Source organism: Rhododendron vialii, chromosome 4a (assembly GCF_030253575.1).
Source record: "Rhododendron vialii isolate Sample 1 chromosome 4a, ASM3025357v1".
Lineage (NCBI taxonomy): Eukaryota > Viridiplantae > Streptophyta > Magnoliopsida > Ericales > Ericaceae > Rhododendron > Rhododendron vialii.
The window spans coordinates 32,034,716-32,106,804 of NC_080560.1; the positions used below are offsets into that span (position 1 = coordinate 32,034,716).

The 72,089-nt window shown below is 36.0% G+C and overlaps 3 protein-coding genes across 6 annotated transcripts in view; all 3 read left to right on the plus strand.

The window, feature by feature from the left end:
- The first annotated feature begins 16,259 nt into the window (after positions 1-16,259).
- Positions 16,260-31,741, plus strand: LOC131323154 (F-box protein At2g39490-like). Of its 3 annotated transcripts, none has more exons than XM_058354817.1 (4): positions 16,260-17,328; positions 18,265-18,423; positions 19,007-19,393; positions 31,608-31,741. In XM_058354817.1, exons 1-3 carry the CDS (start codon positions 16,411-16,413, stop codon positions 19,385-19,387), a joined length of 1,458 nt encoding a protein of 485 aa, XP_058210800.1. In that variant the 5' UTR covers positions 16,260-16,410; the 3' UTR covers positions 19,388-19,393; positions 31,608-31,741. The 3 variants fall into 3 exon arrangements, with proteins under 3 accessions (XP_058210800.1, XP_058210801.1, XP_058210798.1); XM_058354818.1 differs by having other exon boundaries at positions 19,007-19,296; positions 31,508-31,741; XM_058354815.1 differs by lacking the exon at positions 31,608-31,741 and having other exon boundaries at positions 19,007-19,519.
- A 5,730-nt stretch (positions 31,742-37,471) lies between these two features.
- On the plus strand, positions 37,472-40,379 carry LOC131322826 (F-box protein At2g39490-like). Of its 2 annotated transcripts, XM_058354336.1 has the most exons (4): positions 37,493-37,512; positions 37,544-38,439; positions 38,702-38,860; positions 39,731-40,379. In XM_058354336.1, the coding sequence occupies exons 2-4, from the start codon at positions 37,603-37,605 to the stop codon at positions 40,109-40,111; spliced, it is 1,377 nt and encodes a 458-aa protein (XP_058210319.1). In that variant the 5' UTR covers positions 37,493-37,512; positions 37,544-37,602; the 3' UTR covers positions 40,112-40,379. The 2 variants fall into 2 exon arrangements, with proteins under 2 accessions (XP_058210318.1, XP_058210319.1); XM_058354335.1 differs by having other exon boundaries at positions 37,472-38,439.
- Positions 40,380-71,140: 30,761 nt separating this feature from the next.
- The window catches only part of LOC131322827 (F-box protein At2g39490-like), a 4,538-nt gene continuing 3,589 nt past the window's right edge, over positions 71,141-72,089 (plus strand). Inside the window, exon 1 of the mRNA XM_058354338.1 lies at positions 71,141-72,080. Within this exon, the coding sequence (XP_058210321.1) occupies positions 71,235-72,080 (846 nt within the window). The 5' untranslated portion in view covers positions 71,141-71,234. The remainder of the gene's footprint in view (positions 72,081-72,089) is intronic.

A 72,089-nucleotide genomic window follows, 5' to 3' on the forward strand; every position in this document is an offset into this window, starting at 1 on the left:
ATCCTCGAAACTCCAAGTTAAAGACTTAGCCAACTCATCCAAGTAATCCCAGCCTTCGTCAGGAGATTTATTCATAAAACCTTCGGAGCACATAGTGTCGAGCAATTGCTTGCTTTGTTGTGAGCAGCCCATATGGAAATAGTGGTGATACAAAGCAAAGTTGTGGTGGGGTACTGCTACAAGCAAATCCTTATAACGCTCCCAATATTGGTGGAAAGCTTCTCCGTCCCGTTGTTTAAAGGTTTGAATCTGATCCATCAAGAGTTTGGTTCGGCTGGCCGGAAAGAACTTCTTGTGAAAAATGTTTTGAACTTCCTCCCATGTAGTCAAGGATTGAGGCTTCAATGAATGAAACCAAGTTTTTGCCTTGTCCTTCAAAGTGAACGGGAAAAGCCTCAATCTTGCTTGGTTGAGATGCGTATCCACAGTAACAAAAGATTGAAGGGTTTCTTCAAATTCCCGGATATGTGGTACGGATCCTCGCGTTCCATACCATGGAAGAAGGGAATGCAACGGTGATAGTCTGATTTGAACACGAATGTGTTTGCAACAGTGGTAGGCAGCGGGAAAACTATGGGTGACCGTTGAGTGACCTTTTCCGGATTCAAATAGTCCTTAAGAGTCCTAACCGGAACAGCTTCCTCATCCGCCATTGATGTTCTTGGTGGGAAATAGGACCGGGAGTACCTACTCGATGGAGAATAAGCTCGAAGATTGCTTCGTACACGAGGCGGAGAGCTAGATCGATGCAGTCGGTTTGAGTGAGGACTACGATAAACCACAAGCATGAACCTTGCTTTTACCGATTAAGAACTTTGGAACCGCTCTGCAATAAGAAAAACAGACTAGAGGGGCTATGCCGCCACTTCTCTCTCAAGACAATTCTGAGGGGCTATGCCGCCGCCTCAATATTCATGTACAAGACAAGAAAACAAAAGGCAATAGATACCAACACTAGCTTCGTTGCACCTCAAGCTGATAGTATGATCGGTTAGAGTTATCCACTAGAATTAGTATGCAATGCACAACGGAAAATTAAATGGAATACTTACAATGGTTTGTCGAACCTCCTAATAAGCTATATAAGAAAAATCCCCGGCAACGGCGCCAAAATATGCTTCGTCCCAACCTAACCGTTGTAATAGGCCGATTTACCCCGAGCGTAGGGCTAGGTCGTAGTCAGCATAATATCCGGAAGTCCGGTATCGTTCCCACAGGAGAAAATTCTTTATAGCTTGCTAGGATTTTTAGAAGCGAGGGTTTGTGGCGTTCAGGCGGCCAACTTTTGGTTTTGCTTTGAAAGGTGGAGGAACACTCTTAAAAACGACTAGAGAATGAGTTTAAACTTAATTTAACAAGCGGCAAGGCGTTCGGGTAACGAATGCCCGTAACTTTAGCCATCAAACCATTCTCAACGAAAACACGGTTGAATCGCACGGCATATGCTATCAACCGGAGGATTTAGCTAGGAAACCATTAAAGACTAGAAGTGTAGTTTAGTAAACAAGTGAGCTCTTTCATTCTTTTGGCAAACACGAAGCGAGACATAGCTCATGGAACCACATGAGCAAGCATATGATCACCGGAGGTTAACATCGACAAGTTTTGTTACATAAAAGGCGAGCCACACACATTTACAAAGCATATCATCACCGGAGGTTAACATCGACAAGTTTTGTTACATAAAAGGCGAGCCACACACATTTACAAACTAAACTTCAAGTTTTTAGTTGAGAAAGGCAAGATAAACATAAGTCACGAGGCATTAGTCGCCCCGTCGCCAAGCCTAATCGACTACTCAAACATAATGAAGAAACTAGAAAGCCTGCTAATTATTGGGAACATGCTTAACCAAAGAAAACAAAAATAAACTTGATATTGTAAAAGATCCAACACCTGCGAACAACTTTAATACTTGGGAAATTAACGTAAAATGAATACCTTGAAGTGTTCTTGAGAAATTACAACTTGAAAAGCTTAAGAAGGCATTAATGGAGAAACCCCTAAAAGTAGTAATGAGCTGTCCCTTTTGAGAGAGAAGGAACCCCCTTATTTATACAAAATGGGCACTCTTTCACAAAAATATCTAAGAAACATACTAATAAAGGCAAGTATTCCATAAATGGAAAGCCCAAAAAGTACGAAATATCTGGCCGAAGGCTCTCCGTATCGATACAGAATAAGCTAAGTATCGATACCATGCTGTTAATTCAAAATGGACCATCTACCCTAGCTCACGCGTATCGATACGACCCTTATTCCGTATCGATACGGAAGTCTCTGACTTCCCACGAAGCCAATGCGTATCGATACGCATTAAGGTTGTATCGATACGCGTAGCTTATCTTCAGGCCTTCAGGCAACGTTCAAGACTTGGCACCCGATGGCTCGCCGGCTTGCCTGACGCCTCACGCCTTCGCTCTTGGGTCATGCTGGCAGAAGTTCTACCAGGCAAGGATACTTGAACTTCCTTGGAAATTAGCCTCTTGAACAAAATACGCCTTTTAAGGACGTTTTGCCTGCAACACTTAACAAACTACCTTACGAGCATTATTGAATAAAAACGACAAATTATAACTATAACATCTATAAACTAGGGGACTTAAGCACCATGAATAAGCAAATTTAGATGCTTATCAGTGCTTCAAGTAGAGTTACGGGTATAGCCGGCTCTTTGTTTCTCTCCCCGTTTATAGTGAATTCTCTTGCTCTTTTCCCTGTGGAGTACGTTCTTGCTTTGTGCTTGAATGGAACCACGTATATCATTGTGTTCTTGTTTATCGCTTGTTGATTTGTTATATTCTCAATTTCGTGTTCGACACAACAAATTGGTATCAGAGCTCCGGGTTTCAATCCGAGGCTTTTGTTTTCCGTTGCGTATTGTGCAATTGGTGATCGTTTCAATGGCAACTCGTTTCGAAATTGCGAAGTTCGATGGGCAGAGCATTAGCTTCAGTTTATGGCGTATTAAGATGAAGGCTTTGCTTGTTCAACAAAGATTACACAAGACTTTATTGGCGAAATCGAAGAAGCCTGCTGATATGCAGGATAGTGTGTTTGAGGATCTCGATGTGAAGGCGCTTAGTTCGGTTCAGTTATGTTTAGCCGATGATGTGCTTCGCGAGGTCAGGGAGGAGGATACTACTGCCGGTATTTGGTTGAAGTTGGAAAACATCTATATGATGAAGTCTCTTACCAACCGGTTGTATTTGAAGCATCGCCTTTATACGTTTCGTATGAGGGAAGGTACGCCCGTAAATGACCATCTAGATGAGTTAAATCGAATTATTATGGATTTAAAAAATATCGATGTTGTGATTGATGATGAAGATCAAGCCCTTATTGTGTTATGTTCTTTGCCTGCATCTTATGAGCATTTTGTTACTACCTTATTGTATGGGAGGGATACGATTTCCATGGAGGATGTTAAGTCTAGTTTGTATTCGAAAGAATTGAGGAAAAAAGTATCCGGTGAGAGTGGTGATTTTGATGCTCAGGGTTTGATGGTGCAAGGAAGAACTTCTAAGAGGGATTATGGCAGTAGAGGGGTTTCTGGCTCTCGTTCCACAAATCAGGAAGTAAAGTGTTTTTACTGTAGGATATACGGGCACATGGTGAGAAATTGTCCTAGGTTGAAAAATAAGGATAATTTTGAAGAGAAGGTTGTTGCTGGTATTGTTGAAGAAGATTCCGACGATTCACTTATGGTTCTTTCTGTGAGTGTCGGTGATGTCTGTTCGAATACCAAATGGATTCTAGTCTCCGGATGTTCTTACCACATGTGTCCGAATAAAGATTGGTTCGATACTTATGAATCGGTCAGCTGTGGTACAGTTCTTATGGGGAATAACATGCCCTGTAGAATTATTGGGATTGGAACAGTTAAAGTCAGAATGCATGATGGGTTTGTGAGGACGTTGTTTGGTGTTCGACATATACCAGATTTGAAGAGGAACCTTATCTCTTTGGGTACTCTTGACTCTTTGGGTTGGAAGCATACCGCTGAAGGTGGAGTCTTGAGGGTTTTGAAGGGTGCTCGTGTTTTGATGAAGGGTTGAAAATCGAATAACCTCTATGTGCTTAATGGTAGTACGATTGTGGGTGCTACATCTTTGGGTTCTTCATCGGTGAATTCGAGGTTGACTCAGTGTTGGGTTTTTAACTCTGTGATAGAGTCGGTAATTAACTCTGTGTGGAGTTTGAGCAGATCTTCGAATGCATTCGGGAGGGATGCGTTGAGTGGGAGGTGCCCGTTGGAAGATAGAGGCTCAATTTGGAGGCATGTGCGGCTGGGTTTCCTGAGTCGCATTTACAAGGTCAAGCAGGTGTGCTTGAGCCTTCCTCGTTTGTGCCATTGGTGATGGCCCCGTGGAGGGGCTTTTGGGGGAGATGAGCGATTAAAGGAGAGGACTGCCTATAGTGTTGAATTCGATGGAATTCAAGTCAAGGTGGAGATTTGTTAGAAATTGACTAGAATTCCTAAATTGACTAGGATTCCTATTCCTATTCGGTTTAGGTTTATTTAGTGTTTTCCTATAAATAGGGACCTTGGGGGTTCCTAGGGTTATGGTCTTTTGTTCAAGGGCTTAGATATTAGGGTTTTGTTTATGCTCTTAGGGTTCCACCAAGGGTTTTGTCTCCCTTTTGGGTTCCACCAGAGATTTGTCCCTAGATATATGTTTGGTGCTTCAAGTAGAGTTACGAGTATAGTCGGCTCTTTGTTTCTCTCCCCGTTTATAGTGAATCCTTTTGCTCTTTTCCCCTTGAAGTACGTTCTTGCTTTGTGCTTGAACGAAACCATGTATATCCTTGTGTTCTTGTTTATCGCTTGTTGATTTGTTATATTCTTAATTTCGTGTTCGGCACAACAAATTGGTATCAGAGCTCCGGGTTTCAATTGTTAGAACATGTGTGAACGTTGAGTCCCACATCGGATGAACAGAAAAAGAGTTGGACCTTAATATACAATTGGATGGCTCACCACTTATAAGGCTTAGCCTTTTAAGTGGATATGGGTCATTCAATGTATACTGGGCCCAAGTAATGTGGTGGACTCTTTGCCGTTACTCCCTCATAAAATTGGGCCTTGAGCACACAGTGGCGGGTCGATGCATCGGACAAACTCCCAACAAATGGTATCAAAGCCAGGTTGACGATCTATGGGAAAACTCTCAGCGCACCATTGAATGGGTTTGCACAGAAGACACTCGTGGAGCGGTATAAAGTCCAAAAAGGTGACTCTCAATGAAGCAAGGTGGCTCGATGTTGGAGTGCTGTATTGGATGGCTCATTGTCGATGGAATTGACTCGTCGGGGAGCATGGTGTTGGTGAATGAGCACATTGGCTCTCAATGGAGTTCTCGTCGGGGAGCATGGTGCCGGTGACTAGGCACGTTGGCTCTCAATTGAGAAAACTCTGAATCGATTGAGTGGGTGCAGAATAAGCCCAGTTCGGGAGTTAGGTTTGAGAGTTATAGATCAGAATCAAGGGGGAGCTTGGATGCAGAGAGAGGTTAAGGCCCAATGGTCGGTTCACACATGAGGGGGAGATTTGTTAGAACATGTGTGAACGTTGAGTCCCACATCGGATAAACAGAAAAAAAGTTGGACCTTAATATACAATTAGATGACTCACCACTTATAAGGCTTAGCCTTTTAAGTGGATATGGGTCATTCAATGTATATTGGGCCCAAGTAATGTGGTGGACTCTTTGCCGTTACTCCCTTATAAAATTGGGCCTTGAGCACGCAGTGGCGGGTCGATGCATCGAACAAACTCCCAACACCACTAAATCCACGTACAACAGGTCCCCACTTTCTTCATGGAAACTAGCGTTGTGCCTGTTCGATGCACGGGCAACAAAAGAATATCCATGATGTGTTTTTTTCGTTTTTGTACATTGTACGGACACAACGCTAGTTTCTAATCGCATATCTATACCAACTTACATTACTTCTTCTTTTTTTTAAAACAGCACTCACATTTCACACAATATTAATTGTTGTGGTCCAACCTTTGGGCTATAAGATTAATCATGCAAACGTTGCTCAAACCTAAAAAATAAAAGTGGAGATCTAGAGACAAAAAAGTGGAAACGTTGTTGAACCGAACTTCTTATTTTTATCAAAACCTAGAGACAAAAAAAGTGGAAAAACCATTAGGAGGGAGCATGTGGAAATATTAAAAAACCAAGAATGTGCATGAATGCATGAAATGTTTTAACCTTTGAGCGGTTGATGAGAATAAAACCCAAACGTTATAGCAAAGAAAGCAATTAACTAATTCGGTGCAGTAGGTGGACATAACCTCTTACTTTCAAAATCTAAAAAACAAAAAAGTTAAGATACCATAATACCATTAATTAGGAATGAGAATGTGGGGAAAAGTAAAGATACATACATATGGAAGCTAAGGTGGCGGACTTACATTTTCGGCAATATTTGCAAACATTCCTCTTTTGGCAGATTTGTGAGAGCTCAAGAGTAGAAGAATAGAAAAAGTGGATAGGAGTAGTGGGGTTTTGAAGGAGAAGTGGGGTTGGATGGTGAACGTGGGTATGGATGTGTGTGAGTCAAACGTGGTTTTTTTTTTTTTCCTTAAAGAAAATGGAAAATCAAGGAATTTTGTGACAAAGGTGAGCGGGGGTTTTTTTTTTATATATTATTATAAAGAAAATATAAAATCTTAAAAATTAGGATTTGGGATTTGAAAGATTGTGGGGCTTAAATACATTTCTATAGGATATTGATAGATTCTAATATTCTTCCTCCACTGAGCAATCCTAATAATTCTTCCCCCAATGATAGTTTCCATGATTCATATCTATGCCCTCTACTGCAAGTTCGGCTCAATTTGTTCATGGAATTTTAAGCAGCAAGTTCAGCTCGGTTTGTTACGATATCGAATTCGTTCATGAACCTTTGGGTACCAAGTACTGCTCTAATTGTTATGATGTTTTGTTCACAAACTCATGCATATCAATTGCTCAAAGGTTGATTTCCTTCTCCAAATTAAATAACCTACACGTTTATGAGAATGTGATCACGGTATTGCGAGTATTTTGTTTTGTTCTTCATCCTATAAATTTGATTAAGTTCTTCAAGCTTAAGTTTTTGCAATATCTATTTTTTTTTGTCCTCCCTTCAAATTTTTTTTCCTAACCTCTTTCGCTATTTTAAATTATGAGAATTTGTTCACAGTGTTGAGCATATTTTATTTGCAGTTCTTTCTCCATTTCACAATTGAGAATTAATGTATTAGAATTGTTGTGCCCGTTTGATGTACGGAATAATACTGAATTTTTTTTTTCTATCGATCCCCATCCATCGAACGGGCACAACGCTAGTAAGTTCATAAATAAATGTGTAAAAACTCAATTAGGTACCTAGCTAAGAGTAGTAGAGTATAAGCAAATTAATCAACTAACAAAAAATACAGCACTTAAAGCTCTAATTTCAGAATATGCCACATAAAAATAACAATAATTTAAGGAACACAATCACCAAAGATAAACAAAACCCAATTAGCTTCCAATCAAAAGATTCCTATAATTTTCATCTAATTTGAAGAATCTAATAACTCATCTATTAAGACTATTTTTTTGGGAATTAATTATATAACAGATCTTTTTTCGTATAGAGGTACTATCATGTACATTGATGCACGCGACCCCCCGATAACCACCCTATCTCAGTGAGTGGGTGTGAATATAATACTGCTTGCACAAAGATGACAGAACCGCGAAAACAACTAAAGCCCGCAATCAATCTCAAATAATAGCAAACTGGATGGCACTATTTGTTTATACAATAAAACAGAAGGGTGTGGGGACAAGTTGTTGGAACGGTTTAGATTCATTTGATCCAAAGGCTGTAGTGCATCCTCCCACTTTCCTGGTAAGTACCTATGGTTTTCACTTAAATCACACAACTGCCCTCCTCTTCCAACTGGGATGCGTAGTGCCGTAGGCACGGGCTAACACTAGTTTGTTTATACAACATTACTCATAGCGTATGGCACGAAGGAAGTTTCCTTCTTGTTTAACACGATTACATGTTACATATATTAAACCAAATGAACACTTAAAACTTAAAAGTCAAAGGGCAGAATCATCCCTAATCCCTTGCTTTGCACACGCATAATCTACAATTGACTTTGTTGATTGATGTATTTGGCAATACAAACTGACTTTTCCTTTCGCAAGTCGGGATCGAAGACAGCGAAGTACTCCCTCCGTCTTAAATTGCTCGTTCCTTCTTGGAGATCGTGCATTTCGCACACCAAAAATAACATAATAGCATGATTTTTCCCCCCAAAAAAAATTCTTACACCAATTTAAAGCTCATTGAGAAGAAAAAATTGGTGTATATTTTTTCAAAAAAAAAATCTCATAAGTACATTATTTTTGTGTGCAAAATGCACAAAAAAAGGTGAGCAATTTGAAACGGAGAGAATATTAGTCGGTAATGGATCTGAAGGGGCTTAAAGCCCGTAGGGGTGGCAATTTCACCCGAAACTCGACAGGTAAATTAAACGAAATTTTTCTGTCACTACAATGGAAATTTCACTAAACTTTCGCATTTTTTCTTAAGGGGCATTGGGAGGGACCTGTTCAGTCCTTCATGCATCCTTTTTCAATTTGGCACACTCAAGTTGTTTGGCTAAATTAGACAATTGGCTTTTTTTTTTTTGTCTTTATTCAAAATTTTTTTTTTTTTTTGCATTTGTTGGTTTTTTGTCATTTTTTTTTGTGAATTATTGCTTCATCATTATGAGAGAAATTTAAAAAGTAAAAAATTACGATTGAAACCCAAAATTTTGAAATAAAGACAAAACAAGCTAATAGGCCAACTTTTCTTGTCTTTATTCAAAAAAAATTTAGGTTTGGACCATTTTTTACTTTTTCGACCCCGCTTGCGTAAATAATCTTTGACACAAAAGGTTCTCAATAATAGCGATAGGGATTATCATATCAAATTTGAAGAATATTTAGTAGGACTCCTTAAATCAAATGTCAAATAATCTCACATTAGTACTTCACCTTTTTACTTATTTTATCTTTCGTGAACTATCTTTTGTAAGCATAATTATTTTGTATTGAAAAGTAATAATATTTTCGGAGTCATGCTTAAGCAAGTCTGTTCGAGACTTTGAGTCTTCTAGTACGTTCCAACAACGTAAAATCCGCGCGCACACACATAAAGACCGGAAAGGAAATAGTGAGTCGTGAATGAAGCCTTTGTCCAGATATTGACATTCCAAAACTTTTGTATTAATTGGTGGATAATTTCTAATTACAATTAATGACATGTTTTCATTTTTTTTTAATTCGGCATCTCCCGCGCATCAAACTGATCTTCCATGAGCACAATCGATCACGCCATCAATATATAAAGGAAAAGTCCTTATATAATGGACCCATAACTTTTTTTTCCTGGAAGGCCAGGGGACAAGTCGTTATTAGCGGGGATGGCTAGCAACTCGTTTTCAAATCCAATTAGTTTCCTCTAGCATAAGAGCATCTCCAACCAATCTCCCACACACTTTTCATTTTGAAAATTCGAAATAATGTATTAATTAATCGTATCCAAAAAGAAATTTAAATTAAACATGATCAGTATTGGTCTCACTGGAAAAATCTTACCATGATGTTTCCTATGGTGTAAATTTGATTAATATTAATTTATTCAATTTAATATGTCACTATTTTATGAAAATAAATAAATAAAAGTGCAACAATATGATTGGAATTGACAATTGAAGACAAAAGACAAAAGTTGATAAAAAAATAAATAATACCGTGAAATACTACTTTTGGAGAATTGAGTCTCCAAATATCTCATGGGTCCTAAATTTGCATACTCGGATTCAAGTCTTTATTTTGAAGAATCAAAATGGAGATGGATTGTAGCGTATTCAGTCTCTATTTTGGAGAAATTATTCCCCATTGTGGAGAAATGGAGATGGGTGGGAGATGCTCAATGGCTAAATTATTGCTAACACACTTAATAAAATGCTAAAAATCTACTCCAAAATTAAATAGTAAGTAAAAAGATGTTGCATATATTGTAGGAGCATCCAATCTTGGCTTCAAATATGAAGATGCCAAATTTTTTTATAGCTTATGTGACAATTTGACATATCAGGATTTAGCATTTCTACAATGTTCACTCCAACCATTATCCCTAATTCCTTCTTTAAGGAAATTTATTTAATTTTTGGGAGTTAAGTAACCAAAGAAATTTTTGGCATCACATGTCAAATTTGACATGAGAGAAGAGATGTCAAATGAGCATCTTCAATGGAAGATGTCAAACATGACGTGGACGGTGCAATGGTTACTTTTGGCATCAACTCACCTTCCAATCCATTTGCCTTTACTCATGTCAAAGCTGATGTGGCTTTGGCATGAACCTCCTGCATACCAATTTTGGCAGCTACCCTCTCCCATGCCAAATTTCAAAAAGTAACCGTTGAAGGTAAAAAACTATTGTTAAAAAGTTTAAAACCTCTTCGTACTACTTGTTTGAGTTTTTTTTTTCCCTTTTTAAATAAATAGAATTTGACATAGGGTTGGGAGAAGGTTTTAATGTCAAATTTGAGATGCTAAAATGCCACATAAGCCTTCAAAAAAAAAATTGACATCTCCAATTTGAAGTCAAGTGTTGGAGATGCTAGCATTTGATATTTTGGTTTGAATTGCTTCAAATGTCAATTCTTTAACTTTGCATGACATGTCAAATTTGACATCCAAAATTGGAGATGCTCTAATTAAGTAATCCCAAGAAGAGAGAGTCCAATTAATTATCCAATTAGCTTTTTCCAAACACCCCCCGGTTCTACAAAATAGTTTAAAATATGAACTACTTGCAAAAGATACCAAGCTAACTATTTGATATATAAGGAATAATATATAGTATAAAATATCCAATTGGTGGGATGTTTGGTTCTTTTTTTCTTTTTCTTTTTTTACGACAAATGACATACTTTCTCCAATTATTGAATTGTTTTCGCACTAAGAAAGTCATTAATTCAAATTCGAACCCCTTTTAACTATATTTTCGTTTTGTCAACTCATTTCACTCTGACTTGCAAAGCCACTTGGCTCGGAGATATTTATAAAATAAAAATAAAAAAAGTTTTTTTTTACTCGGTGTAGAAATTATAGGAGTTTCACTTAAGCTTATGGTCCCTAGATTATCTCCCTAATCAGATGTCGGTCTTGTTGAGAATCAAGACTTACTCTCCATATTTCTAGAAGGGATTGTGATTTTGGTACTCAAAAAATTGATGGAAGAGGCTCCAAAATTGAACTATGTTTATACACAAAACAACGTCGTTTTGGAGCTCTTCCATCAATTTTTAGAGTGCTAAAATCAATTTCCTCTAGAAGGTTCTATAGACATCAGATTATAGGAGCTCCACTTAAGCTTATTGTTCCTAGATTATCTCCCTAATCACATGTAGATCTTGTTGAGAATCAAGACTTACTCTCCATATTTCAAGAAGGTTCCAAAGAATTCAAGGATATTCTAGAACTATTCTAGATAGCTCTGGGTTTCTCCAGAATATTTTTGGAGGATTCCAGAAGATTCTACATAGTTCAAGAATATTTTAATCTACTATAAAAGGGTGTGGAAAGTTCTAGAATTTGGTAGAGGAGAAACCACCTAGAATACTAGAATATAGAGGGACTTGGATTCTCATGAGGTGGTAGGTGAGGCAGGGAGAACCCCAACGCGGGGGAGTACCATCAATTGTGTGTTGTGTTGTATATGTACAAGTGAGTACAATTAAGTGTATGTACAAGCATTAAAACAGAGCGGGTTTTGCCTATCCATACAAACCCAACATCCTTTTTAATTGTCGGATCAAAATTTCAATAGATTATAGTTGTCTGATCGAGAGAATACTTCATAATATAAACCTCCTAACCTTATGATTGATAAATTCTTTGAATTTATTGCTTTTAGGTTGTTCCTGAAAAAGGTTGATATCTTTTTTTTTCGAATCAACTCAAACAATTGATTTTCCCCTAAAGTTGATTTTCTTACATTTGACTCAATAATTGCTTTTAAGTTATTTCCTTTTAGATTGATTTCTCTACATTCAATAATGAAACAACCCTTTTTGGATTCATATACAAAAAGGTATGCCTGTTAATGGACCATATCTGATCCAGATCCGATCCGAAAAATTCGATCCAAATTCGATAACGTCGATCCGATAATCCGAATCCAGTAATCCAAATATGGATTGGATTGGATTCGGATCGGATTAAATCCGTTATCAATCCGAATCCGAAGTTTATTTTTTTAATTTTATAATTTTTTTTAAAAAAACAGTAAATTTTTTATTTTGAAAAAAAAATGTTTAAGAAGTTGTATTTTTATTTTTATTTTTTTTTTTTATTTTTTATTTTTTTTTTGAAAAAAATATTTGTTTTTTTGCTAAAATTTTTGAGGTACAAAAGTTTTCGGATCGGATCCGGATTTTTTGGATTCAGATTACCACTATTGGATTCGAGTCTTATTGGATTCGGATCGAATTCGAATCTGTCGGATCCGGCCTATTGACAGGCCTACTAAAAAGAAAAAACCACTTTTGTAAGTTGATAGGGTAACAATTTCCTTTTCTAATTAGCATAAAAGTTGTAGATAAAAAGATCTAAAGAACATGTTTGAAGACGAAGCGTATATGAAAAAGATACCACTATTTCCGTCCCCGAACCACCCACCCTCTTTAGGGTTGGCAACGGGGCAAGGTGGGACTAGATACCACTATTCCCGTCTCCGAACCACCCACCCTTAACCAATTCCCATGCCCGCCCCGATCTCCACCGGGAATTTTTTTTCAACCTCCATCCTACCCCAACCGAGGAATCTGAATTCTCATGAAGAATCGGGGATCCAAACCTTAAAACAGCTTCATTAATATGGAAAAAAAGAAACATATATAACCGTCATTAATAAGCATTAGTTTATTAAAGACTAAAGACAACACATAAGCGAAACAGACTTGCAATTACATATTTACATCAAGTATAGTACTCGAAGCCCTAAAAATAATTATGACAGATTTTGACAATGCGTAGGTCAAAATAAGTGCCCTTGAAATAAAACAAAAGTCTAAAAGTCTCAACCAAAAGAATTGAAATTACACATGAGCAAAACAAACTTGAAATTACATCAACTGAAGTCTCTTGAATGGAAAATGTGATGTGTGAAACTGAAAACCTAACCTAAAAGTCTAAAATCAATACACTGATATTTTTAAATTTAAAGGGGGTTTCAGATGGGACAGGGCAGGGATTAGGGATCGGGGTGGGGATTGGAGTGGGACGGGTTCGGAGCGGAGACAGACTTATATATCCACCACTACCTATTCAGGGTGGGGATCGGAGCGGGTAGAGTTGGATAGACCAAATGGCTAACAGAAAGTCTACACACACAGCAGAGCTGTGCACAGATTGTGCACAGATTTTGTTGTGGGGCCCACCACGGGTCCCACACAAATTATCCAAGCCGTTCATTAAATATAAAACATTTTTTCAAAGGTCCCCGTAAAAAATAAGCTCAATCCGATACCTAGAGGTGCTCGATCTAACCATATAACTTTTCATTATCCGAAAATCTGAATGAAAAGTTAAATGGTTGGATGAAGCACCTATTGGTATTGGATTGAGCTTATTTTTTTACGGGAACCTTTGAAAAAATATTTTACATTTAATGAACGGCTCAGATGATTTGTGTGGGACCCGTGGTGGGCCCCATAATGAAATCTGTGCACAATCTGTGCACAGATCTGTTGTGTACGTAGCAGGACTCAATGGCTAATCCCAAACTCCTCTCCCTGTTCCTGAATTCATTTCTGTTTCGTTTTATCTGTTAGTGTATCCATGTGAGATTTATTACGTTTCATGCATTTCTAAAGTATTAGAGCAAATGCGCTAGTGGTGGGTGATCATCACGGCTTGGAGGCAGCAAGTTCAGAGGTGCACGGCAGCGACATTGGGTGGTGGGGCCTGGTTGGGTTGCAAGGTGTTTGTGGCTAAAGTCTCTCGGGGTGTTTTGGGATCGGCGACATACAGCGGGATCAGCGACATACGACGTTTTGGGATCGACGACATACGACGATCCTCGCGACGGAGGCGGTGGCATTTCAGATTCAATCAGGTTAGGGTTCTGATTGGCAGGAGGTTGTGTTTTGGGTTTTGTTGGTCTTTGACCGATTGGGTCTAGGGTAGCGATGAAGATTAAGTAATTTTAATTTTCATTTTCATTTGTCATTATCCTTTTAATCTTTGTAATTTTTGAATTCGGAGATTAATAAAATATTTTTGCTGATAAAAAAAATGCTCTACTTTTCGACATTATTGTGTTTAAAACGCGTTGTTTTGTGCTTTTAGAATCAGCAATCTTTAATTTGTATACGTAATAATATATATTTTTTAAAAATAGTAAATAATTAAAAACAAAGTAAGGGTCGTATCTACTAACTCAACGGAGATGCAACTTCAATATCGTATGAATTACTAGATCATTATCAAATTTGTGAAATTATTCAATAATCCAAGAGCACTGTCACATAGTGCACCGACCACTCTACCACCACACTTTTTTGTGGAATTCATGATTAAACGTATAGACCCCACGTAAATATGTGGTTCTTGTGTGGGTTCAAAGCACCATGTGGTGGTCCTTTCGAACTATTGAGGGTGTATTTTACTAACTAAAATAAGTACTTATTTTTCAAATACTAAAAACTACTTATTTTTGAATTATAAGTGATATAATGTGAGAGAATGATATGTCTCGTAAAGCGAAAAATAAATACTTTAATAAGAACCTTAGCAGAATGAGGTTTGACCAAACTCATCAAGTTTTAGTCTTGAAAGGGTATGATTGGCTGTTCAAGATTCTTCCGGACTAAAACCTTTTTCTTTTTGAGGAGTGCTAGGGACAAAGAAAATAGATTAATAATTGACCCTTAAAGTGTACATGAACGGCTCAGATTCAGTGTGCAGTGCATCTGAACCGGTTCATGTACACTTTAAGGGTCAATTCTTTGTCCATTTTCTTTGTACTTAGCATTTTTCTTTCTTTTTTGGCGGAAAGTGTAAGGAAACCGACCATGGCCATCGATGGCCATGCGGGGACCTACTCAGGTCCCGCACGGATGATTCAAGCTATTCAATAATTTTAAAAAAAATTGAGTGGGCCCGTAAAAATTCAGCTTAATTCGACATGTGTAGGTACTCGATCTAATCTACCATTTTTTCATTCCGATTCCGGATTTGCAAAAAAAAAATGAAAGATTAAATCGAACACCTACACATATTGGATTAAGCTGAATTTTCTCGAAGCCCACTCAAATTTTTTTAAAAATTATTAGACGTCTCGAATCATCCATGTAGCCGTCGGTGGCCGGCAGAGTTCTTTTTTGGGTAATTAATATTTTACACCAAAGACCTTACAAGATGCACAGGGGCATATTCCAAGAAGAAAACAACTACCCAGTCGAGGAAAAAACCACAACCAGCTACAGCTATCAACTGAACACATAGGAGTATTAGATATCCGGTGAAAAGAGTACAAGGATACACTTCCCGATAGGGGAAATCCCGATCGGAATCTTGACGCCCCGCCGGGAACGCTCCAGCCTCCGGACGATCGATCCGAGTTGTCCAAAAATTCTATAAAAAAAAACCGAGTGGGCTTTCACGAGAATAAACGGCATCCGACATGCGTAAGTGGCCGATCCAAGCACTCCATTTTTGTGTTTGGATCGTCCAAAAATGAAGTGTTTGGATCAGCCAAAAATTGAGTGCTTGGATCGGCCACTTACACACGTCGGATGCCGTTTATTTTATGATTAGCCCACTCGATTTTTTGTTTTTTAAAATTTTTGGACGGCTTGGATCGGCCGTCCGATGGCCGGAGCATGCCCGGCGGGACGTCGGGATTCCGATCGGGAGCTGTAGACTTTCTGAAGGATATTAGGGCGGAGAGGGTCAGCTCTCATTTTTGCCCGGGTTTGAGCTTACCTTTGTCATCTCAAACTACAAAATACCCACTAGTCTAATGGTCAGTTTTATGCGGTTCCACATGCATCAGTTTTTTTTTTTTTTCAATCGGTAGGGTAGATCATTACATCACGTATGAAGTACAAAGTATAAATCACGATACTCTTTATTCATTGTATGAGAGTACATGCATCAGCTCATTTATACACAAGAAATATGTTTTTTCCCTGGCCATCGGAAACCATTGGAAAAATCAATCGGTGGTCTTGGTCCTCTTGGACCACAACGTGGTTCCCCAATATCCTATTCCGTATTTTATTTTTAATAGTTCATTTATTTGATAGCTATCTCCCACTGGTAACTGTGTATATATAGCTATGTACAGATGAAGAGATTACAAGCAACTACTACCACTTTTCATTTCTCAAATCTTTTTTCGTATCACTCTAAACTTTTGAACACCACAGAATCCATGGATGAGGAGAGGATTGAAACGACGATGAGCAACTTACCCCCTGAAATCCTTCGCCAAATCGTTTCGTTAATCCCATTGAAAGAGGCTGTAAGAACCAGCACTCTCTCCACCTCATGGAAAACCCTCTGGACTCCATTCCAAGTCGAATTCGACTCCGACCCGAATCAAATTACCACTGATACCGGCGATGAAGCTAGCAAGAATATAAATCAAATCGTGGGTTTGCTCTCGAAATCCTCCAGTTCTCCAGAGCTTTGGAGATTCTCTCTCCAAACGGAGAAGACACAGAAACCTCTGTTTTTCTCAGCTGCCAAGGGAGGAGGAGGAGGAGGAGGAGAGCTGCATCTTGATTTCCTTGCAAAAGAAAATGAAATTCAGAGTAATTTCAACTTGGTTTACGACCCGACTCCTCGAATCTCCAATTTGTCTTCGATAAAGACTCTGCATATGGTTTCTGTCAACAAAATTGCCGAGGGCTTGGTTTCGACTCTGTTTTCCAGCTGCCGGTTTCTCGAGAGCTTGAAGCTTGAGAAATGCAGTGCGATTCAGAGCATCGATATCAAAGCAAGTGACTCTCTCAAGAGTTTTGAAGTGGTGGGTTGTGAAGAGTTAGAAAGTATCGCGATTTCTGCACCGAATTTGAAGTCGTTGTGGTACAGAGGAGCACTTCCTCTGATTCAGATAAATGGATGTCTGAATTTGGTTGATGTGGTGCTTGATTTGAGAGAAGGTTTTGGCAGAAGTGAATTTGATTGTGAGGATGTTTTGAATCTTTTTTCCTCTCTCAAGGATGTTGAGAGTTTGAAGATTAGTGGGTGGCTTCTTGAGGTATTTTTACAAAGCTTTTTTGCTCCTTTTTTATTTTTATCATTGTCTATTTTTTTAAATCATTAGTTTTAAGAAAAAAAATTTATTCTCTATACGATTCTCAATAAGTTTCTCTATTTATCTATCTTCACTCATTACCTATCATTACATCAAAAAAAATCTCAAAATCAAACAAAATGTTTTAGTTACTCCAATATAAGTATATGCTATTCATGGCTACATTTATTTGGTGTTTTTCCCTTCCATCGTTTTTACAATCTTATAATTAAATCCTTTTGCTGTTTTTTGATTTATAAAAATGATCTTTCCTACCGTGACAGGAAACTATTTTTGTAGCAGCTTTCATATACAACTATAATTGAAAGCTGCCACAAAATTAATTTTCCATTTTATCTTTTATATAAAACCTGCTACAAAAGTAGTTTTAATTTATTTTCTTAGCGCATGCATTTGACAGACTTCGAATCCTGTGTATATGATCATTATTAGGGGAAAAAGCTTTTCTCCTTATGTGCAAAAGATCATTTTTTATGGGGACAAAAAGCATAAAAGCTTTTTTCCAGTGTTCATGTTTTTAGAACTAATATTTCAAAAAGTATTTGCAAATTTTATCTCGGAAATAACAATCGAGCAGAAGTGTTTTCAATCTTTTAAATATGACCAAATTGTAAAAGTTGCATTTAAGATTATTTTTTTAAGAACCTTTTTTCTTTATTTTATTATAATTTTTTTTGGAACTTGGAAATATTATAAAACTAGTCAAACGACGAGAGTTGCAACAATTCTGATTAAATGATCAAACACATTGATTGGCCTCCCGGCCCTTAAATGTGGTGGAGTGTTGAGTTCGTTCTAATCACATTTCTTGACCACTATATATATATGCTCATTTTATTACTTGTATCTAACTTGAACAACTTTTTCCACTTGAAAAAGTGGTTGTGTGCAGCAGGGGTGATTTTCGAAAGGCTTCAGTTCAGATTCAACAAGTTGAAGAAATTAAGCTGGTTTGATGCTTTGATGAACCAGACAAAGAGGGATTCATTGGCTTGCTTCTTGCACATATCACCTCACTTGGAAATATTGTTCGTCAAGGTGAGAGAATAATAGGAAAGTAATGAACGTGATACCTAACCAAAACCATTTATTAAACAATTTTTTTTCCTTAAAGGGGTCGGATTGTGATAATAGAAAAACATGTAAGCAAAAATACATTTAGTTAGTCGAGGTGCACGCAAGCTGGCTTAGACATCCAATTATCAAAAAAATTTAAAAAAAACTCATCTAACAAGCCATTAAAGAATTTATTCCTCTTTTCTCAGACCTTATTTGAAGGAAAATACTGGCCAAGGTTTTCCCAAAACTCCCAATCTATCAAATGTTTGAGAGATGAACTGTAGTGATGGGTTGAACTTGTTCTTACTGTATGACTCCCCCATTTGGTTGAGCTTGTCCTCTTTGTGTAATGCTCCCTGGTATATCGCTAGAGGGTTTCTCTTTGGTATCATTATTTTTAATGATGGGAGAACCTTTTTTGCTCATAAAAAAAATCTACGAGAGAAAATAAATTTTCTTTTCACTTCCTTTGCGCCACTTCATTTTCTTCCATTTTTTATTATCAGCATTTTTTTTCCCTTCCTAATCGAACGGACTCTTAATTCATTTGAATTATGTGCAGATTGATCAAAACTTGAGCTCCATCACCTGCCCATATTTCCACCAATTTTGGCACGAGCCTCACTTGTGGATGGACTACGAAACGGTGACGTCGAATGTTTGTCAACTTGAACGTCTGAAAGTCATTCAATTGGAAGGTTTTAGAAATGAAGAGGATGATCAGTTGATGATGCTAATGGATCTTTTACTTAGGAAGTCAATTGCTCTTAAATCCATGACTGTAATATCACCGGAAAAACAGTCACGGCGGGTCACAAAAATTCCCAAGAGTCAGTTAAACCAGACATCCTCGTGCAATCCTGAGCGGATAGTTATTTCTTCTCCAAACAAGGACTACTTTTTTGGATTAATCGAAGACGAGAATAATTTCAGTTGGTTGTAAATTTAGGTGTTCAAGTTTTTGGTTTTTGGTTTTTTCCTTTGGGAGGGAGTGGAGTGAAATGTCATAAAATGGAAGGAATTGTATATATGGCCCTACAAAAATAAGTGACAGAATAAAGCTCAATTCAGTACAGATTAAACTTGTTTGGCTTAATAAGTCAAATGACTTATTTTTTTGTACTTATTCAAAATTTTTTGATGCATTTGTAAGTTTATCGTTAATTTTTTTGAGAATTATTGATTCGTCATTTTTTTGAACGATAAAAAAGAAATTTTATTAACCTTTGAAATTGTTACAAAGATTAATAGGACAAGAAATGACAAATTGTCCAATCCGAGACCCAATCCCTTGATTGGCAAGATACTAACCAAGACAACATTCAATGGGGACAAAGCCCCAACACTTAAAAGCCTAAACTTTGTCATGATGAGAGGGAATCGAGGGATCCAAAAATTAAAAATTACAGCCAATTTTTTCGTCTTTATTAAAAATAGAATTTCGATCGTAAATTTTTACTTTTTAAATTTCTCTCGTCATGAGGAAACAATAATCCACAAAAATTAATAAATGTGAAACAAATTTAAATAAAAACAAAAAAAAGTCATTTAACATATTAATTAGGCCAAACGTACAGTACAGTCTCGGATTAGGTTCAATGTCAATAATCAACTTCTTGAAGTATAAGGCCATGGTACTATTCTGATCTTCTTGTTTTGTTTTTTTTTCTTCCTGTCTCCCCAAATTAACGACTTGTCGTTTGATCTGTGAGAGTTTGATATCTTATTTTACAAGAGTTGTTAAATTTGTCTTTAAACGAATTTTGTCTACAAATTGGGTTTTCACAATCGAGGTTGCTTCACAACGTTATCTGTGCTTCAGCGTTCAATTCCTACACGATATCTTTTGTAGGACAACTCGTGGCGGCTTGGCAGATCTGTAGTTTTTGGGAATTCATTGGTGCGTTTATACTTGGTTGGAGTACATCTGATTGTCTGGGCATGTGTTGTCTTTTGTCCTTTAACTTTGCATTTTTTCTCGTTTGAGACTCCTAATTAGATGTTAGGTATTTAAAAGTGTTGCTGTTGCGTCAGACCATGCCTGAATTAGGATGGAAGACATCGATTATCTCATGATTTACTCATTTTTTATTTGTTGGACAGTTAGTTTGGCTTTATTCAAATTTTTTGTAATGATCTCCGTTTTATAAATGCCGCAGAACATTTATCAATACAATCTTCTCACTTTTGAAAAAAAAAAGAAAGTGTAAGATTTGACAGTTGCATTTACAGTACATTAACATTGAAATTGAATAACTTGGCGTGGGAGGCAATGAAGATTAGAGATATCATAGTAAAATATTATAAAAACACTGTCGGTATAATATTATTTCGGACCGAGATCTTATAATTTAGTTATATATTGATCTTGCCCAAGTTGCAGTCTGTTCATTGATTGGACCTCAATAATAAATGAAAATAAATCACAGAGTGATGGTTCAACTTATGAATATCGTATGATCTAGGGTGAGTCTCCCACAATGTAAAATAAGACTCATCATGGTTTAACTTGACGATCCGAGCCATGGATTTTCTCACGACGTAAAATAAGACTCATCACGGTTTTACTTGACGATTTGAGCCATGAATTTTTTAAGCCTCAATTAGTTCATGTTAGGAAAAAAAAAGATCTATTGGACACTAGTATTCACTTGACAAAGCATAATTGTCATATGAGAAATGAACAATAGACACTACTCATTTCTTCTATGACCTGAAGCTTTAATCAAAGTCTTTATTGGTTGTCCGATCAACTTGCTTTTGTTGATTTAAGTACAAAAACATATCTAAACTTGGAAAATTAACGATTTAAATCATAAAGTGAGGCAGATTTCATTTTACATGAAGATTACATGAGAGGAATAGATGATATGATTGGAGAGGGTCTTAATTTGCAGCTGCATGGTTACTTTTCTCCGACGACTATATACAGAATATATATAATTATTAATTATATATCAACTAATGCAAGAAATTAATGCAAAAGTCTAGTGGTAGTTGTAAAGTCATCTTCAACTTCTGTTTATTTTATTTTAAATTTTTTGGAAAGATAATTGGCAAGTCAATTGACAGGTGTACTGAGGGCAACTCAAACTGCATGGAAATTAAAGTACTCACGTCCATAAATAAAAGATTATCCTTTTGCGACCCAACTAGGTAGCTAGCTAGCTCTTATGGCACCGAAAGTTTTGGTGAAGGTTCTCTGCCAATAACCTTGCCTTCAAATAAGGTTGAAATACCTCAAGCGTAGGGCTAAATCGTCGTCAAGATAATAATCGAAAAAACCGGAATCGTACCCATAAAGAGATTCCAATATAGCTAGTTTGGATTGTAGAGTAAAAAGTTTGTGGCGTTTAGTCGGCCAACTTTTGATTTTGCTATGAAAGGTGGAGAGTTCTCTCTTTAAACGACTAGAAAAAGGTTTTGATTAACAAAAAGGCAAGTCTAGGGATCATCTTTCCCGTGACTTAGGCCGATAACGATTCTTGAGGATAACTCAAATGAAAGTCACGACTGCGCGCTCTCACTCGGAAGAGTTAACTTTGAACCTTGTTTAAATCAAACGATATGGTTTTCCGGAATATTGATAAACTCATTTTGGACACATTTATCGAAACCTGTGGTGACAGAATTCTAAGAATGCCGTGCACCAAGACCGCTTGTTGACACAACATCGAAGAAGTTAACAACTCTAGTTTAGAGCGAAAAATCACAAGTTTAGTATATTCCAAAAGCCATTCTTTAAGCCCGAGATAACGAGAACAAATACAAACCTAAATCATGGAGAAAGAATCACCACAAGACTTAGCCAATAAACTACTCACTCATACTCAAAAGATAAAGCATAGTAGAGAAACGAGACATGAGATTTAACCGTAGAAAACGAAAATAAACTTGATATTATAAATATCTAATCTGTACGAACAACTTTAATAACGAGAAATTAACATAAGACATACTTTAAGGTGTCCTTGCAAGAATTACAACTAAAAAGCTTGCAGGAAGCTAGCTATGGAATTTCTTAGGAAAGAAGAAATACTTAAAGCAAAAAATAGATATGAACTAAAGTGAGAGGGAAGGGCTTTTATACATCTCAATTTCTCTCTCAACAAATATCTTAAAATATACTAAAAATAGTAAGTATTTCATAAATGGAAAGTCTAAAAAGTAACAAAAATCTGGTCGAAAGCCTGCTATATCGATACTCCATTAAGGGCTGTATCGATACGCTATTCTCTACCTAGATTCGTAACTAATTAGTAGTATCGATATAGCCTATAATGGCATATCAATACCACACTACCAAGTCCAGCTTTGCCTTCAAGTTCCCTGACTTGGCATCGAACGGCCCCAGACTTCACCCAATGCTTCGTTTCTTGATCATTGGGGATCGGTGGCACTCTGCCACTTGGGCTGGGATGCTCGGACACCCTCGGAGGTTATTCTTGGCATCAAAACACGCCTTATTAGGACGTTAAACCTGAAACATACTCAAATGAACCTTACGTGCAAAATAACTATAAAAGTTAGATAGACGCAAGTAAATATGCTATAAAAGAGGACTAAGTGCCCCAAACAGGGCTGGACCGAGTAAGGGGCACGTGGGGGCATGTGCCCCCACCCAATCCCATCCCTTTTTTCTTTTTCTTTTTTAAATTTATAGTTTATTTTTTATGCAAAAATGAGTGGAAAAACGAGAAACCCACACAGAAAACTCGACGGAGAGAACTTGCTCGATGCTTGATTTACTTTGTCATTGCCGGTCACTCGTCTCTGTGGTCGTCACCCGTCACCTCACTGTTTTCCTCACCAATCATCAATTAAATTTGGGGCTACATGACAAAAATAACATTTTATTGAAAAGACTTTTAATTTAGTTCTACATAATTTATGACTTTTTATTCTTTTCTTTTAAGGTTCGTAATATATATCTTGATTGTTTGGAAAAATTAGGCATTCATTTCTTTACTTGGTTTTTACCTAATGAATGAAATTTACAATTTAATTTTCCATAGTTTGAGCTCTTAATTTCGATTTTTGCTTAAAGTTATTAGTATAATGTGTCCCCACGTGAAACAAATCCTGGGTCCGTCACTGGCCCCAAATATCTACATTATTGGGTGCTTATCATTCCCCAGGACGTTCGGGAGAGCATTGGCCCTGTGTACATAATTGCACAAATTGCAGCCTGCATCAAAAGAAATACTTATTCCGGTATATATATTTTTTGTCTTCGGACTAATGATAATAGACATATTGCACCGGATGTACTACATGTGCGTAGTATACATAAAATTGCATAATGCTCTTCAAAATCCATTAAAATGGCATTGGTCGAGAGTATCTTCATTGGAAAACAAGAGCAACTACCAATTCAACCACTATTGTACAACCAGTAGATATAATTTTTCATATAATAATTCTTCTTCTGATGATGATGATATTATTATTTGGCTCGAACAATTCTTCTTCTTCTTCAATTCATATTATTTGGCTCAAATAATTATTGGGTTGGTGTTCCGAAAAAATGTCAAATCGTTGCAACAAGATTGTGGTCGCGTACGTACTCAAGCTCCAAGGGCACATAAGTTATCATGTATTCTATAATGAGTACATATTTTTTGCTTTCTCATGACATATTTTCGGAATCTTCAACCACCGCGCTTTCAACTCTGTCTCTACAAGTCGGACTTTCTTTTTGAAGATCAAATTGAAGTAACGTCATTGTAATTTATTTTTTTGTCTTGAATAGAAAATTCTAGTTGATTTCAGTTCATAGTTGAGCACTTGAGCTTGATTTCTTGGTAATTAAGCAAGGGTAATTTCAGGGTGTGCGCAAGATGCTGACAATGTGTGAGAGAGTCAACATGCAGATACATAGAAGAAATTGTAGATGTAGATCGATCGAGACTAGTTAAGTGGATTTCTAATGCGACATTTTTGGGCTTTGCAATTTGGATTCTTTCTCGGGCGTTAAAAAAAAAAAGGATTCTTTTCCCATTCTTTTGCGTCATGTCTAAGTCAGCTTTGCAACCAAACAACACCCAAAGCACGAGGTCCGTTGTCCGTACTACTTGTTCTAGCGTTAACCAAACAACACCCAAAGCACGAGGTCCGTTGTCCGTACTACTTGTTCTAGCGTTAACCTCACTGGGCAATCAGAAGTCAAAGTCTGAGACTCGTGTTTTGCGGATAAAAAAAAAAAAAAAGTCTGAGACTCAGGAAATGTTTACGATGACAAATTTTTTATACTACTACAAAGTAATTCAAGGCTATTAATTTTACCACTCTCTTTTTTATTAACGTTACTCCACTGCAAGTTTATTTTTGAGTTACTCAAGGCTATTGATTTTATCACTCTTTTTTTTGTTAACGCCACTCCCCTGCAAGTTTATTTTTGCACAAAAATACACTTGCAGGGGAGTGACGTTAATAAAAAAGATAGTGATAAAATCATTTCCCTTATTCAAACGGTTTTGATATATAAAAAGATGGCCCAAATGCCTATTGCCATTCCAGAAACCTTCTTAAAAAATAAGTTCTTATTTGTAATTTTCAAGTTTAAAAATAATAGGCTTACAAAAATAGTTATTAATTTTTTTTGCATTATTTAAAAGATCGCAATGAGATCTTTCAAACAAGATTCATATTACATATTTTTAGATTTCAGTATACCCATTATTTTTGCGAAAAGTCTAAGCACACATATAAATAGGGTACATATTCTACACAGTTTTTTGTGGGCCCACCTTGAGTCGCATACAAACAATCCGAGATGTTCATTAAATGTAAAATAATTTTTCAGGGGCCCTTGCTAAAAATCAGCTCAATCCAATATCTATAGATGCTTGATTCAATCATCTAATTATTCATTGTCCGAAAATCAAAATTAAAAATTGGATGATTGGATCGAGTATCTATAAGTATCGGATTAAGTTGATTTTTCAAGGGAGCCCTTGAAAAAATGTTTTACATTTAATGAACGGTTTGAATCGTTTGTGTGGGATTCAAGATGGGCCTTACAAAAAATCTGTGTAAAATATGTACATATTTATATGTGTGGGTAGTAGCTTTATTATTTTTGAGCTTGAAAATTGTAATAAGTACTTTTTTTTTGAAAGGCCAAATAAGTACTTATTTGAAAATAAGTACTTATTCAATGTTCAGCCTCAAAATTAAATATTTATTTTTTAAGAAGGCAATTTCAAGCTCAAAAATTATATATTTACGTAAATAATTTTCCTAGCAATATGGATCCTGTTTAATAGATCTCATTAAAATCTTTTAAACAATGCAAAAAAAAAATCAAAAAATTACTATTTCGTTTTATCATATTTGAGTTTAAAAATATAAAATAAGTATTTATTTTTTAAGATGAGAATGTGGAACACCAAATGTATGGTCCATAGGCCACGGCCTCTCTTTAATGGCAATTCCATGACAAGACACACGTTTAGAAAGAAAATCAAGATATCAAGGGTGTGTAAATATAGAAACGTTTTTCAAAAAAAAAGTACTTGAGCAACTCAAGACAGACTTCATATAGTGCTAGAGCACCTCCACTTATAGAAACTACTCTCTCACACAGAAATTTTAGCCACGTACTGAGCCACAGAGTTACCACACGTCTCACAAAACTCACATCGAGTTCATCAAATAAGAAAAAACGACGACACCCATAAGAGATGAGAAGAGCAGGCCCCAAAAAAAGCAACAATCCAAAAAAAAATCTACAAGAAATAATAGACTCACACACATAAATTCAGCTGTCCAAATTGTCGACCAAGACTGCAACCAAAACATGTTGTCCTTACGGAGAAATTTCAGCCGTCCAAACCGCCGACCAAGACCGCAACCAAAACATGTTGTCCAAACTTCCATTAAAATGTGCGGAAAAAATTCAAAATGCCCCCCAACCTTTAGTCTAAATTTCAATTAGACTCCCAAACTTTCAAAAAAATCAATTTTACTCCCAACATCATCTTCCGTTAATCAAAATGCCCCCTTTCGTCCAAATGACTAATGGATTTTGTTAAAGGCCCTGTTAAATAGTGTCTCAATCGAATTTCGATGATCCGAACCGCTCAATATGATCAGAACGTAATTTTAATAATATCTGCAAGAAATCAGCCAAAAAAAAAAAAGGACCGGGAAGGGTTTCATCCGAGCAATTTTTTTTATTGAAGTCATATTAAGCAGTTCAAATTATCGAAATTCGATCGGGATAGGGGAGGTGGGGCAAATCCGGATTTTGTTCAAGCTAGGGCGTCCGGATTTTGGTTTTGTCCTCACCTCCCCTTCCTGATCAAATTTCGATGATTGGAGCCGCTCAATGTGTTCAGAATGTGATTTTAAAGGTACCCTTGAGAAATTAGAAGGAAAAAAAAAGACCGGAAATGGCTTGATTTAAGCATTTTTTTATGGAACAGTTCAATAAAAATCTGTTTGAATGAAGCCCTTTCCGGTAATTTTTTTGCTAATTTCCCATAGGTACCCTTAAAATCACGTTCTAAACACATTGAGCGGCTCGGATTATCGAAATTCGATCGGGACGCTATTTAACAGAGCCTTTAACGAAATTCGTTAGGCATTTGGATGGAAGGGGTCGTTTTGATTAACAGAAGATAACGTTGGGAGTAAAATTGATTTTTTTTGAAAATTCGGAAGTCTAATTGAAATTTAGAGTAAAAGTTGGGGGATATTTTGAAATTTTCAAAAAATGTGCAAAAGTAATGGTCCTACTCCTACGCTCTTTTCTCACCTTCTTGTACTGTGTTGCATTTTCAACGTTCATCAGAACATGTTGTCCTTACGGATAAATTTTTGGTACCGGTTGGGTACCACTTGGATGTGACCACGTAGCCCTCGAGCAGTCCATTTGGATCGTCTAAAAATGTATTAAATAGTTCAAATTGAAATTCTCTCTCTCTTTTCATCCTACCACTCTCTCTGTCCTCTTTCTCTCTCTAAATCTGAATTGTTCAAAACTAAAATGAGTGATCCGGATGTACTGAACAAGCACACGTAGTACGCACCGGCTCCCCAAAAATTTCTCGGTTCTTACGTGCATCAGAGGTGCACACGGCAATACAGACAGTACTTGATCACATGAGATTGTCTTTAACTTTCGAGGAATCAATATCTAGTGCCCTTATGGCACCACGTGCCACGATTTACCACCTCCCATGTTGTTTGGTAAAACGTCTAACAATAAAAAGAGGAATTCGAGTAACGCTAGATATAAATAAAATTTACTCCGAAAGTATTCTGAAAAAATTAATGTCTGGTTGATAACCATTTTGATGATACACACATCAAAGTGAATTTCAATCACTAGTTGCTCTTTTCGAAGTACTTTCGGGATAAATTTTCTTTGTCTCTAGCATTAAACATTCCATCCATGTAGGAAATAACAATCGAGCAGTTTGAGAAGTTTTTTTTTTTTCACTTTATTGGACTTTTTTTTTAAAAAGGGTAGAAGAGTAATTCCACGAATGCTCAATTTAATGAAGGAATTAAGCTGGTTTCATGCTTTGATGGACCAGACAGAGGGATTCATTGGCTTGCTTCTTACACATATCACCTTACTTGGAAAAATTGTTCATCATGGTGAGTGAATAATAAGGAAGTAATAAAAGTGATACATAACTAAAACAATGTACTATTAAGCAATTTTTTCAAAGGGGTAGGGTTGTGATAATAGAAATACATGTAAGCGAAACTTTCATCTAACAAAAAAAAAATACATCTAATTAGTCGAGGTGCACGCAAGCTGGCCTAGGTATCCAATTATCAAAAATATTGAAAAAAAAACTCATCTAACAAGCCAATAAAGAATATATATTTTTCATGAATATTCTGAAAAACTCTCTTCGTCCCTTTTTAATATTCCAATATTTTATGTGTCCATTTTTAAAGTTAGTATGTAAAAGTTGGTACATTTTTCATTTTATCCTGAAAAGTAAATGCCATTGAAAAAGTTCGTAAGTAAAAGTGTAATGATTATGTTACCATAAAAAATAATTATGAAAAGTTATATAAAAAGTCGAATGTACAAAGGTAGACACTTGAGAAAGGACAGAGGGAGGGAGTAAACATTAACTAAACTTATATAAGTAATTTGTATCTTAAGAAAGTGGTTATCTATAGTTCAGTCAGAAATATTCCTCTTTTCTCATACATAATTTTGAAGGAAAATACAGGCCAAGGTTTTCCCTAAACTCTTAATCTATCAAATATATGAGAGAAAATAAATTTTCTTTTCCCTCCCATCGTGCCACTTCATTTTCTTCCATTTTTTATTATCGGCATTTTTTTCCCTTCCTAATAACAGAGTCTTAATTCATTTGAGGTACGTGCAGATTGATCAAAACTTGAGCTCCATCACCTGCCCATATTTCCACCAATTTTGGCACGAGCCTCACCTGTAGATGGACTACGAAACAGTGACATCATGACGTAGGACAAAAATGGAGAGTTTTTGTATTTTATTTTTATTGTTTTAGAATAAGATTTTGACTGGCTAGGAATATTTTTGTTTAAGTTAGAATTATTAACTTTTCGTATTCAGTTTGATTTTGATTTCTACCTTTGTTAGGATTCTTAGTCTACAAGAATTAGAATTTATTTTAATTAATTAGAAAATATCTTTTCTTTAATGCCGCTTGTTTTAGCATGATTTAAGATTTCTTTAACAGTAGGATTTCTAGGGTTTGTGTCTTATAAAAAGGGTTATAACCTATTCAATTATTCAACTTTTTAAAGCTTTTTATCAATAATAATCAGAGTTTTTCTCTATTCTTTCTTGTGCGCAAGATTTTGCTCGTGGATTTGAGTTCTATTATGTTCGGATTAGTACGCAACTAATCTATTCGTGAATTCCGCTGCGTCAAGTGGTATTAGAGCACGGTTTTGCCTGGCTCTATGGCATTCGTTTGTGGAAGATACTCAAACTCTATTGACGATGATCGTAGGGAAGGATTTAACAGTACCTGCACCAAGGGATTTGCCCATGGTCAATCTGTTAAACATAAAGTTGATAGGAACCGCGTTGAGGGATTTGCCCGCAACCAACCTATTAGCCAAAACATCTCCGGAAGATATTCTTATTATCAACTTGATAGTGAGAATGAATCTGAAGACGAGTTATTTGAGGATTATTATGGATATCAGTCGAAGAAGCGATATTCAAAGTCTGAAGGTAGAACCAATAATTCCTACTTTTCAACTTTTCAGGTAGAACCAATAATTCCTATTTTTCATGGGTATTGCCATCCTGAGAATTTTATTTATTGGTTTCGTAAAGTAGATAAATTCTTTGAGTTCTACACGGATATTCCTGAAGAGAAGGAGGTCAAATATGTAGCTCATAAATTATATGGTTATGTTTCTACATGGTGGGAACAATTGCAGTCCGATAGACTGCGGCAATATAAACAACCCATTAGGACATGGCCCAGGATGAGACGATCGATGAGTGATAGATTTTTTTAGACAAATTATGGACAGATGTTGTATCAAGAGTATCGGAGGAAGCTTGAGTCAAAACATTTCTTCCAAAATACTTTTGATTTGCAATATTTTTCAGAAAGAGTTACAAATTATTTGAGTTCATACCAAGAAAATTCTGAAAGTCAACAAACCAGTCCATATTGTTCAGGCTTAGATATTTTGGATCAACATGAAATTGAAAAACAAGGAGGTCGGGTTGAATGTGATGCTGAAGAAGAAGTTGATAACAAAGAAGAACTTTTGAGTGTCGCTATGCTCGAGAGACAATTAGATCTCAAACGACAATTCGATTTTGATGGGATTGCTTCAAAGGAGGTGATATTTGTTAAGCCCAAGATCGAAGAAACAGTGGAGGTCGATGTAGAATACAATCATTATGAGCACGTTGAAGCTGGCGGTAAAGAAAAAGTTGACCTTGATATTGGCAAAAAAGAGGAAGCTATAATTGAGGTTGATAATAAAAAAATAGCTATCGATGTTGGTGATCAAGTTGTTGAGAACCAAAATAATTGTCCATGGAATTTGGTTGATACTAATATTAGTATCGAGGAGGATAGTTTGGCTAGCGATACATGCGAAGGTAAGTTGGTGCTAAAAAAATTATTCTTTCCTTCAACAGGATTGGCCAACCATCAAATTGAAGCATACATCCAAATAACGGATTCATTGCAAGATTGCATGTTCGACGGAGCTCATGTTAATTTCATAGATTTTCTTGGAGTAGAATAGTTTGAATGGATTCCCAACATTCGTCAAATACATGTTGTCATGAAAAGAAAAGATCATTGCATGAACACTTTTCTCTGAATGATCTTTGGAAGACAAGCGAGAGGTTGAAGTATACCAAATATCTATTTCGTTGGAAAGGAATGTGGAAAGTTTCTAATGAGAACTCGAGGGCGAGTTCTTTTGAAAAGGAGACTGATGTAGAACAAAAATGGAGAGTTTTTGTATTTTGTTTTTATTGTTTTAGAATAAGATTTTGACTAGAAATATTTTCGTTTAGGTTAGAATTATTAACTTCCCGTATTCAGTTTGATTTTGATTTCTACCTTTATTAGGATTCTTGGTCTACAAGAATTAAGATTTTATTTTAATTAATTAGGAAATATCTTTTCTTCAATGCCGTTTGTTTTGGCGTGATTTAAGATTTCTTTTACAGTAGGATTTCTAGGGTTAGGGTCTTATAAAAAGGGTTGTAACCTATTCAACTTTTTAAAGCTTTTTATCAATAATATTCATACCTTGTCTCTTCTTCTTTGGATTCAAGAACTACTCGTGGCTACGAATACCTATCATTCGTTTCATTAGTACGCAACTAATCTCTTTGTTAATTCCGCTGGGTCACGTCGCATGCTTGTCAACTTGAACATCTGAAACTCATTCAATTGCAAGGTTTTACAAATGAAGAGGATGATCAGTTGATGATGCTAATGGATCTTTTACTTAAGGAAGTCAATTGCTCTTAAATCCATGACTGTAATATCACCGGAAGAACACAACGGGTCACCAAAATTTCCAAGAGTCAGTTGAACCAAACATCCGCGTGTAGTCCGAAGCGATTAGTTATTTCTTCTCGGTACGAGGACTACTTTTTTGGATTAATCGAAGACAAAAATAATTTCTGTTGGTTGTAAATTTAGGGGTTCAAGCTTTTGATTTTTAAGGAGGGATGCATAGACCCACAACAAGCAGTGTATATGGCGGTAAGGGATGCGGAGGGATTTGTTAACGCTGTTGAAAAGCAGCAAGAAAGAATGACTTAGGAAAGGGCTCGCTGGACTTGCAATGTGGTGTGGCTTGTAGATCAAAATTAAGGTATTTGAGCCAATGGTCTGCTTGGGGCGCTACAGGAGGGGAAGGAGAGAGATGGGGGCGGCAACTTCTTCAGAGAGAGAGAGAGAGAGAGAGAGAGAGTAATTTGATACGTTCCCTACTTTTCTTTTAATTGTGAGGTTCAAAGTGTAAGGTAATTGGAGTGAAAGGAAATTATGAATCTCAAGGGATTTCTTACATATAACACAGCTCAATAAGGAAAGAAAATCAAGAAATTAAGGGTGTGAAAATATAGAAACGTTTTTCAAAAACAGTAATCAAGCAAAATTATGTGTTTATGTAAATAATTTTCTTAGCAATATGGATCCTATTTGATAAATCTCACTGATATCTTTTAAACGTTGCAAAAAAATTAAAAAATTATTTTTCATTTTCATTATATTTGAGTTTGAAAATGTAAAATAAGTGCTTATTTTTTACGAAGGGAATGTGGAACACCAAATGTATGGTCCATATATAGGTCACAGACTCTCTTTATTGGCAAATTCCATGACAAGACACACAATTAATTGTATTCCTAATTATTGAGTTGTAATTTATTTTCATATATTTTGAGAATGTCCATTTAGGAAGTAAATCATTAATATTTTGTAAATTGTGAGGTTTTTTCTTTTCTTTTTTTGCCACAACGATAACAAGTGATATTATAGATCCAAAAAATAGTACACATCAACAGGAAACTCTATTCCTAAATAAGGGATCAAGAAACCAAATAGGAGGGGACTCAGTTCAAAAACTATATCCAACTCCAACTAAATTCATCTCTCCAAACAGACGGCGCACTGCAGAAAACAACCAAAAACACCCACATAGGGGTGATAGAAGCCCTAAAAACAGGGGAGAAATCCCACACAGGGGACACCAAAGAAAAGAACTAGAAAAAAGAAAAATCAGTAACGGAACCGGACGGAGTCCACCATACCGTAGCAGACTTAATCCACCCACCTAGGTCTCCCACTCCAGCGGGAGGAGGATGCCTCCTGCAATCACGATCTGCAAGGCACTACATTCAAAAGCCGTTGGACTGCACGGCGAAAGAGGCGGAGGAGGGGTGGTGGATGGTGGTTTGGAGAGGAGAAGGATGGGGTGAAGGGGGAAAGAGAGAAAACCTCCGAGATCTAGAATTGGGAGATTAAAAAATCCCATAATGGGGAGAAATCCCTCCCCTCCCGTCACCCATTGGGGCATAAATCCTTGGGGGAAGGGGAAGGAGAGAGATGGGGGCGGCAACTTCTTAAGGGTTAGAGAGAGAGAGAGAGAGAGAGAGAGAGAGAGTAATTTGATACGTTCCCTATTTTCTTTTAATTGTGAGGTTCAAAGTGTAATTTGATACGTTCCCTATTTTCTTTTAATTGTGAGGTTCAAAGTGTTAGGGAATTGAAGTGAAAGGAAATTATGAATCTCAAGGGATTTCTTACATATAATAGCTCAATAAGGAAAGAAAATCAAGAAATCAAGGGTGTGAAAGTATAGAAACGTTTTTCAAAAAAAGTACTCGAGCAACTCAAGACAAGCTTCAGATAGTGCTAGATCAACTCCACTTATAGAAACTACTCTCTCACACATAACTCTTAGCCACGTACTGAGCCACAAAGTTACCACACATCTCACAAAACTCACATCGAGTTCATCAGATAAGAAAAAACGACAACACCTACAAGGGGTGAGAAAAACACCCACAAGGAATGAGAACAACAGACCCTAAAAAAGCAACAATCCAAAAAAAATCTATAAGAAACAACTGACCCACACACCTAAATTCAGCTGTTCAAACCACTGACCAAGACCGCAACCATCACTGCCGCCGCAACCACTGGCACAAGGGCAGCGAGCTGCAAAGACCACGGATCTGATTCCCGACTACCACAACAGCCACACACCACCATCCAGCAACACCAAATGTTACGACCTCTGACCCAAGAATTACGACCTCGTTTGGACTCGATCTATGCAATGCCCGAAACGATAAGGACGGGGATGGCTTGATAACTTCGATTGAGCTGCATGTGGTGAAGAAGATCGAGAAGAAGTGCACGCAGGCAGACTGCTCGCCAATGATCGGCTCCGTCGACATCAAAGCGCACCGAGTTTAGAGAGGGAGAGGGATCCGAAGGAGAGAGAGAGAGAGAGAGAGAGAGAGAGAGAGAGAGAGAGAGAGAGGAGAGGAGGAGGAGGAGGAGGAGAGGAAGGAGGGGGGCACCGCCTCTCCCCCAAGAAAACCCTAATCGCCGAACTCAGATAGAGAGACTATATGGATCATACATACTCCAGTTTTAAGAGATTACATAGCTTCTATTTTTGTTGTTAAGCATGTGAGGGAAATGAGTAAACCCTGTTTTGAGTACATATGTGGGGATAGTGGTGGTGGAGCAGTTAATGTGACTCGAATGCCAATAGAATGTGGGATTAGAGTAGTTGTAGTTGCCAAAGCAAGGCTTTTTCAAGTGAAGGGTTTTACTCTAATGAGTTAGTTTAGTAATCCCGTGAAGAGAGTCTAATTAAATACTATCCAATTAGCTTTTTTTTCTATCCCCTACACCTTTTGTGTTTTTTCTTTTTTGTTCTCTTATTCTTGGATAAGATGGAAACTATTTGCTCTTATCTTCAACCTAATTTTATTCTACAGCATAGTTTAAAATATCAACTGCTTGCAAAAGCTACCAACCTAACCATATAGTATTTGATATAAAGGAATATGGTATTAAAAAGCCAATTGGTGGGGTAGACCGTGTTTGGCTCCTTTTGTGACGACAAATGACATACTTTCTCTTATTATTGAATTGTTTTCACCCTAAGATAGGCAATTAATTCAAATTCGTATTGAATTGTTTTCACCCTAAGAAAGTCAATTAATTCAAATTCGAACCCCTTTTAATTATGTTTTCGTATTGTCAACCCATTTCATATAGTACGAATTAGTCCTAACCCTATTACTCAATTACTTTGACTTGAAAAGCCACTTGGCTTGGGATGTATTTTAAGGGGAAAAAATCTATTTTTTTTGCTCGGCCAAGAATAAAATTTGCTCAGCCAAGAATAAAATCTTATAGGATCGAGTTTCACTTAAGCTTATGGTTTCTAGATTATCTCCCTAATCAGATGTCGATCTTATTGAGAATCAAGACCTTCTCTCCATATCTCTAGAAGGTTTCATAGAATTCAACATTATTCTAGAGTAATTTGGAATATCCTAGAATATGGTAGAGTATTCTAGAACTCTTTCGGATAGCTCTGAGTTTCTAATATACTATAAAAGGTACGGAAAGTTCTAGAATTTGGTTGAGGAGAAACCACTTAATCGAGAATCCAAACCTCAAAAAAAAAAAAAAAAAAAACTAAAATAGCTTCATTTATATGGAACAAGAAACAAAACATTCATTAATAAGCATTAGTTTATTGTAGACTAAAGCCAACACATAAGCCAAACAAACTTATAATTACATCAAGTACTTGAAGCCTTATATATAGTTTGGCACACAATACTCAATCAACAGAATTAAAATTAATGAGCAAAACAAACTTGAAATTACATCAACTCATGAAGTCTCTTAAATGAGAAATATGATATGGGAAAGTGAAACCCTAGCCTAAAAGTCGAAAACTAATATACTGATATACACGGATATACATATAAGCATACATACATCATATATACATATGAGGGGGTTTCTGATGTGACAGGGCGGGGATCGGGTGGGGCTTGGGGTGGGGATAGACACATATTTACCCTTTACCCATTCTTTGAATTTAAAAAAAAAAAAAAATTTCCATGAATCTTACCCAATCTCCAAAAAAAAAATCCTTGAATCCCCTACCCATTCACAATGGGGATCAGACTGGGTAGGGTCGGATAGACCGAAATGGTCCTCCCTACTCATCTCCATGTGTTCATCTTTTGTTTGATTTTATCTGTTAGTATTTCCATGTGTGATTAAGGGGGTGTTTTTGGGAGTGAAATTTTTTTTATTTGTAGTTGAAAAGTTGTAATGTGTTTCCGGTAGTGAATAAGAGTTAATAAGTTGTTGGGAAATGTTAAGTAGTTTCCGATAGTGAATAAATTGTTGATGGGTATTTGAGTGAAAAAGTTGTTGGTAAAAACTTTTTTGTTAGTAGAAATGAGATGGTAAAATGCTGAAACTTTTTTGTTAGTGGAAACGAGAAGATAAAATCCGTTAATTTTTTTAGTGGAAACGGGGCCTAATTTATGCTTTAGGCATTTCTAAGGTATTACGGAGTAGAACAAATGTGCTACAGTATTTTCAACATTTTTTTAGGTGCATTGACTTGATGTGTGCCATAATTACTTAATGTAGTTGATTAATGGAGTCTGTTTAAAGCTTATTTGAAAACAATTCTAGAATAAGTCAACTAGGTGGCGGGTGGTCAACAATAGAGAGAGATAATTCATTTAACTTGTGTTCGAAGCGCGTTACTTCGTGCTTTCAGCAATCCCTGATTTGTATACGTAATGAAATTTTTATTTTTTAAATATAATAAATAATTTAAACAAAGTAAGGATCGCATCAACTAACTTCAGCAGAGATGCAACTTCAATATGAATATGAAGTGCTAGATCATTATCAAGTTTGTGAAATGAGTTTAAATTCTACACAGCCCCGTCATGTAGATTGGTTGTGAGGCAAATGAATTTGTAGATGACACGTCACCTAATGGCCAATTTCAACTTAAAACAATAGTTTTCCTCGTTCATATCCTCTTCGTCTTAGGATCCTATAGAGCAAAAACTTAATTATGAGAGCTTTAGAGATAAAAATAAAGTATGACCCATTATGATAAAATGATCAGAAAAATAAGATTTTCTCACCGGTTCAAACGGATTGAAAATTGGAGCACTTAATTTTCTCCCCATATATTTTAATATATAAACAGTCCAAAAAAATTAAATATTCTAATTTTTAAACCATTTGAACCGGTGGGAAAATTTCATTTTTCTGATCATTTTAACCTAAAATGTCATAATTTTTTTTTATTCTTAGGGCTCTCATAATTAAGTTTCTGATCTACAAGGTCCCAAATAATGAACATAAACTTAATTATGAGGGCTCTAGAGACAAATAAATTATGACCCTCTAGGATAAAATGATTAGAAAAAAAAGATTTTCGTACCAATTTAAACGGATTAAAAACTGGAACACTTAATTGTTTTGGACCGATTATATATTAAAAATTATGGTAAAAAAATTAAGTGCTCCAATTTTTAATCCGTTTGAATTGGTGCAAAAATCTTTTTATTTATTTATTATTATAGTCATTTTATTATTGTCCCTAGGGCCCTCATAATTAATTTTCAACTATACAGAGTCCCAAATAAATAGCATAAAGTTAATTAAGAGATCCTTAGCGACAAAAACATATTATGACCATTTATGATAAAATGATTAAAAAAATAAGATCTTCACACCGATTCAAACTGATTGAAAATTGAAACACTTAAGAAACATTTTTCATTTAAGACCTATAATTCGGTTTATATATTAAAAATTACGGTAAAAAAATTAAGTACTCCAATTATTAATCCGTTTGAATCGGTGCGAAAATTCTATTTTTTTATTAGCCCTGAGGTGACGGGTCATCTACAAATTCTTTTGCCGCACAAACCAATCTACACGGCTCCGCCGTGTAGAATTTAAAATAGCTATCTCCCACTGGTAACTGTGTATATATAGCTATGTAAGGATGAAGAGATCACAACCAAGTACCACTTTTCAGTTCCAAAAAAAACCAAAGGGCTACTTTTCATTTCTCAATCATTTTTCATATCACTCTAAACTTTTGAACACCACAGAATCCATGGAGGAGGAGAGGATTGAAACGACAATGCGCAACTTACCCCCTGAAATCCTTCGCCAAATCGTTTCATTAATCCCATTGAAAGAGGCTGTAAGAACCAGCACTCTCTCCACCTCATGGAAAACCCTCTGGACTCCATTCCAAGTCGAATTCGACTCCGACCCGAATCAAATTACCGGTGATACCGACGATGAAGCAAGCAAGAAGATAAATCAATTCGTGGGTTTGCTCTCGAAATCCTCCAGTTCTCCAGAGCTTTGGAGATTTTCTCTCCAAACGGAGAAGACACAGAAACCTCTGTTTTTCTCAGCTGCCAAGGGAGGAGGAGGAGGAGGACGAGGAGAAGAGCTGCATCTTGATTTCCTTGCAAAAGAAAATGAAATTCAGCGTAATTTCAACTTGGTTTACGACCCGACTCCTCGAATCTCCAATCTGTCTTCGATAAAGACTCTGCATCTGGTTTCTGTCAACAAAATTGCCGGGGACTTGGTTTCGACTCTGTTTTCCAGCTGCCGGTTTCTCGAAAGCTTGAAGCTTGAGAAATGCAGTGGGATTCAGAGCATCGATATCAAAGCAAGTGCCTCTCTCAAGAGTTTTGAAGTGGTGGGTTGTGAAGACTTGGAAAGTATCGCGATTTCTGCACCGAATTTGAAGTCGTTGTGGTACAGAGGAGCACTTCCTCTGATTCAGATAAATGGATGTCTGAATTTGGTTGATGTGGTGCTTGATTTGAGAGAAGGTTTTGACAGAAGTGAATTTGATTGTGAGGATGTTTTGAATCTTCTTTCCTCTCTCAAGGATGTTGAGAGTTTGAAGATTAGTGGGTGGCTTCTTGAGGTATTTTTCCAATCTTTTGTTTCCTTTCATCCTTTTGGTGTTTTGTTTGTAAACACAAGATTAGAAATCTCTCTATTGAAGTATTGACAAGCTTAGAAACTAAATTGCAAAAACTAATTTTGTAGTAGCAGTTTTCAGATAACAACTATAATGGGAAAATCTATATTTCATTTTATAACGAGCAGTTTGAGACTCCCTGGTTTCCCCACTTTATTGGAATTTCTAGTATCTAACTTGAACTTCTTTTTTCCACTTGAAAAAGTGGTTGTGTGCAGCAGGGGTGGTTTTCGGAAGGCTTCAGTTCAGATTCAACAAGTTGAAGGAATTAAGCTGGTTTGATGCTTTGATGAACCAGACAAAGAGGGATTCATTGGCTTGCTTCTTGCACATGTTACCTTACTTGGAAAAATTGTTCGTCAAGGTGAGAGAATATTAGTAGGAACTAAGGCTTTGTTTGTTTGGGCTTAAAATATTTCTATATTTTCCGGTAGAAATATTTTACCTATTTTTCGGTATTTGATTGTTTAAAAAATGAGGAAAATATTTTATATGTAAAACATTTTTCATTAATTGAATGAAAATAATTTGCCCTTAAATCTTCCTTAAGTTATTTTCTGCAATGAACCTATTGTCTTCTACTGCAATTCTCACTGCTCAGTTTTCTCGATCGTCAGTTTTAACCAACATTCAATTCCCTTATTCACAGACCCCTCTCTCTCTCTCTCTCTCTCTCTCTCTCTCTCTCTCTCTCTCTCTCTCTCTCTCTCTCTCTCTCTCCACTATTTTGTTGATTTTTGAAAATATTTTTCAAGTACTAACCAAATACCGAAAAATAAAAGTTTGAAGTTTACATCGAAACACACGGAGCCTAAAAGTGATACATAACCAAAACCGGTTAATAAACAATTTTTTGGATTTTATATTGGATATTTTGAAAAATATTAGGGTAAAAGTTATAATTTTTTAATTTTTTGATTCGATCATTTCGTCAAGACGAAATAATAATTCACAAAAATTTGACGCAAAACTAACAAACACAAAATATGTGTGTGTGTGTGTGTCGGAACAAGGCCCTAAAAAATGAAATAAAAAACCAATAAAACTAATAAATGCATGTATTAGCTTTTGTTTTCTAAGAAAGTGGTCATCTATATTTCATGAAATTTATTCCTCTTTTCGCATATACCTTATTTTGAAGGAAAATAAATTTTCTTCTCATTACCTTTCTTCCACTTCATTTTCTCCCCATTTTGTCTCTTCTTGTTAACCCATTGGAATAATGTACGTGCAGATTGATCAAAATTTGAGCTCCATCCCCTGCCCATATTTCCACCAATACTGGCACGAGCCTCACTTGTGGATGGACTACGAAACAGTGACGTCGCATGCTTGTCAACTTCAACATCTGAAACTCATTCAATTGGAAGGTTTTACAAATGAAGAGGATGATCAGTTGATGATGCTAATGAATCTTTTACTGAGGCAGTCAGTTGCTCTTAAATCCATGACTGTAATATCACCGGAAAAAGAGTCACGCAGAGTCACGAAAGTACCGAAGAGTCAGTTAAAGCAGACATCTGCGTGCAATCCGAAGCGGATAGTTTTTTCTTCTCCGAACGAGGACTACTTTTTTGGATTAATCGAAGACGGAAATAATTTCCTTTGGTTGTAAATTTAGGTAATCAAGCTTTTTGATTTTCTTTTTTTCGGGGGAGGGAGGACTGAACTATTGTAAAATGGGAGGAATTGGATGGCCCTTCAAAAATAATTGACAGAATAAAATCAATTCTGTACAGATTAAACTTCTGTTTTTCCGTAACTGGACATGCAAGAAAAAGCCTTCCAGTTATATTTCCGTTTGACCCCCCAAAAAAAAGTCTTCCAGTTTACAATGTCAAATTTATTTGATCCATGAATACTCATTTTATTGTTGATCTGAACCGTTCATCTTGTAGACCCTCACATAGTAGTGTATCCATGCAAAAAATAAATTTGATCGGACATCGATAGGAGTATCAAAAATTGAATTTTGCTTTGTAAAATGTATAGTTTATCTTTATTATTATTGATAGAAATCAAATTGTCCATTTTATAAATTAAAATTAAAATTTTGATATACCTATCCACTTTCGATCAAGTTGATTTTTTGCATGGTAATACTATATTGTGTGCCTTAAAATATGAACGGTTCATATCACAACAATAAACACTCGGTGAGGCCCATAACAGGCGGTGGTGGAAAAGTGGAGTTTTACACTGCGATTGATAAAATTTATTCACATCTAAAAATCCACAATTCACAACTAAAAATGCACAATGAAAAAAAATTAAGCTCCGGAATGACATACTATTTCAGACCGCCATCTTATTGGTCTTGCCCAAGTTGTAGTCTATTTAATGACTCGACAACAACATGTCGACAACACGACTCTCTCCCGCCAGGTGACCAAGCAGGATGAGCAGAAGCAGGGCAGCGAAAAACAAGAGCGACACCGCCAACATCCAAAACCAGTCGCCCCAAACGCCCTCCACTGTCAAACCCTATCGCCACCGCCATCATCCACTGTCCAACCCCAAACTAAACCAGGAATTAGAAAGGATATTCGTAATTATTCCTGGTTTAGTGGTAGCGAAGTCCACAATAATTATTAATTAAGGACATCGATCTCAAAAGTCTTTTTGGTATTGACTCCGGAAACTTTTTGGATAGATTTTCATGATTAAATTAATGCAACCGCCTACTTTGCCTCATGGTTTACTTTTCTCCGACGACTATATATAATTATATATCAACCAATGCAAGAAATGCAAAAGTCTAGCGGTAGTTGTAAATTGTCATCTTCAACTTCTGTTTTTCTAAATTTTATTTGACAGAAGCACCTCAAAGCTGCATGGAAATTGAAGTAGTCACGTCCATAAAAGATTACACCTTTTGCCACCTAACCAGTAGGTAGGTAGCTGGCTCTTATGGCACCGAAAGTTTTGGTGAAGGTTCCCTTGGGCCTTAGACGTACGTTCGGGAGAGCATTGGCCTAGTGTTGCACCAATATATTGCAGCTGCCCTACATCAACCGATCGACACAATTACTAACAAATTTGTTTGTGATTTTAGCACGCGCAGTGACCATGCTATGCACGGAAGTACGACAAAACTAATGTTACATTTCGGTGGTGTTTATCTCGCATGGATTTATAATTCAACAGTGAATGTGAAAAATTATTAGGAGAGAAAGCTTAAACGTGAGGGAAAGATTGAAAACTTTTTTTTTTTTGTTAAGTGGTAATAACAACTGAGACGGGAGATGAATATTAGTGGCTGATCAGGTAATTTTTTTAAGTTTCTTGTTTTTTTCAAGAAAATGGAGAATGTAGAAAGTGTAATAACACTTGTTATTATTCTCTTTCCTTGTGAAAAAGGAATGAAACACGGTGGATATGATGGTCTAAGTTGAAATTAACAATGTGTTGAGTGTTTGCGAAAAATTATTTTGATAAATTTTTGATTCTAGCTTCAAAAAATCAGTTTAAAATATTTGTCAAAAATTCTACATATAACCGATTTCTAGAATTTACAGATTCTGAGAACCTGAAAATTCTCACCATTGTCAAAGCAGGGACGTTTATGTAGCTTTTGAATATTGCAACACAAATTCTCAAAAAAAAAAAAAGAATGAAATTCTCATAATCTCATAACTGTAACAAACAAGTTTCTCAAAACTCCTGCTAGCTAAAATCCAAAATTTAAAATCTTTATTCACAATTATCGCAAACACGGCCAATATATATCTTTCCCATGACCTCATATATATGGATTGTCATGAATAATTTTGTAATGTCCATTATGAACGTTTTTTTTTTTTTTAAATGTAGATTCTTAAGATTCTCATCACAATTAATAATTAAATTTGATAAATGTAGAAGGGTATCTAATGTGACAGGTTTCTTCAATGCACGGATTTCTAATCAAAGGAAATTGAACGTAGAGGTCGAAAGTGATGTGCATTTCTAATGTGACATTTTTGGGCTTCCAATTGGATACTATATTCTTTCCTCATTCTTTGACGCAATATCTAAAGTCTAGCTTTGCAACCCAAAAAAACAAATTAAAGTACGAGGTCGGTTGTCCGTACAACTTGTTCTAATTATCAAAGTCGACTTCACTGGGCAAAAACAAAAGTCAGAGTCTGAGACTAGGAAATGTTAGGAATATTAAGCTCAAAAAAATCTGCACCACAAGGTTAGTCAAATGACTTTAGCAATTACGATTCCTTAAAAATAGGGCTTCATACAAGCCGCCCCAAATTTGTCCACGCCAGCCGGCATAAGGACACTCTGTGTCAACCTCATCCCGGATAAGGACTGCTTTCACGAAAATACTCCGCCAACACCTTTTTGACCACTTTTTTGGATTTAAGATTTAGAAAAACATTATCCCATACGGACGAAACATCACATTGTAGCATTTCAACCCGTGATCATTGGTTAGTATTGCGGGATCTATTACCATTTGTTAGTGGTTTGAGAAACAAATTGACATTTGGCACCTGATGAGTAATGAAGCATTGTTTGGAAAACTACCAAATAATATTTCTAATCATAACTTTTTCTATCTCTCTCTAGAATCGTCACATGTTTACGTACACGTTCTTATTCATACATATACATACATAATTATATATAAATCTCATATATTGTTAAACTTTAAACAATTATAATTTTTGTTGTACGTATCAAAAATTCATAAAAAAAATATTTTAAAACCTACTTGATGAGATCTTTCAAATAAGATCCATTTTGAATATGAAATTATGTACACGTAAAAAAAGTTATTTTACACTTCTTAATTAAAAATTCACACCAATTCAGAACAATTCAAACCCTCTAAAATGAAAAAATTCACATCCCTCAAAAGAATTCACACATCACAAATCACTCCTTTAAATGCACAATTCACACCCCAAGGTGAAAGAATTCACGTCCTTCAAATGCAGAATTCACGTCCTGTTGAACACAATTCACACCCTTAATAGGGATGTAAATTCTTTGTTTTGTTGGGTGAATTTTATTTTTAAGGGGTGTGAATTCTGTCAAATATGGCTTGTGAATTTTGTCAAATAGGGTATGTGAATTCTTTCAAATTAATAGGGGTGAATTCTGTTTTTTTTGGGTGTGAATTTTATCATGTAGGGCATGTGAATTCTATCAAATAAGGTGGGTGAATCCTGTTTTTAGGAGGTGTGAATTCTTTCAAATATGACATGTGAATTTTGTCACGCCCTCGATTTTTAACATAATTAAATAATACATTTTAATAAGAAGTTTTGCTTATCATAGATATATTACCCCAAAGAAGTCCCCATCTATTCAAATTACAAATTAGTCCCCAAGATTAAAGTTATACAACTTAGGCACTCCGGCCCCAAATAAAACTTAAGTATTTGTACGGACTAACCTTTAAGTTACAAACACTTTAGTCAAAAAGAATTTCTAAAATGAATAGTTACAAACTCATCTTTATCAAAAGAAAGTCCATTACAAAAGATGATCAAGTAACAACATGAGGTTGGCTTTCAAAAGTCGTTCATTTCAAGCAGTCATCATATGCAATCTACCGTCCAACGTTTGGACCTGAAAAGAAAGATTAGGTTGAGCTACACTAGCCGAGTAGAAAAATCTGTACCGATTCTATAAGTAAATATGATAAAATTTGCAGGTGAAATGAAGACAAGGAGTACAGCTCAATTGATAGATAACAATTGATTCAAGGGCATTCCAACATTCAATATGATCATCCTAACGCATGCCTATAGTTCAATGTACCACTAGTTCACATGATGTTAAACAACTCAAGTAACCTCGACAGGACTCACTATCGCCAATCATCTCCATCGGTATTTCCACCCCTTGCATTACCGTATAACACGATGAGGATTACCGTATTACCACCCCTTGCATCATTATGATCCCTAACAACTCGGGTCACCGTATTACCACCTTTTGCGTTACGGGACTGTCTTAGTCGTCGTATTACCACCCCTTGCGTTACGAGACTTCCTAAATCAAATCCCGACACAAACAACTATTTCCTTACTCGATATACAAGCTATGACCTTCCCAAGACCATAATCATACATGAAATATGTTATGACATGCCGACTATATCACATATATGCCACAAACATTCATAATTAGTCAATCAATCACAAATTACATCTCATTGAAATTTTAATCAAGTAAAATATCATTCAATTCTCACTAACGGAGGGCCAACAGGTCAAAAATAACATCCACTAATCATAGGAAGTCATAACGATAGAACGAAAATCTTAGGAGTAACAAACGGATGTTGGTAGATCGACACACCTCCACTCTAATAGTCATAATTTTTTTTGTACTCAGAGTCTTATGGTGATTTCAGTAGCAATGGAAAGCTAACTTCAAGACCTTTGAGTCGGTATAAAGTTTGCAAAAATCGGATGTCGAACGAGAAAGTTATGGCCGTTTGAAATTGAGCTGAAAATTAGAAGATGAGCCCTTGTTTGGGTATCAATAACTGGCTGAAATTTTCCAGAAAAGGAAGGGGTATCAATACCCCATGTTTGGGTATCGATACCACGCGGTTCGGAAGGGATTTTCTGCAGTTTTGACAGACTTTTAAAGCAACAAAGAGGGACGATCCAAGCACGACCCATGCATCAAAACAACATATATACACATAGAAGAGGTAAAGATGTCCCTACCTCGAGTCAAATGTCGAAACCCAAGAGATTTGAGCAAGCCCTAGCTCCGAGCTCCTTGAAATCAACCGAGATCTCCTCTTCGAGCTTCACCCAACGCGATATGAGCCCGGGGTTGCGTTCTAGAGGTGAAAACAAGATGGATCCTTTAGGTTTTTGAAGTATATGATGGAGTTTCAAGTAAGAGAGCAATAGAGAGAGGGAGATACGGGAGAGAGAGAGAGAGAGAGAGAGAGAGAGAGAGAGAGAGAGAATCTTATCTCCTACTCAAACACACCACTACATATACTAGCAAAAGGGCAAATAACACATACACTCCCTCTAGTTTTCATTTAATCACTTAAACCCCAAATCAAATAATCTCACCCTTTTCGTATTATCCCCAATTTCGATATTTATAAAACCTTTACATATTTTCTGAAAATACGTGTCTCTACAAATTTTGTCAAACAGAGCATGTGAATTCCGTCAAATAGGAACTCTAAGAATATTGAAAAGAACTAAAAAACTAAAAATAGATGGATGAACCCTAGGGGGTGAACCGGATGTTACGCACAATTGCTTATCGTTGTGGGCTTAAGGGTTTAGGGTTCGCAAAATGCCAACTCTAAACCCTAAACTCTAAGCCCCAACTCTAAGAATTTTGAAAAAAAAAAACTAAAAAACTAAAAATATATGGATGAACCCTAAGAGCATCCGCAATGTAATCAAAAGTGAATAATCAAAACTTGTCACGTCAGCTTTTGATTATTCATTTATATTATTTCTAAAGTTAGCAATGTGAAGTCCCACATTATTACTTTTGATTATTCAAATACCCAAATTTGATTATTAGTTAGGAGGTTGCTAATTTTGATTATTATAATGTGAGTAATTTTTTAAGCACATATTGCTAACTTTAGTAATCTTTTTATTTTGATTATTACATTGTGGATGCTCTAAGTATGAATTGTTTGTGAGTGTGAATTCTATTTTTTTTCAAATTTGTGAATTTTATAAATTTGTTAAATTTTGAGTTTGAAAATGCAAAATTCACACATTCTCTACACATTTCACTCCCCAAAATACAAAATTCACATTTCAAAATGAAAGAATTCACACCCTTCAAATGCAGAATTCACACCTTCCAAAATAAAGTAATTCACACCCATTAAAATGCAGAATTCACAACTCTCAAATGAAGAATTCGCACGCTCAAAAATTAATTTTTTTTTGCACATAATTTTATATTCAATATGAATCTTATTTGATAGATCTCATTAAGTAGGTTCCAAAAATATAAATTTCACGAAAAACAGATTTATATAGTAAGAGATATTCAATTTTAAAATTTGAAATGCAAAAAGTAACTAAATATGCCACATTAGCATCAATCAACATTATTCACATGTTTTATATGTTATGCGTCTAAAGCGAGGGTTGAATAGTAAAAGAACCTTAAAAAAAAAGTCCTAGCATGGGATGCTATGACATGGCATTCCTGGCACGGGAGAGGATGGAAAAAACGGGACCGGCCCATCATTTCCCGCTAAAATTTATCAATGTCTGGCTATTCTAGAGGTAGCTAACACATAATGGACCTCACTCTCTAGTGGCGGATTCAGGAATTAAAGACAAGAGTGGCACTCTAAATCACAAGTTTGAAATTTTTTTATTTTCTCCCAATTAATCAAGCATGGAACTATTTTAAGTCCAAGTTGTAGAGGCTTTAGAGATGATTTTTCTGACAATATTGAAAATCAAAAATTCACATGCAATCAACATAAATTTGAAGATATCAAAACCCCATAAGATGAAATGGCTAGCAATGAAATTAGGAATCAAAGTTGGAAATCTCACAAAACACATATAATCAATGGATTTCGAAAAATAAATACAAACAATCAAACGATTGACCGTAGATTCATGATCGAGACAAAGAGGTATTTTTGATAGAGAAAGTTAAGCACATTGATTAAAGGATTATTTTCATACTTTTTTGAGAATTTTTATATGTCAATGGGGCACCAAGTGCAATTTTTTAGGGGTTAAATGGAATAATATCATATACTAATCGGGGTAAAATCACAAAATTGAAAAGTTTAGGGGGTCACGTGATCCTTCTGGGTTCAATATGGATCTACCTCTGTCCCTGATCGACCCGCTAGCGGGAGCTCTCCACTTGTGGAAAATACTCCATTTTATTTTTTCTCATTTTATGACTTCTTTTCTTTGTTTGGCTTCAGATCGATAAATCTCTAATAGCAAGATGATCCTATATAGTAAAATTTTTTAACCTTGATATTGTTAAATATATTTGAAAAACAAGAAGGCTAATTGATACAGTATAAATCCCAAACGATGTAAAACTCTTGTGGTAAATTTGTTCTTTTGAGAAAAACCCTTCCTAGTGAAGTTAGTTATCTCACCCTCTCTCCATAGTGAAGGCAGAGGTTCGAGCCCCACGGGTGGCGAATTTGGGGTTTAGAGCTATGGACAGCCTCTAAACCTCTTGTTGACTAACATACTAACACACTGCTAACCTCCGTTGATGTAAAGTATTTGGCAAAAAAAATTTAAAAAATTGTTCTCTTTGTTTTCCGTTTGACAAAAAGGAAAATTAGCTGCGACTAACGACAATGACCTTCCTTGAGGATGACCAAAGTTGCCCTTCCCCGCAAGTTTTTCCTAATGTGAGCTTTAACATTTGTCTCCCACAAAAAGAATATCTGTACGACATGTGCGTACATAACTCGTGTACATACGCTTTTGGAACCCGTCTCGAGTTCCACAAATATGATCTGAGCCGCTCATTTTCTTCAAAATATATTGTTTAGGGTCTTTGTAAAATATCAGTTCAATCCAATATAGGTAAAAGCATTTACTAAACATTCAAACTTTCCTTTAGAATTTAGCCTAAAAACTGAAGGTAAGTTGGATATTTCGTAAACCCTCTTATATACCAATATCGGGTTGAGCTGATATTTTACAGAAAACCTAAACAACATATTTTGAACAAAATGAGCGGATTCGATCATGTTTGTGGAGCACGAGATGGGTCCCAAAGGTGTACGTACTCGAGGTATGTACACACATGTATGTACTTCTAGCAAGGCTGGAGAAAACCTATAGGGACCGACGGGTTTGGTAGCAAAATCGTACCGAAGGCCGCGTCGGACCGTCTCCGGCCACTGGACGGCCGATCCGAACTGTCCAAAAATTCTATAAAAAAAAACGAGGGGGCCCAATGCGGGACTCAATGACATCCAATATGTGTAAGGTCCTTGATCCAAATACCCTATTTTTCGTGTATATATGTATATACATGTATATTTGAAAAAATGAGGTGTTTGGATCAAGCACCTATGCACTTCGGATGCCGTTGATTCTCTCTAAGACCCACTCGGTTTTTTTTTTTTATAAATTTTTGGACGGCTCGGATTGGCCGTCCGGTGGCTGAAGATGGCTCGGCGCGACCGTCGATACGATTTCGGTGCCAGACCCGTCAGTCCCTATAGCAGCACTCGCAAGGCTGTGTCTCCCATGCAACCGGCTTAGCTCATATACCTTTTTGGGCTTTTTTGATTTTTTGTCTTTATTCAAAAAAAAATCGCATTTGTTAGTTTTGTATCAAATATTTGTGGATAATTGGTCTGTCTCAATGAGAAGAATCAAAAAATTAAAAAATTATAACTTTTACCCAAATATTTTGAAAATTATTGAAGATAAAGTCCAAAAATCCCACTAAGATGAATCAATAATCCACAGAAATTAGACGCAAAATTTAAAAATAATTTTTTTTGAATAAGGACGAAATCTATAAATCGCGAAAATCCGCTAAGTGAAACAAGGCCTATAAAATCCCAAAAGCCCGCCTAGGGAGATTTTAAACATTATATAATGTGAAACTTGGAGAACGAGAAATTTCCAAAAATTTTCCTTCAACATATTTTCAATTGTTCTTATGGATCTTATTTAATACTCTACTCTCAGTTGTTAGGTTTCAAAACCGATAAACTTCATCAAAAATAGACATACACAATTACTTTCAAAGTTTGAAGGAAATAAAGTATAATGTAAAACGCTCGGTGCATCTCATCGTACGTACATATATTTGTTGGTACACATCTGCTCCTGCATACGGTTTTTATTTTTATCGTCGAAACAATATAATGATATTGTTTGAAACTTTGAACCCCCCAAAAAACTAAAGGGTATAGTTTTACTTTATTTATTTATTTAGTCTAGAATGAAATGATTTGATGAATAGTAATTCGTTGTTGTTTATTGTTTATTCCAAAATCTCAATGGGCCAAAACGTGAATATTGTTGGACTCTGACCAAACCAAGCTTACGAACTTTGAGCCCAGACGAAGCCCAAGCCCATCGATCATGCCTTACAGCAGAGAATTTTTCGGCTTTTTCCGACTTATTTCCGTTCGGCATGGTAAATAAGCTATTTTTTTTATACCAAATTTGAGTAATTTTCAGCTTGTTTTTCTAATCTAATATTACTAAAATTCTTATTTTATTATTATTCTTAATTTTTTGTTTTTATTACTCATCAAAGGACATTTGTCGGATGAACTCAAATGAATTTTCTTTGTAGAATATTGCTAAGATACAATATACTAAGATATAGAAATAGTGTATATTTTCCTAGTTTTTACAAGAGTTCAATCTCATGGCTAGTTGATCCGTTGGAGTTTCTTTTATTGAGGCTTGTTTTATTCGAAAAAATTGGTTGATCGAAGATCAAGGGAGACGTAAGAGGCACTAGTCATGCATTGCCCTTATGGGAAATATGGTTCATTCAAAGAGATGCGATTGGATAGCTTGCTGCTTTTTGTTGGGCTTTGACATGTGGATAGTGCTTGTGTTTGGGTTATGAACTTATGGGTGTTTGGGAGCCCCACTTTTTAACTTTTTACATCCTACTTTTTGCATTTTTGGTTATTTATTTATTATGATTAGAATATATTTTGAATCTGTAGAGTGTTTAGAAAATATATGCAGAATACATTTTGCAACAAAAATGATGTTTGGGAGTATGATCATTACAAATTTCCAATGGATGATGGGTTAATTTTTTACCATGTTGCCCTTTCCTATTTATTATTGTATCAAACATGTATGAATAACCATTTTAGATACTCGCTAATTAAAACATCTTTTGATTTTCCACTTCACCAAAATATGTCACAAACATATCATTTTTTTTACCATTTATTTTGAGTCATTATTTCGTTATGAAAATTGAAAATAAATTCATAGAGGGCGGAGATCAAATGCTTACATAAGATCGTATAAGAACCAACCATAATAGCACACAAAAATTTATATGATTTGATTAACACTAAAGTTTTGAACAACAAGAATACATAGTAGAAAAAAATTAAGACATGATAATGACGGATGAAAAGTGGAAGTAATCTAGCAAAAACCTCCAACAGGAGAATGCAAAAATACTAACCAACAGCTTCTTCTTCTTCTTCTTCTTCTTTTTTTATCCTTAACAACAGCTAGAAACAACGAGGGCCGCTGTCCATACTACTCGTTCTAGCGTCAACCTCACTTAAAAAATCAAAAGTCAAAGGAAAAATGACGGCCCATGACGTGTTTTGATAATTGATACCTGCCAATGACAAGCTAAGAACATTTGTTAATGTTGAAAATGTCATTGACGGGTATTAATTATCAAAACACGTCATTGGCCGTAATTTTCCCAAAGCCAAAGCTTGAGACTCGGGAATGTTAAAGATAACACTACTACAAAGGGCTTGTTGGTTGAGGATTGAAGATTTGGACTTTAAATTATTACTCTACTCCAACATCCACTCATTACCCATATCTTTAATCGGTACTTTTATTTTTATCTCTATCTCTCTCTAATCATTACCCTATCTCCCTACCCTAATCATTACAAATTCAAATCCAAATCTAAATCTAAATCCAAAAACCTTCAACCGAACAAGTCCAAAGTTATTCAAACTGTTTTGATGGAGTATATTAGAAGATGGCCCAAATGACTATGCCCCATCCTCTTTTTAAAAAATAAGTACTTATTTGTAATTTTCATTTAAAAATAATGAGCTTACAAAAATAATTTTTTAATTTTTTTGCATCATTTAAAAGATCTCAATGAGATTTTTCAAACAAGATCCATATTGCATATTTTTAGATTTCAATAAACTCATTATTTTTGCGAAAAATCTAAGCACACATATAAATAGGGTTATATATTCTGCACAGGTTTTTTGTGGGGCCCACCTCAGATCACACTCAAACAATCCGAGGTGTTTATTAAATGTAAATTATTTTTTCAAGGGTCCTTGCTAAAAATCAGCTCAATCCAATATCTATAGATGCTTGATTCAATCATCTAACTAATCATTATCTGGAAATCAAAATTAAAAATTGGATGATTGGATTGAGCATCTATAAGTATCAAATCGAACTGATTTTTTGATGGGGCCTTTGAAAAAATGTTTTACATTTAATGAATGGCTCGGATCATTTGTATGGAACCCGAGGTGGGCCCCACAAAAAGTCTGTGTAAAATGTGTACCTATTTATATGTGTGGGTAGCAGCGTTATTATTTTTTAGCTTAAAAATTGCAAATAAGTACTTCTTCTTTTTTTGAAAGGCCAAATAAGTACTTATTTGAAAATAAGTACTTATTCAATGTTCAGCTTCAAAATTAAGTACTTATTTTTTAAGAAAGCAATTTCAAGCTAAAAAATCTTGTGCTTTCGCAAAATAATTTTTCTAGCAATATAGATCATGTTTAATAGATCTCATTGAGATCTTTTAAACAATGTAAAAAAATGAAAAAATTATTATTTATTTTTATCTTATTTGAGTTTAAAAATGTAAAATAAGTACTTATTTTTTAAGAAGGGAATGAGAACACCAAGAGTATGGTCCATAGGCCACGGCCTCCCTTTGGCAAATTCCATGACAAGACACACATTTAGAAAGAAAATCAAGAAATCTAGAGTGTGAAAATATAGAAACGTTTTTCAAAAAAAGTACTTGAGCAACTTAAGATAGGCTTCAAATAGTGCTAGAGCAACTCCACTTATAGAAACTACTCTCTCACACAGAACTCTTAGCCACGTACTGAGCCACAGAGTTACCATACGTCTCACAAAACTCACATCGAGTTCATCAGATAAGAAAAAATGACAACACCCACAAGGGATGAGAATAGCAAACCCAAAAAAAACAACAATCTAAAGAAAAATTTACAAGAAATAATAGACCCACACACCTAAATTCAGCCATCCAAACCACCGACCAAGACTGCAACCATCACTGCCGCCGCCACTGCTGGCATAAGGGCGGCCAAGTGCAAAGACCACATAGCTAATTCCCGACCAACACAACAGTCACACACCACCATCCAACAACACCAAGTGCTACGACCTCCAGCCCAAGAACACGACCTCGTCTGGACTCGATCTATGCAACCCCCGAAACGACAAGGATGGGGATGGCTTGATAACTTCGATTTTGCTGCATGTGGTGAAGAAGATTGAGAAGAAATGCACGCAGACGGACTGCTCGCAAATGATCGGCTCCATCGACGTTAGGGCGTACCGAGTTTAGTGAGGCAGAGGGATTCGAAGGAGAGAGAGAGAAGAGGAGGAGGATAGGGGGGCGGGCGCGGGGGCAGTTAATATGACTCGAATGCCAATAGAATGTGGGATTAGGGTAGTTGTAGTTGCCAAAGCAAGGCTTTTTCAAGTGAAGGGTTTTACTCTGATGAGTTAGTTTAGTAAACACCTTTTGTGTTTTTCTTTTTTGTTCTCTTATTCTTGAAAGGGTAGTTGTGTAAACACCACGTGGCAGTACTTCCGAATTACTGACTCCGTACTCATCAAGTTTTTGTCTTTAAAGGGTATGATTGGTTGTTCTAGATTCTACAATCTTTTTTATTTAGGTAATTGATGCGTATTTTATACCAAAAGAGGACGAGAATATTTTAGGGCGGAGAGGGTCACCTCTCGATTTTGCACTGGATTGAGCTTAGCCTGGTAGTCAGTTTTATGTGGTTCCACATGCATCAGCTCATTCATCTGAAACTATTGGAAAATTCATTTGGTGGTCTTGGACCACAACGTGGTGCCGAAATATCAGACCACACTACTGTACGGACCCCAGGAAAAGTTTTTGTGGATAAGGGTGTTGTTTCAAGTCTGATTTTGTCACCCTCATCAAAAGAAGGTGAAAATTACATTCATTCATACTAATAGAAATTGTGTAAAGTTCACAGGATCAATACACTTTTTGGTAATAACAAAGTTAGTTTGTGATGGAATTCACTTTTTTTTTTTGCGGGTAACAAAATTATTCCCGTGTTGGGGCGGCAAGACCACTGAATAATTACTCAAAACGAACCCTGCTATTCGAAAAGAAGATTTGTAGGGAACCACGCAAGGAAAAACACGTTTGGTCCCATTCCGGATCTCACAAAAATCTAAAAAAATATCCATGAATTTCTGAATATTATTTTATGGGGCCCTATAAAAAAACAGCCTAAACGGGCAAACTTAGTAGTTTCGCATTATGAATCCAAAAGTAATACTTACCAATGTTCATTAGAGCTTGTTTTTTACAGGGCACCATAAAATAATATTCAAAAATTTATGGATATTTTTCGAGATTTTTGTAGAAGCCGAAATAGGCCCAAACGCGTTTTTCCTTGCGTGATTTCCTACAAAACTTCCTTACTATTAGAATTTCCGTCATACTACATACACAGTTACTAGTTGGAGATAGCTATCAAATAAAATATACACAGTTACTAGTTGGAGATAGCTATCAAATAAATGAGGTATTTAAAATACGGCTTGGTGTCACAGGTTCATGACTAAATGTATAGACTCCACATTAAACGTACAATTTTGAGTGGATCAAAAACACCACGAGGCAGCACTTCCGAATTACTGACTCCGTACCCATCAAGTTTTAGTCTTGAAAGGGTTTGATTGGTTGTTCAAGATTCGACAATCTTTTTTATTTGGGTAATTGATGCGTATTTTATACGAAAAGAGGACGAGAATATTTTAGGGCGGAGAGGGTCACCTCTCAATTTTGCATTGGTTTGAGCTTAGCCTGGTAGTCAGTTTTATGTGGTTCCACATGCATCAGCTCATTCATCGGAAACCATTGGAAAATTCATTTGGTGGTCTTGGGCCACAACGTGGTGCCTAAATATCAAACCACGCTACTGTACGGACCACAGGAAATTTTTGTGTGGATAAGGGTGTTGTTTCAAGTTTGATTTTGTCGCCCTCATCTAAAGAAGGTGAAAATTACATTCACTCATACTAATTGAAATTGTGTAAAAGTTCACAGGATCGATACACTTTTTGGTAATAACAAGGTTAGTTTGTGATGGAATTCACTTTTTTTTTTTGCAGGTAAAAAAATTATTCTCGTGTTGGGGTGCCAAGACCACTGAATAATTACTCGAAACGAGCCCTGCTATCCGCAAAGAAGATTTGTAGGGAACCACGCAAGGAAAAATGCATTTGGTCCCATTCCGGATCCCACAAAAATCTAAAAAAATATCCATGAATTTGTAAATATTATTTTATGGGGCCCTATAAAAAATCAGCCTCAACGGGCGAATTGAGAAGTTTTGCGTTATGAATCCAAAAGTAATACTTACCAATATTCGTTAGATCTTATTTTTTCTAGATTTTTGTAGAACACAAAATAGGCCCAAACGCAATTTTCCTTGCGTTATTTCCTACAAAACTTCCTTACTATTAGAATTTCCGTCATACTATATACACAATTACTAGTTTGAGAAAGCAATCGAATAAAATATACACAGTTACTAGTTGGAGATAGCTATCAAATAAATGAGTTATTTAAAATACGGTTTGGTGTCACAGGTTCATGACTAAATGTATAGACTCCACATTAAATGAACAATTTTTGAGTGGATCAAAAACACCACGTGGCAGTACTTCCGAATTACTGAGTCCGTACTCATCAAGTTTTAGTCTTGAAAGGGTTTGATTAATGGTAGTTCAAGATTCTACCATCTTTTTTTTTTGGGTAATTGATGCGTATTTTATACCTAAAGAGGACGAGAATATTTTAGGGCGGAAAGGGTCACCTCTCAATTTTGCACTGGTTTGAGCTTAGCCTGGTAGCCAGTTTTATGTGGTTCCACATGCATCAGCTCATTCATCGGAAACCATTGGAAAATTCATTTGGTGGTCTTGGACCACAACGTGGTGCCTAAATATCAAACCACACTACTGTACGGACCCCAGAAAATTTTTTGTAGATAACGGTGTTGTTTCAAGTTTGATCATGTCGCCCTCATCTAAAGAAGGTGAAAATTACATTCACTCATACTAATTGAAATTGTGTAAAGTTCACAGGATCAATACATTTTTTGGTAATAACAAGGCTAGTTTGTGATGGAATTCACTTTTTTTTTGTGGGTAACAAAATTATTCTCGTGTTGGGACGCCAAGACCACTAAATAATTACTCGAAATGAGCCCTGCTATCCGCAAAGAAGATTTGTAAGGAACCACGCAATGAAAAATGCGTTTAGTCCCATTTCGGATCCCACAAAAATCTGAAAAAATATCCACGAATTTCTTGATATTATTTTATAGGGCCCTATAAAAAATCAGCCTCAGCGGGCGAACAGAGTAGTTTCGCGGTATGAATCCAAAAGTAATACTTACCGATGTTCATTAGAGCTTATTTTTTACAGGGCCCCATAAAATAATATTCAAAAACTAATGAATATTTGTCTAGATTTTTGTAGAACCCGAAATAGGCCCAAACGCATTTTTCCTTGCGTTATTTCCTACAAAACTTCCTTACTATTAGAATTTCCGTCATACTATATACACAGTTACTAGTTGGAGATAGCTATCAAATAAATGAGGTATTTAAAATACGGTTCGGTGTCACAGGTTCATGACTAAATGTATAGATTCCACCTTAAATGTACAATTTTTTTGAGTGGATCAAAAACACCACGTGGCAATACTTCCGAATTACTGACTCCGTACTCATCAAGTTTTAGTCTTGAAAGGGTAAGATTGGTTGTTCAAGATACTACAACCTTTTTTATTTGGGTAATTGATGCGTATTTTATACCAAAAGAGGACGAGAATATTTTAGGGCGGAGAGGGTCACCTTTCAATTTTGCACTGGTTTGAGCTTAGCCTGGTAGTCAGTTTTATGTGGTTCCACATGCATCAGCTCTTTCATCGGAAACCATTGGAAAATTGATTTGGTGGTCTTGGACCACAATGTGGGGCCTAAATATCACACCACACTACTGTACGGACCCCAGGAAAATTTTTTCTGGATAAGGGTGTTGTTTCAAGTCTAATTTTGTCACCCTCATCTAAAGAAGGTAAAAATTACTTTCACTTATACTAATAGAAATTCTGTAAAGTTCACAGGATCAATACACTTTTTGGTAATAACAAAGTTAGTTTGTGATGGAATTCACTTCTTTTCTTTGCGGGTAACAAAATTATTCACGTGTTGAGGCGCAAATACCACTGAATAATTACTCAAAACGAACCCTGCTATCCGCAAAATCATTTTTGTACGGAACCACGCAAGGAAAAACGCGTTTGGTTTCATTCCGGATCCCACAAAAATTTAAAAAAATATCCATGAATTTCTTAATACTATTTTATAGGGCCCTAAAAAAAATTAGCCTCAACGGGCGAACTGAGTAGTTTCGCATTATGAATTCAAAAGTAATACTTACTGATGTTCATTAGAGCTTATTTTTTGCAAGGCCCCAAATAATAATATTCAAAAATTTATGGATATTTTTTTAGATTTTTCTAGAATCCGAAATAGGCCCAAACGCATTTTTCCTTGCGCGATTTCCTACAAAACTTCCTTACTATTAGAATTTCCGTCATACTATATACACGTTTACTAGTTTGAGAGCTATCGAATAAAATATACACAGTTACTAGTCGGAGATCGCTATCAAATAAATGAGGTATTTTAAATACGGTTTGGTGTCACAGGTTCATGACTAAATGTATAGACTCCACATTAAATGTACAATTTTTGAGTGGATCAAAAACACCACATGGCAGTACTTCCGAATTACAGACTCCGTACTCATCAAGTTTTAGTCTTGAAAGGTTATGATTGGTTGTACAAGATTCTACAATCTTTTTTATTTGGGTAATTGATGCGTATTTTATACCAAAGGAGGACGAGAATATTTTAGGGCGGAGAGGATCACCTCTCAATTTTGCACTGGTTTGAGCTTAGCCTGGTAATCAGTTTTATGTGGTTCCAGATGCATCAGCTCATTCATCGGAAACCATTAGAAATTTCATTTGGTGGTCTTGCACCACAACGTGGTGCATAAATATCAGACCACACTACTGTACGGACCCCAGGAAAATTTTTTGTTGATAAGGGTGTTGTTTCAATTCCTATTTTGTCACCCTCATCTAAAGAAGGTGAAAATTACATTCACTTATACTAATAGAAATTGTGTAAAGTTCACAGGATCAATACACTTTTTGGTAATAACAAAGTTAGTTTGTCATGGAATTGACTTTTTTTTTTTGCGGGTAACAAAATTATTCTCGTGTTGGGGTGCAAATACCACTGAATAATTACTCAAAACGAGCCCTGCTATCCGCAAAGAAGTTTTGTAGGGAACCACGCAAGGAAAAATGCGTTTGGTCCCATTCCGAATCCCACAAAAATCTAAAAAAATCTCCATGAATTTCAGAATATTATTTTATGGTGCCCTATAAAAAATCAGCCTCAACGGGCGAACTGAGTAGTTTCGCGTTATGAATCCAAAAGTAATACTTACCGATGTTTGTTGGAGCTTATTTTTTACAGGGTCCCATAAAACAATATTTAAAAATTTATGGATATTTTTCTAGATTTTTGTAGAACCCGAAATAGGCCCAAACGCGTTTTTCCTTGCATGATTTCCTACAAAAATTCCTTACTATTAGAATTTCCATCATACTATATACACAGTTACTACTTGGAGATAGCTATCAAATAAAATATACACAGTTACTAGTTGGAGATAACTATCAAATAAATGAGGTATTTAAAAAACGGTTTGGTGTCACAGGTTCATGACTAAATGTATAGACTCCACATTAAATGTAAAATTTTTGAGTGGTTCAAAAACACCACGTGGCTGTACTTTCGAATTACTAACTCCGTACTCATCAAGTTTTAGTCTTGAAAGGTTATGATTGGTTGTTCAAGATTCTACAATCTTTTTTTGGGGGGTAATTCATGCGTATTTTATACCAAAAGAGGACGAGAATATTTTATGGCGGAGAGGGTCACCTCTCAATTTTTCACTGGTTTTAGCTTAGCCTGGTAGTCAGTTTTATGTGGTTCCACATGCATCGGCACGTTCATCGGAAACCATTGGAAAATTCATTTGGGGTCTTAGACCACAACTTGGTGCCTCAATATCAGACCAGACTACTGTACGGACCCCAGGAAAATTTTTTGTGTATAAGGGCGTTGCTTCAAATCTGATTTTGTCACCCTCATCTAAAGAAGGTGAAAATTACATTCACTCATACTAGTAGAAATTGTGTAATGTTCACAGGGTCAATACACTTTTTGGTAATAACAAAGTTTGTTTGTGATGGAATTCTCTTTTTTTTTTGCTGGTAAAAAAATTATTCTCGTGTTGGCGCGCCAAGACCGCTGAATAATTACTCGAAACGAGCCCTACTATGCGCATAGAAGATTTGTTGGGAAAAACGCGTTTTGTCCCATTCCGGATCCCACAAAAATCTCAAAAAATATCCATGAATTTCTTAATATTATTTTATGGGGCCCTCTAAAAAATCAGCCTCAACTGGCGAACTGAGTAGTTTTACGTTATGAATCCAAAAGTAATACTTACCGATGTTCTTTATAGCTTATTTTTTACAGGACCCCATAAAATAATATTCAAAAATTTATGGATATTTTTCTAGATTTTTGTAGAACTCGAAATAGGCCCAAACACGTTTTTCCTTGCGTGATTTCTTACAAAGCTTCCTTACTATTAGAATTTCCATCATACTATATACACAGTTACTAGTTGGAGATAGCTATCAAATAAATGAGGTATTTAAAATACGGTTTGGTGTCACAGGTTCATGACTAAATGAATAGACTCCACATTAAATGTACAATTTTTGAGTGGATCAAAAACACCACGTGGTTGTACTTCCGAATTACTGACTCCGTACTCATCAAGTTTTAGTCTTGAAAGGGTATGATTGGTTGTTCAAGATTCTACAAACTTTTTTATTTTGGTAATTGATGCGTATTTTATTCCAAAAGTGGACGAGAATATTTTATGGGGGAGAGGGTCATCTCTTAATTTTGCACTGGCTTGAGCTTAGCATAGTAGTCAGTTTTATGTGGTTCCACATGCATCAGCTCATTCATCGGAAACCATTGGAAAATTCATTTGGTGGTCTTTGACCACAACGTGGTGCCTAAATATCAGACCACACTACTGTACGGACCCCAGGAAAATTTTTTGTGGATAAGGGTTTCGTTTCAAGTCTGATTTTGTCACCCTCATCTAGAGAAGGTGAAAATTACGTTCACTCATTCTAATAGAAATTTTTTAAAGTTCACAGGATCAATACACTTTTTGGTAACAACAAAGTTAGTTTGTGGTGGAATTCACTTCTTTTTTTGCGGGTAAATAAATTATTCTCGTGTTGGGGTGCCAAGACCACTGAATAATTACTCGAAACGAGCCCTGCTATCCGGAAAGAGGATTTGTAGGGAACCACGCAAGGAAAACGCGTTTCGTCCCATTCCGGAACCCACAAAAATCTAAAAAAATATCAATAAATTTCAGAGTATAATTTTATGGGGCCCTATAAAAAAATCCGCCTCAATAGGAGAACTGGGTAGTTTGGCATTATGAATCCAAAAGGAATACTTACCGATGTTCGTTAAAGCTTATTTTTTACAGGATCCCATAAAATAATATTCAAAAATTTATGGATATTTTTCTAGATTTTATGAGAACCTGAAATAGGCCCAAACGCGTTTTTACTTGCGTGATTTCCTACAAAGGTTCCTTACTATTAGAATTTCTGTCATACTATATACACAGTTACTAGTTGGAGATAGCTATCAAATAAAATATACACAGTTACTAGTTGGAGAGAGCTATCAAATAAATGAGGTATTTAGAATACGGTTTGGTGTCACAAGTTCATGACTAAATAATGAATAGACTCCACATTAAATGTGTAATTTTTGAGTGGATCAAAAAACACCACGTGGATGTACTTCCGAATTACTGACTCTGTACTCATCAAGTTTTAGTCTTGAAAGGGTATGATTGGTTGTTCAAGATTCTACAATCTTTTTTATTTTGGTAATTGATGCGTATTTTATTCAAAAAGTGGAGGAGAATATTTTAGGGCGGATAGGTTCACCTCTCAATTTTGCACTGGTTTGAACTTAGCATAGTAGTCAGTTTTATATGGTTCCACATGCATTAGCTCATTCATCGGAAACCATTGGAAAAATCATTTGGTGGTCTTGGACCACAATATGGTGCCTAAATATCATACCACTCTACTGTACAGACCCGAGGAAAATTTTTTGTGGATAAGGGTGTTGTTTCAAGTCTGATTTTGTCACCCTTATCTAAAGAAGGTGAAAATTAAATTCACTCATACTAATAGAAATTGTGTAAAGTTCATAGGATCAATACACTTTTTGGTAACAACAAAGTTAGTTTTGGTGGAATTCACTTTTTTTTTTTGCGGGTAAATAAATTATTCTCGTCTTGGGGTGCCAAGACCACTAAATAATTACTCGAAACGAGCCCTGCTATCCGGAAAGAGGATTTGTAGGGAACCACGCAAGGAAAACGCGTTTCGTCCCATTCCGGAACCCACAAAAATCTAAAAAAATATCAATAAATTTCAGCGTATAATTTTATGGGGCCCTATAAAAAAATCCGCCTCAATAGGAGAACTGGGTAGTTTGGCGTTATGAATCCAAAAGGAATACTTACCGATGTTCGTTAGAGCTTATTTTTTACAGGATCCCATAAAATAATATTCAAAAATTTATGGATATTTTTCTAGATTTTATGAGAACCTGAAATAGGCCCAAACGCGTTTTTACTTGCGTGATTTCCTACAAAGCTTCCTTACTATTAGAATTTCTGTCATACTATATACACAGTTACTAGTTGGAGATAGCTATCAAATATAATATACACAGTTACTAGTTGGAGATAGCTATCAAATAAATGAAGTATTTAAAATACGGTTTGGTGTCACAGGTTCATGACTAAATGATTAGACTCCACATTAAATGTGTAATTTTTGAGTGGATCAAAAACACCACGTGGATGTACTTCCGAATTACTGACTCCGTACTCATCAAGTTTTAGTCTTGAAAGGGTATGATTGGTTCTTCAAGATTCTACAATCTTTTTTATTTTGGTAATTGATGCGTATTTTATTCAAAAAGTGGATGAGAATATTTTAGGACGGATAGGTTCACCTCTCAATTTTGCACTGGTTTGAGCTTAGCATAGTAGTCAGTTTTATGTGGCTCCACATGCATCAGCTCATTCATTGGAAACCATTGGAAAATTCATTTGGTGGTCTTGGACCACCTAAATATCAGACCACAGTACTGTACGGACCCCAGGAAAATTTTTTGGGGATAAGGTTGTTGTTTCAAGTCTGATTTTGTCACCCTCATCTAAAGAAGGTGAAAATTAAATTCACTCATACAAATAGAAATTGTGTAAAGTTCACAGGATCAATACACTTTTCGGTAATAACAACGTTAGTTTGTCGTGGAATTCACATTTTTTTTTTGCGGGTAACAAAATTATTCTCGTGTTGGGGTGCAAAGACCACTGAATAATTACTCGAAACGAGCCCTGCTATCCGGAAAGAGGATTTGTAGGGAACCACACAAGGAAAACGCGTTTAGTCCCATTCCGGAACCCACAAAAATCTAAAAAAATATCAATAAATTTCAAAATATTATTTTATGGGGCCCTATAAAAAAATCCGCCTCAATTGGCGAACTGGGTAGTTTGGCGTTATGAATCCAAAAGTAATACTTACTGATGTTCGTTAGAGCTTATTTTTTACAGGACCCCATAAAATAATATTCAAAAATTTATGGATATTTTTCTAGATTTTATTATAACCTTAAATAGGCCCAAACGCATTTTTACTTGCGTGATTTCCTACAAAGCTTCCTTGCTATTAGAATTTCCGTCATACTATATACACAGTTACTATTTGGAGATAGCTATCAAATAAATGAGGTATTTAAAATACGGTTTGGTGTCACAGGTTCATGACTAAATGTATATACTCCACATTAATTGTACAATTTTTGAGTGGATCAAAAACACCACATGGGAGTACTTCTGAATTACTAACTCCGTACTCATCAAATTTTAGTCTTGAATGGGTATGATTGGTTGTTCAAGATTCTACAATTTTTTTTTATTTGGGTAATTGATGTGTATTTTATACCAAAAGAGGACGAGAATATTTTATGGCGGAGAGGGTCACCTCTCAATTTTGCACTAGTTTGAGCTTAGCCTAGTAGTCAGTTTTATGTGGTTCCCCATGCATCAGCTTATTCATTGGAAACCATTGGAAAATTCAATTGATTGTCTTGGACCACAACATGGTGCCTAAACATCTTTACCCACTACACATTTTTAAGAGTTACACTATTAAATGTATGGACCCAGGAAAATTTTTTATGGGTAACGGTGTTGTTTCAAGTCTGATTTTGTCACCCTCATCTAAAGAAGGTGAAAATTACATTCACTCTTATTAAAAGAAATTGTGTAAAGTTCGCCGGATCAATACACTTTTTGGTAATAACAAAGTTAGTTTGTGATGGAATTCACTTTTTTTTTTGCGGGTAACAAAATTATTCTCGTGCTGGAGCGCCAAGACCACTGAATAATTACTCGAAACGAGCCCTGCTATCCGCAAAGATGATTTGTAGGGAACCACGCAAGGAAAAACTCGTTTGGTCCCATTCCGGATCCCACAAAAATCTAAAAAAATATCCATGAATTTCTGAATATTATTTTATCGGGCCCTATAAAAAATCATCCTCAACGGGCGAACTGAGCAGTTTCGTATTATGAATCAAAAAGTAATACTTACTGATGTTCGTTAGAGCTTATTTTTTACGGGGCCCCATAAAATAATATTCAAAAATTATGGATATTTTTCTAGATTTTTGTAGAACCCGAAATAGGCCCTAACGCGTTTTTCCTTGCGTGATTGCCTACAATGCTTCCTTACTATTAGAATTTCCGTCATACTATATACACAGTTACTAGTTGGAGATAGCTATCAAATAAAATATTCCCAGTTACTAGTTGGAGATAGCTATCAAATAAATGAGGTATTTAAAATATAGTTTGGTGTCACAAGTTCATGACTAAATGTATAGACTCCACATTAAATGTACAATTTTTGAGTGGTTCAAAAACACCACGTGGCAGTACTTCCGAATTACTGACTCCGTACACATCAAGTTTTAGTCTTGAAACGGTATGATTGGTTATTCAATATTCTACAATCTTTTTTATTTGGGTAATTGATGCGTATTTTATACCAATAGAGGACGAGAATATTTTAGGGGGGATAGGGTCACCTCTTAATTTTGCACTGGTTTGAGCTTAGCCTGGTTGTCAGTTTTATGTGGTTCCACATGCATCAACTCATTAATCGGAAACCATTGGAAAATTCATTTGGTGGTCTTGGACCACAACGTGGTGCCTAAGCATCTTTACCCACTACACATTTTTAAGAGTTACACTATTAAATGTACGGACCCAAGAAAATTTTTTGTGGGTAATGCTGTTGTTTCAAGTCTGATTTTGTCACCCTCATCTAAATAAGGTGAAAATTACATTCACTCTTATTAAAAGAAATTGTGTAAAGTTCACAGGATCAAAACACTTTTTGGTAATAACAAAGTTAGTTTGTGATGGAATTCACATTTTTTTTAGCGGGTAACAAAATTATTCTCGGGCTAGGGCGCCAAGACCACTGAAAAATTACTCGAAACGAGCCCTGCTATCCGCAAAAAAGATTTGTAGGGAACCATGCAAGAAAAAACGCGTTTGGTCCCATTCCGGATCCCACAAAAATCTAAAAAAATATCCATGAATTTCGAAATATTATTTTATATGACCCTATAAAAAATCAGCCTCAACGGGCGAACTAAGTAATTTCATGTTATGAATCCGAAAATAATACTTACCGATGTTCGTTAAAGCTTATTTTATACAGGGTCCCGTAAAATATTATTCAAAAAATTATGGATATTTTTCTAGATTTTTGTAGAACCCGAAATAGGCCCAATCGCATTTTTCCTTTGGTGATTTCCTACAAAGCTTCCTTACTATTAGAATTTCCGTCATACTATATACACAGTTACTAGCTGGAAATAGCTATCAAAGATACACAGTTACTAGTTGGAGATAGCTATCAAATAAATGAGGTATTTAAAATACGGTTTGGTGTCAAGGGTTCATGACTAAATGTATAAACTCCACATTAAATGTACAATTTTTGAGTGGATCAAAAACACCACGTGGCAGTACTTCCGAATTACTGACTCCGTCCTCACCAAATTTTAGTCTTGAAAGGGTATGATTGGTTGTTCAAGCTTCTACAATCTTTTTTATTTGGGTAATTGATGCGTATTTTATACCAAAAGAGGACGAGAATATTTTAGCGCGGAGTGGGTCACCTCTCAATTTTGCATTGGTTTGAGCTTACCCTGGTAGTCAGTTTTATGTAGTTCCACATGCATCAGCTCATTCATCGGAAACCATTGGAAAATTCATTTGGTGGTCTTGGACCACAACATGGTGCCCAAATATTCGACCACTACGGAACTGAGGAAAATTTTTTGTGCATAAGGGTGTTGTTTCAAATCTGATTTTGTCACCCTCATCTAAAGAAGGACAAAATTACATTCACTCATACTAATAGAAATTGTGTAAAGTTCACAGGACCAATACACTTTTTGGTAATAACAAAGTTAGTTTGTGATGAAATTAAAATTTTTTTGTGTGGGTAACAAAATTATTCTCGTGCTAGGGCGCAAAGACCATTGATTAATAACTCGAAACGAGGTCCTGCTATCCGCAAAGAAGATTTGTAGGGAACCACCAAGGAAAGACGCGTTTGGTCCCATTCCGGATCCCATAAAAATCTAAAAAAATATCCATGAATTTCTGAATATTATTTTATGGGGCTCTATAAAAAATCACCCTCAACGGGCGAACTGAGTAGTTTCGCGTTATGAATCCTAAAGTAATACTTACCGATGTTCGTTAGAGCTTATATTTTACGGGGACCCATAAAATAATATTCAAAAATTTGTGGTCATTTTTCTAGATTTTTGTAGAACCCGAAATAGGCCCAAACGCGTTTTCCTTGCGTGATTTCCTACAAAGCTTCCTTACAATTAGAATTTCCGTCACACAATATACACAGTTACTAGTGGGAGATACCTATCAAATAAATGAGGTATTTAAAATACAGTTTGGTGTCATAAGTTCATGACTAAATGAATAGACTCCACGTTAAATGTACAATTTTTTAGTGGATCAAAAACACCACGTGGCAGTACTTCCAAATTACTAACTCCGTACTCTTCAAGTTTTTGTCTTGAAAGGGTATGATTGGTTGTTCAAGATTCTACAATCATTTTTATTTGGGTAATTGATGCGTATTTTATACCAAAAGAGGACGAGAATATTTTAAGGCGGAGAGGGTCACCTCTCAATTTTGCACTGGTTTGAGCTTAGCCTGGTAGTCAGTTTTATATGGTTCCACATGCATCAACTCATTTATCGGAAACCATTGAAAAATTCATTTGGTGGTATTGGACCACAACGTGGTGCTTAAACATCTTTACCCACTACATATTTTTAAGAGTTACACTATTAAATGTACGGACACAGGAAAATTTTTTGTGGGTAAGGGTGTTGTTTCAAGTCTGATTTCGTCACCTTCATCAAAAGAAGGTGAAAATTACATTCACTCTTATTAACAGAAATTGGGTAAATTTCACAGGATCAATACACTTTTTGGTAATAACAAACTTTGTTTGTGATGGAATTCATTTTTTTTTTTGCAGGTAGCAAAATTATTCTCGTGTTGGGGCCCCAAGACCGCTGAATAATTACTCGAAACGAGCCCTACTATCCGCAAAAAAGATTAGTAGGGAACCACCCAAGGAAAAACGCGTTTGGTCCCATTCCAGATCCCACAAAAATCTAAAAAAATATCTATGAATTTCTTAATATTATTTTATGGGGCCCTATATAAAATCAGCCTCAACGGGCGAACTGAGTAGTTTCGCGTTATGAATCCAAAAGTTATACTTACCGATGTTCGTTAGAACTTATTTTTCACGGGGCCCCATAAAATATTATTCAAAAATTTATGGATATTTTTCTCGATTTTTTTAGACCCCGAAATAGGCCCAAACCCGTTTTTCCTTGTGTGATTTCCTACAAAGCTTCCTTACAATTAGAATTTCCGTCAAACTATATGCACAGTTACTAGTTCGAGAGAGCTATCAAATAAAATAAACACAGTTACTAGTTGGAGATAGCTATCAAATAAATGAGGTATTTAAAATATGGTTTGGTGTCCCAGGTTCATGACTAAATGTAAAGACTCCACATTAAATGTACAATTTTGTAGTGGATCAAAAACACCACGTGGCAGTACTTCCGAATTACTGACTCCGTACTCATCAAGTTTTAGTCTTGAAAGGGTATGATTGGTTGGTCAAGATTCTACAATCTTTTTTATTTGGGTAATTGATGCGTATTTTATACGAAAAGAGGACAATATTTTAGTGCGGAGAGGGTCACCTCTCAATTTTGCACTGGTTTGAGATTAGCCTGGTAGTCAGTTTTACGTGGTTCCACATGCATCAGCTCATTCATCGGAAACCATTGGAAAATTTAATTGGTGGACTTGGACCACAAAGTGGTGCCTAAATATCATACCACACTACTATACGGACCCCAGAAAAAATTTTTTGTGGGTAAGGGTGTGGTTTCAAGTCTGATTTTTTCACCCTCATCTAAAGAAGGTTAAAATTACATTCATTCATACTAATAGAAATTGTGTAAAGTTCACAGGATCAATACACTTTTCGGTAATAACAAAGTTAGTTTGTGGTGGAATTCACTTTTTTTTTTTTGCAGGTAACAAAATTATTCTCGTGTTGGGGCGCCAAGACCACTGAATAATTACTCGAAACGAGCCCTGCTATCTGGAAAGAAGATTTGTAGGGAACCACTCAAGGAAAAACGCGTTTGGTCCCATTCCGGAACCCACAAAAATCTAAAAAAACAACAATTAATTTCTGAATATTATTTTATGGGGCCCTATAAAAAATCAGCCCCAACGGGTGAACTGAGTAGTTTCGCGTTATGAATCCAAAAGGAATACTTACCGATGTTCGTTAGAGCTTATTTTTTACCGGGCCCCATAAAATAATATTCAAAAATTTATGGATATTTTTCTAAATTTTTGTAAAACACGAAATAGGCCCAAACGCGTTTTTTCTTGCGTGATTTCCTACAAAGCTTCCTTACTATTAGAATTTCCGTCATACTATATACACAGTTACTAGTTGCAGATAGCTATAAAATAAATGAGGTATTTAAAATACGGTTTGGTGTCACAGGTTCATGACTAAATGTATAGACTCCACATTAAATATACAATTTTTGAGTGGATCAAAAACACCACGTGGCAGTACTTCCGAATTGCTGACTCCGTACTCATCAAGTTTTAGTCTTGAAAGGCTATGATTTGTTGTTCAAGATTCTAAAATCTTTTTTATTTGGGTAATTGATACGTATTTTATACCGAAAGAGGACGTGAATATTTTAGGGCGTAGAGGGTCACCTCTCAATTTTGCACTGGTTTGAGCTTAGCATAGTAGTCAGTTTTATGTGGTTCCACATGCATCAGCTCATTCATCGGAAACCATTGGAAAATTCATTTGCTGGTCTTGGACCACAACGTTGTGCCTAAATATCAGACCACACTACTGTACGGACCCCAGGAAAATTTTTTGTGGATAAGGGTGTTATTTCAAGTCTGGCTTTGTCACCCTCATCTGAAGAAGGTAAAAATTACATTCACTCATACTAATAGAAATTGTGTAAAGTACACAGGATCAATACACTTTTTGGTAATAACAAAGTTAATTTGTGATGGAATTCTCTTTTTTTTTTGCAGGTAACAAAATTATTCCCGAGTTGGGGCGCCAAGACCACTGAATAATTACTCGAAACGAGCCCTGCTATCCAGAAAGAAGATTTGTAGGGAACCACGCAAGGAAAAACGCGTTTGGTCCCATTCCGGATCCCACAAAAATCTAAAAAAATATCCATGAATTTCTTAATATTATTTCATGGGGCCCTATAAAAAATCAGCCTCAACGGGCGAACTGAGTAGTTTCACGTTATGAATCCAAAAGTAATATTTACCGATGTTCGTTAGAGCTTATTTTTTATGGGGCCCCATAAAATAATATTCAAAATATTATGGATATTTTTCTAAATTTTTGTAGAACCCGAAATAGGCCTAAACGCGTTTTTCCTTGCGTGATTTCCTACAAAGCTTCCTTACTATTAGAATTTCCATCATACTATATACACAGTTACTAGTTGGACATAGCTATCAAATAAAATATCCACAGTTACTAGTTGGATATAGCTATCAAATAAATGAGGTATTTAAAATACGGTTTGGTGTCACAGGTTCATGACTAAATGTAAAGACTCCACATTAAATGTACAATTTTTGAGTGGATCAAAAACACCACGTGGCAGTACTTCCGAATTACTAACTCCGTACTCATCAAGTTTTAGTCTTGAAAGGGTATGATTGGTTGTTCAAGATTCTACAATCTTTTTTATTTGGTTAATTGATACGTATTTTATACCAAAAGAGGACGAGAATATTTTAGGGCGGAGACGGTCACCTACTGACCTCTCAATTTTGCACTGTTTTAGCCTGGTAGTCAGTTTTATGTGGTTCCACATGCATTAAATCATTCATCGGAAACCATTGGAAAATTCATTTGGTGGTCTTTGACCACAACGTGGTGCCTAAACATCATTACTCACTACACATTTTTAAGAGTTATACTATTAAATATACGGACCCAGGACAATTTTTGGTTTTAAGGGTATTGTTTCAAGTCTGATTTTGTCAGCCTCATCTAAAGAAGGTGAAAATTACATTCACTCTTATTAACAGAAATTGTGTAAAGTTCACAGGATCAATACACTTTTTGGTAATAACAAAGTTAGTTTGTGATGGAATTCATTTTTTTTTTTGCGGGGAAAAAAATTATTCCCGTGTTGGGGCGCCAAGACCACTAAATAATTACTCGAAACGAGCCCTGCTATCCGCAAAGGAGATTTGTAGGGAACCACGCAAGGAAAAACGCGTTTGTTCCCTTCCCGGATCCCACAAAAATCAAAAAAAATATCTTTGAATTTTTGAATATTATTTTATGGGGCTCTATAAAAAATCAGCCTCACCGGGCGAACTGAGTAGTTTCGCGTTATGAATCCAAAAGTAATACTTACCGATGTTCGTTAGAGCTTATTTTTTACAGGGCCCATAAAATAATATTCAAAAAATTTTGGATATTTTTCTAGATTTTTGTAAAATCCGAAATAGGCCCAAACTCATTTTTCCTTGCATGATTTCCTACAAAGCTTCCTTACTATTAGAATTTCCGTCATACTATATACACAGTTACTAGTTGGAGATAGCTATCAAATAAATGAGGTATTTAAAATACGGTTTTGTGTCACAGGTTCATGACTAAATGTATAGACTCTACATTAAATGTACAATTTTTGAGTGGATCAAAAACACCACGTGGCTGTACTTCCGAATTACTGACTCCGTACTCTTCAAGTTTTAGTCTTGAAAGGGTATGATTGGTTGTTCAAGATTCTCCAATCTTTTTTATTTGGGTAATTGATGCGTATTTTATACCAAAAGAGGACGAGAATATGTTAGGGCGGAGAGGGTCACCTCTCAATTTTGCACTGGTTCGAGCTTAGCCTGGTAGTCACTTTTCTGTTGTTCCACATGCATCAACTCATTCATCGGAAACCATTGGAAAATTCATTTGCTGGTCCTGGACCACAACGTGGTGCCTAAACATCTTTACCCACTACACATTTTTAAGAGTTACACTATTAAATGTACGGACCCAGGAAAAATTTTTGTGGGTAAGGGTGTTGTTTCAAGTCTGATTTTTTCACCCTCATCTAAAGAAGATGAAAATTACATTCACTCTTATTAACAGAAATTGTGTAAAGTTCACAGGATCAATACACTTTTTGGTAATAACAAACTTAGTTTCTGATGGATCTACACTTTTTTTTGCGGGTAACAAAATTATTCTCGTGTTGGGGAGCCAAGACCACTGAATAATTACTCGAAACGAGCTCTAATATCCACAAGGAAGATTTGCGGGGAACCACGCAAGAAAAAACGCCTTTGGTCCCATTCCGGATCCCACAAAAATCTAAAAAAATATCCATAAATTTCTGAATATTATATTATGAGACCCTATCAAAAATCTGCCTCAACGGGCAAACTGAGTAGTTTCCCTTACGAATCCAAAAGTTATACTTACCGATTTTCTTTGGAGCTTATTTTTTACAAAGCCCTATAAAATAATATTAGAAAAATTATAATTATTTTTTTAGATTTTTTAAGAACCCGAAATAGGTCTAAACGCGTTTTTTCTTGCGTGATTCTTGCAAATCTTCCTTACAACTAGAATTTCCAGTCATACTTTATGAACGGTTATAGTTGGAGATAGCTATCAAATAAATGAGGTATTTAAAATACGGTTTGGTGTCACAGGTTTCGAGTATATAGCTATGTACAGACGAAGAGATCACGACCATGTACCACTTTTCATTTCTCGATCATTTTTCATCACTCTAAACTTATGAACACCACAGAATCCATGGAGGAGGAGACGATTGAAACGACGATGAGCAACTTACCCCCTGAAATCCTTCGCCAAATCGTTTCATTATTTTCATTGAAAGAGGCTGTAAGAACCAGCACTCTCTCCACCTCATGGAAAACCCTCTGGACTCCATTCCAAGTCGAATTTGACTCCGACCCGAATCAAATTACCGGTGATACCGACGATGAAGCTAGCAAGAAGATAAATCAAATCGTGGGTTTGCTCTCGAAGCCCTCCAGTTCTCCAGAGCTTTGGAGATTTTCTCTCCAAACGGAGAAGACACAGAGACCTCTGTTTTTCTCAGCTGCCAAGGGTGGAGGAGGAGGAGAAGAGCTGCATCTTGATTTCCTTGCAAAAGAAAATGAAATTCAGCGTAATTTCAAATTGGTTTACGACCCGACTCCTCGAATCTCCAATTTGTCTTCGATAAAGACTTTGCATCTGGTTTCTGTCAACAAAATTGCCGAGGACTTGGTTTCGACTCTGTTTTCCAGCTGCCGGTTTCTCGAAAGCTTGAAGCTTGAGAAATGCAGTGGGATTCAGAGCATCGATATCAAAGCAAGTGACTCTCTCAAGAGTTTTGAAGTGGTGGGTTGTGAAGACTTGGAAAGTATCGCGATTTCTGCACCGAATTTGAAGTCGTTGTGGTACAGAGGAGCACTTCCTCTGATTCAGATAAATGGATGTCTGAATTTGGTTGATGTGGTGCTTGATTTGAGAGAAGGATTTGGCAGAAGTGAATTTGATTGTGAGGATGTTTTGAATCTTCTTTCCTCTCTCAAGGATGTTGAGATTCTCAAGATTAGTGGGTGGCTTCTTGAGGTATTTTTT

What these genes read in the sequence shown, in the direction of transcription:
- LOC131323154 (XM_058354817.1), top strand. Translation starts at nt 16,411, where the DNA reads ATGAAGAGATTACAAGCAACTACTACCACTTTTCATTTCTCAAATCTT. An exon ending in TTAGTGGGTGGCTTCTTGAG is followed by an intron (nt 17,329 to 18,264) that starts GTATTTTTACAA and finishes CACTTGAAAAAG; the next exon opens with TGGTTGTGTGCAGCAGGGGT. An exon ending in TGGAAATATTGTTCGTCAAG is followed by an intron (nt 18,424 to 19,006) that starts GTGAGAGAATAA and finishes AATTATGTGCAG; the next exon opens with ATTGATCAAAACTTGAGCTC.
- LOC131322826 (XM_058354335.1), top strand. Translation starts at nt 37,489, where the DNA reads ATGAAGAGATCACAACCAAGTACCACTTTTCAGTTCCAAAAAAAACCA. An exon ending in TTAGTGGGTGGCTTCTTGAG is followed by an intron (nt 38,440 to 38,701) that starts GTATTTTTCCAA and finishes CACTTGAAAAAG; the next exon opens with TGGTTGTGTGCAGCAGGGGT. An exon ending in TGGAAAAATTGTTCGTCAAG is followed by an intron (nt 38,861 to 39,730) that starts GTGAGAGAATAT and finishes ATGTACGTGCAG; the next exon opens with ATTGATCAAAATTTGAGCTC.